The 72089-nt window shown below is 37.8% G+C and overlaps 1 protein-coding gene, 1 long non-coding RNA gene and 1 other non-coding gene across 3 annotated transcripts; 1 reads left to right on the top strand and 2 right to left on the bottom strand.

Moving 5' to 3' along the window:
• Positions 1-22248: 22248 nt before the first annotated feature.
• LOC141621205 (small nucleolar RNA R71) lies at positions 22249-22355 on the bottom strand. Its single transcript, XR_012532149.1, has one exon. It is a non-coding gene; the product is annotated as a small nucleolar RNA R71 (small nucleolar RNA).
• Positions 22356-37288: 14933 nt separating this feature from the next.
• Positions 37289-49562, bottom strand: LOC141649358 (uncharacterized). Its single transcript, XM_074458052.1, has 5 exons — positions 49290-49562; positions 47598-49203; positions 39454-39543; positions 38961-39326; positions 37289-38748 (listed from the first exon to the last, which is right to left on the bottom strand). Exons 1-5 carry the CDS (start codon positions 49560-49562, stop codon positions 37289-37291), a joined length of 3795 nt encoding a protein of 1264 aa, XP_074314153.1.
• Positions 49563-64481: 14919 nt separating this feature from the next.
• On the top strand, positions 64482-67425 carry LOC141607093 (uncharacterized). The gene is made up of 3 exons (XR_012526889.1): positions 64482-64939; positions 66140-66233; positions 66811-67425. It is a non-coding gene; the product is annotated as an uncharacterized LOC141607093 (long non-coding RNA).
• Positions 67426-72089: the final 4664 nt, after the last annotated feature.

Below are 72089 nucleotides of genomic sequence, written 5' to 3'. Positions count from 1 at the left end.
GACTGACACACTTGGTCGATCGACCAGCCCACGCAACAGTATAGCTTCTGGTCCTGAAGAAGTCAGTCGATCGACTTACCTGCATGGTCGATCGACTGAAGATGCTGCTGATCGTGAATCTTTTCGTCCTCCAATGCCAGATAACTTGAGGGACCACTTATTTCGGGGTACGACGACTCCGAAATTATTGAGGCAAGATCTAAATGCTGATGGGTCAGTTTTGGTTCCAAAGTATGACCCGATGACGATTGGTTAATCAAGTGCCTGCTTACACGAAATTTATGAAGCAGCTTTTGTCTAAAAAGAAGTCACTTGATACTGTGCAATCTGTCGTACTAACTGAGGAGTCATGTTCCTATTTGACTCATACTCCACCTCATAAGCTAGCAGACCCAGGTAGTTTTTCTGTTCCATGTAATATTGGCACCTTTTCTATTGAGAAGGCGTTATGTGACCTAGGGGCCAGTATTAGTGTTATGCCTTTGAGTCTTGCTAAGAAATTGAAATTGACTAGGTTTGTAATCACAAACATGACAGTACAGATGGCTGATCGTTTGCGGTCCAGCCTATAGGAGTCTTAGAGGATATTCCTGTGCAAATAGGGAAGTTCTTTTTCCCAGTTGACTTCGTTGTACTAGATATACCCGAGGATGCTCATATTCCTATCATTTTGGGTAGACCATTTTCGCACACTATTTGGTGCGATTATAGATGTTGGCTCAGGGACATTGACCTTTAAAGTAGGAAAACAGTCCATTGTTTTTGCCCAGACCGCTAAGAAGAAGGATCCTATGTGGCCAGTCACATGTAATACGATTTCTGAGAAGAAATCATATTGTGCTTTCTGACATGCCTACTTTGGCACCTACGCCTACTCCTGTTGTGACACCTCCGCTCCAGATTGGGAGCAAATTCGAGGAAGATTCTTCTGTTTTGGATATTGCAGGAAAGGGTTTGGGGAAGGAAGAGCCGCATGTTGCTCCAGCTGTAAAGGAGCCAATCGTTCAAAGAGGCGGCCTGGGATATCTTAGCTATGGCACTGATGAGGAGCCTGATGAGGAGCCAGTCAAGGTGATGCAGTCCGATTTGGATTTTGATGAGCCATACGAGGTCATTGATTGGGAAGATGTTAGAGACGTTGATCCATTGAGCTCTGCGGATGTTGGAATTGATATGAGTGGAGCTGAGAAGATGAGCACTGTAGAGGCTACCTCTTGTAGCCAGAAGCCGAGCAAGTGGGCCATTCCGTGGCCATTCTTGATCAACTATTAGTTGATTGAGACTTTTTAAAACACTTTTAATTGCTTTTGTTAGACGTTTTATTGTTTTGGTTTGCGCGAGACCTCGCTTTTATAAGTTTGCTTAGGATTTAAAGACTTTAGACTGTTACTTTGGGTTTTGCGCAAATTTTGGGCACGTTATTATGTGTATTTGGAGGTTCATAGACACATTAGCTCAATTTATTGAGCTAAATCGAAGAAATCAGAAACTTACAGCAGGTTTTCCAGTCGATCGACTGGCCTGTATGGTCGATCGACTGAGCCGCGATACCAGGGGATTCTGTTCTTGTCCCCTGGTCGATCGACTGGATGCTTTGGTCGATCGACCGCTTACCGCTGCTGTATCTGTTCACGACCATTCCCCTGCTGTGTTTGGTCAATTGCGGAGTTGAGGGAGTATTTTCTCCACTTTATTTTCCGATTCATTTCTGTTTTCTTCCGTTTTCCTATTTTACACATAAATTTTGCTTTTCGTAAATTGTTTTCTCGGAATTAGGCGCCGTACTTTTGTTTCTTTTCAGGTACCTATGGTAGCACTGCTGGCTACTGAAACCTCCTAGCTCACGCTGGTTTGGGGAGGTTTCCTGCTGCGCTTAAAGTCTTGTGAGTTTCCGAGTTTAAACTTTATGTCTTATTTAGTAATTATTTATCGCAAAAATCGCATTTCCCTTTTATTTCATTATATGATTTTGCACAATGGGGACATTGTGCGATTTGGTTTGGGGAAGGGTTTTGCATTGCATTCACATATTTTATTGCACTTCTGTTTCACGTTTATTGCACTTCAGTTTGCTTTTGTTATTTCATTTCCTATATAAATTCAAAAATTCAAAAAAAAATTGAAAAATTTCAAAAATTCAATAAATTGCACGTTTATTTTAGCTTATAGGTTGAGTCGGAACGGTAGTATTTCAATGATGACATTGCATTTGCATCTGTTTATGCCTAAGCCGTGCTAAATTGACATGTTATTAGTAGAATCATTTGCATAGTCTACGAGTTTTCGTTAAATTTCTTGCTGAACTTTAAACTTGACTTAGATTTATGGCAAACTACTTATATTTATGAGGTTTAGAGCTTATAACTGGTGACATTCATGACCGGTTTATCTAAGAATGTGAGTAGTTACTCCTTGTGAGACATGTTATATCAATATGCATAAATATGAACTTGATCTACTTAATGCCCGTATGCATTCGGGTTTGTGGTTTGTTGACACGTGTCGAAGAGGCCACCCTTTTATTCATTTTGCCCATAAGCTCCACACTGCCAAAAATAGCCTTTTTGTCCCGTTACTACATCCTACATTTAGTCTGCCCTTGTCAAGCTAGTAGTTTATGTTCTTGGGATTGCTATTTCGTTTTTGGTAGCTAATGCTCATTTTGAGATGATGTTGGGAAGATGAAAAAGGAAAGAAAGAAAGAAAAAACTAGAATTGAAAAAAGAAGAAAAAAAAAGAAAAAGGAAAAACAAGTTCGATCTATGGTCGGTCGACTGGACTCATTGGTCGATCGACTGAAGCCCGAGAAAAGAAAAAAATCAAAATCGCATAATTCAAAGTCTTTATTAAATGGCGATTTTAGCTCCCATGTTGCATTTGTATCTTATGGGGAGTTGATTAATTATGGAGATTGTGAGATTTGTGCTTACTTTTAGCACCGTTTCGATTGAAATCTTGAGCAAGAAGTTGGATGTTGTTATAATTTGGTTCCCTTGGTTACTAGCTTGGCTTTTAACTTTGTTTTTATCCAAATTTATCTTAGCCCTTCCTGCCCATACCTCAGATATCCATATTTACCTCGGCATGTGTCATGTTCATTTGTTGGTTGGAATGCATATGTACGGTTGTAGAGATTATTTTAATATTAGATTGCAGGCATGTTCTTATAGGTCGTAGCTAGGTGAGAGTCTTTACAAAATTACTTCTTTCTATCTTTACATATATTCACCTGTGCTTATGTGTGATATGAGCGACCCGTGAGAGTCCATAATGATAAGTCTCTATAGTTGACGGTTCAGCAGTTTTTGACGACTACATAACTCGTTTGCATGATTCATATCGCTAATTGATTGTCAGTTGTTGCATTAAATCGGTTTAGGCCATTCTAGTTCTTGCTTGGGGACAAGCAAGGGTTTGGTTTGGGGAAGTTTGATGCGTGTCCTAAATATGATGTTTTACACCCTATTTCACACGCATTTCAGAGCTCAATTATGTAGTTTATGCTACTATTTTCCCTATTTCCGTCTACTTTCGTGTTTTTGTATAATATTGCAGAAATGTGAAGAATCCAGCGGAAATCGAGCCGAATCCGTCCCTAAGTACTTAGCATTGCATTTGACATGGAGTAAAGACTCGAGAAGCAAACTTGGTGCGCGTATCGAGGCCCGAAAGACGAATTTGCGAAGCTTTTGGAGCCAAGTACCTGTTGAAGTGGTCGATAGACCCGTGCCCATGGTCGATCGACCAGAGCAGGACTTTCAGAAGCTCCTGTACAACGCATTTCAGTCGATCGACCGGTCCCAGTGGTCGATCGACCAAACCGTTAATCAGACGGGAATTAAAAGACGAGAAAGCCCAATGTAATTAGGTTTTTGGAAATAAGAATCACGTTATATTCCTATATAACGTAACCCGATGTTTTGAGAAGAGATCATCAAGTCATTCGCATCGAATTTTTAGGGAAATAATTAGGGTTCATCGCACAAAGGCTGAATTTTGATTATTCCATTAGTTTAGAATAATTTTCGTCAATAAAGTTTACTTTCCGCATTTGGTTTTAGTCTTTCTTGTTCAATCCTTTACGGTATTTCTCTGTTCCTTTATTCAGTTTCGTTGCTCTTATTCATTCGTAGTTTAGAATTGCTAGTTTAGATTTCCCAAAGCCAAATTATCGTTTCATGTTAGTTAAATATTTAGTTAATTCTATTATGAATTCAATTGCTTTATTTGTTAATTTTATTGCTGTTATTATTATCATCATGAGTAGCTAAACCCTTTGTGCTAGGATGTAGGGGACCTTTAGTGTAGGCGGCGTAAATTTTGTAGGCCTGAGTCACGCCATGGTCGATCGACCGCCTACCCTGGTCGATCGACCGGCTCACGTGAGAATAGCTTCGACTTAATAAATTTAATTGCTATGTTTGACGAATCGAGTGCACGCGACTAGTTGAATGCTTAGGAATTGACCGACCCGATAAGATGGAAAGATAGCGGAGGGAAATAGACTACTTAATTAAGACGACTAAATTAATAAGATCGAGAGATAAGTTAATTTAGACTTTTAAATCACTTTTCAGGACGAGAGTCAGTACTAGTGATATTAGGTACCCGTAGCTAGATCGAAAGATGCAACCTGTTAAGAATGGACCGAGAGGGCTTCTTATTTTCCCGTCTTACGTGATTATCTCAGACCTACCTAGGATACTACCGTCGAAACTACAGTGAACCAACATCTTAGCATCCTTTTAATATTTGTTTTCATTTGTTTCATCTACTGCTCATTTATTTACTTAGTTTAGTTTTTAATTTGATTGCCTTTAGTTATAGAACTATTCAAAACAAACCCCCACTCATTTGTTACTTTAGACTAAAATTAGACAACTATTAATTGCATCGCCTCTCCGTGGTTCGACCCTGACTGCCACAAGCTATAGTAGTAGTTTGGATTTATAAATTTATCTTTGGTACTCTAGAACGGTATCATATTATTATTATGAGATTTAAATATGTGATCACACTACTGTTGAGGACACATACTCCAACAACCTCCCACTTGTCCGAGACAAGTGTGCGTCACCAATTCTCTTGTCCTATTACAGCTTCCACTCAATGCAAGGTGTCTTGCAGGTCATACTTGCATGTGATCATATCTAGAGTAGTTTCCTCGATCTGGAGAGTAACTGTTTGACCGGAATTATCTACTGTAGATACCTTCCGAGCGTGGCCACGCATTTTTAGTTCACTAATCCTTGAGTGGCCCTGTGATTTTAATAACCTATACAAGGGGGTGGATAATTCATATCACACTATTCCCTTTGTTCAGCCATAGTTCATGATGACCCAAAAGATGCCCATTTGCACTTCATATTCGGAAATCGTAGACCAAAAACCAAAGCCAATCAGAAACTATGTCGACTTGGGCGAACAGTCTGTAGTCAAAGAATCGACTCAAAAAGAATAATATAGTAGCTGTCACCACGACCAGGCTATATGAATTTCAAGAACTCTATAAGCGGTCATTATCCGACAGAGTGTCCCATACAGTCTCCCTATGTGATCGACTAGTCATCTCGCATGACCCTATGACACTTGAACTAGCCATCAACAGACTCACACTCTAGTCACTAGGAGATGTCACCTCATATAAGTGACTAGTAGGCAATACTATGTTAATCCAGTTTACTTTAATAGGGTTCAACGTTGTCCTTACAACCTATTTGCATATAACAAAGTAATAAAAGAGTTTAAAATAAAACTCAAACGATAAATGCGATTATCATATATGAATAATCAATATAATATTATTACTTCATATCGCATAAGCCAAGGTGCATAAAATCCATGAAACTACATGGTGGTTTCATCAAACCTGCAACAAAAACTTGGTTGGAGAGTATACAATATAACCATCATTCCAACTTCATAAATTGCAATTTCCTTCTTTCGATGTATTCTCGAATGTCATGAAATTTCTAAGCTCTTATTTAGATTTGATGCTAGGCTTGATCTCTTTAACTTGAAAGATGCCCCCACTGTTATCATATACCTTGTGATAAAATCCATGGTAAAAGGATGTACTTTTAGTTCCTTTACAATCCATCCTATCCTTACCACAATGTAATCAAACTCTATTTGTAGAATTCACAATGACTGAATTTTCAAGGTTGTTCTAGCTATTTGCACCTCTAACAATTGACAACAAGATTAGCCTAAGAAACTCGAGCTTTTGTAACCTTTCACACAAAACTCCATGTTTCTATTAATCATAAGTACGAATCCTTATTCCTTCTCAAGAACTCAAGGATGTATCCAGCAGCGTTCCATTGACCTTCACATGGATTAACTTGTCTTGCTTAAAGCATACAATTTATCAGTACTTACGCATATCTTAGCACATTATGTCGATCCAATGGCGAAAACATTGGGAATCGAATTTCATGCGTTCAACAATTTCAGGTTCAGTGGGTAACTGTACCTGGTTCAAAGTAATCCCACAACCCATTGGAATAAAATCCCTCTTGGATTTATCCATGCTGAAATGACGAAGAATCTTACCAATATAAGAATCTTGACTTAATGCCAATATCCTTTTAGGTCTATCTCTATAGATCCGTATATCAAATATGCGATGTGCCTCGCCTAAATCTTTCATCTAGAAATGATTTCCCAACCACCCCTTTACGGAGATAAGCATCGATACATCATTCCCAATGAGTAATATGTGAAGACAATTTTACTCCCACTAAACTCCATGTATAAACATGGTTCTTCGACAATTCGATTGAAACCATTCTCTATTATCCCATGATTTGAAAATAACCTCCCACTAAACTTCATGTTTAATTATGGTTCTTTGACAATTCAATTGCAACGATTCTCTATTATTACATGACCGAGAAAATGATTTTTACAATCTCTTAATGCTTGCTTAAAACCACATATGGATCCCTTAAGCTTACTTAGCATGTTAGGACTCTCAGACTTAAACTTAAGATCAGTGTTCCATATACATCCTCTTCGAAATATCTATTTAGAAAAGCGGTTTAATATCACTTGCCATGTTTCATCAAAATGAAATGTGGCCATAACTACCATGATTTGATTGGGTTAACATCACCATGTTCATCTACGCTATTCTATGCTTGAAGCTTTACTTCAAAGAGACCAATATCTTAAAGTAATTATTTGTACCTTTGCGTATAGAATCTCTCACGGATTTTAAAACCAAGACTTCTATGCAATAGTTCTGATTTGGATCACTAGCAACAACCACTCGATAGATCATAGTTCTATTACTTTCTAAAAGCAACTCTATTTATAATACGTGGATGACTTTTAGAACATATTTTTGTGTCATTATTCTACAAAATAAGTTTGTAGCGATTTTCTCCCACTCTATCTTTTTAGAAATACACTTACTTTCCAAAAATATTGCTTCATGAGCTATAAACAATTTTTTCTTATGAATGCGAAGGAGAATAAGGCATATGTTATCTTTGAGTGATCTATTAAGATATGTTATCATTTTAGAGACTAATCCCTTCCATATCTTGTATGGATTGTCGTTTGTGATTTATATTGCGCGTTTTCGCTTTAAACAACTCATGCTAGTATTGGATTTCAAATCCCCAAATATGAGTTCAATAACTCATTTTAACCCTCGATCGATCTTATTTTATATAAGAAATGACATGGTGCCATGAATCTTTTAAGTGGGAATCAAATTCATAACTTAGATCTTTACCATATTGAACAAATCATCATTTTTCAATGTGATCGATTGAGTTGAGTCGATTCATTTTATGTTGTATATATATTAATAGAGATAGAGGAAAGATCTCTTAGAACTTAAAATGACATAAATCGAAATGACTTGGGTTGAAAGCCAAGTCATTTAAAACAAAATACAATATTTGTTCGGAGATACAAAATAAAAGAAATTTCCACGTCTAACATGGAAACAAAATAAGTTCTCTAGACAATGTCATAACATAACTACTATTATGAATATTCAAAATAAAACGCCAAGCCAAGTCCATAGGTCTTTATCTATGCGGCGGCTACTTTTAGCTTCCCTTGGAGATCCTTCTCATGCTTGCTTAGCTTTTCCACTCTTCTCATGCCCTAAATTCAATAAGAAAAGTGAGAATCACAACTAGTATCTCAATACAAAGTTAAGTTGGAAAATTAATATCAATAACATAAACTTTTGGAAGAAATATTTCCTACTGGAGTCACACGTCCAGCTTTGATGTCTCCCAAATATTTGGGGCAATTGCGCTTCCAATTGCCCAAGCCATTACAATAATGGCACTTATCATCGGATGTTGCTCCCTTTTTGGGTTTGGGAGAACTATTCTCAATAGCTTTCCCCTTACCCTTGTAGGGAGTGGGCTTCTTACCCTTGTTAGCACTTTTCTTAAACTTTCCCTTACTCTTTGCATTGATGTTGAGCACATCCATGCTAGTGCTTGTATTAAGCCCCATATCTCTTTTGGCTTGCACAAGCATTTTGTGCAACTCATGGAGATCGGTTTTCAAGTTTTACATGTTATAGTTTACACTAAACTGAACATAGCCCTTGATTCGGCTTAAGGAATGGTGCACTCGGTCAATCACGAGTTACTCGGGGATCTCAACCCCTTGCAACTTGAGGGTCTGGTTCGGTTTAAAACTCGTCGTCAAAAGATACCAACCAAAACAATATTTATAACTTCACAAACTACTCTTTGCAAAGAGGGAAGTAAAGGTCGGATCTCAAGGGACGGGTATTGATGTAGGATTTTCAATTGCAAATGGTTGTGTCTTAGGGTGTCACGATTTGGGTTGAGATAAGATATCAACTAAACTAAAACAAGGTAAAAGTAAAGTAATAAAACAAGCAAGATGATTAAAATCAAATGTAAACAATTGATTAAAAGCACTAGGGTGTCAGGGTTCATAGGGGATTCATGGGAGTTGATCATATAAACATGTTCTCTACTAAATGCAAGCACTTATTGTTGTGATGGGATCGAGTTAGTGTATAAGCTTACAATCCCTAAGAAGGTTTGGGTCCCGGAGCCGAATCGATTAGATTGTACAATACCTACAAGTCGACTTAGTCCTTCCTATCCAACTACATGTATGGTCTAATGAGACTCGAGTTGGTGTATAAGCTTACAAGTCTCATTGAAAAGATAGGTGATGGGTAAAAAATGCAAGGATTCATACGCTCGCATTTCATCAAACATAACATGTGCATAAGTTGAAATGACAACAAGCAAGCAAATTAATTATGAAAACATATTAGATTAAGCATGAATCAATCTCCATGTTGGTTTCCCCTTATTCCCCATTAACCCTAGCTAAGGAAACTACTCACCCATTATCAAGTTTAACATGCTAACAAGGTTATTAACCATACTAGCAAAGCAAAACATGATGAATAAATAAAAGTGATTAACAATAATTAAACAAGGTTAAGAGTGAATTATACCTATGAAGATGATTGCAAATAATAAAGCAATAAATAATAGAAGTACTTGATGATTGATGGACGGTTGTCAAACCTCCAAATAAATCCAAATAATCTTCTAATTACCCAAAATAAATGAAGAACAATAGAGAAATTAAGGAAAGATTAAGTATTGATATTTGTATTAAGACTAGATTAAGATTTGATTACAAGATTAAGGAAACATTAAGAAAGCATTAAAAATTGATTAGGAATTGATTACTAGATGATCCTAATCTAGGTAGTACAATGGGGTATTTATACTATAGGTTAAGTTCAAAGATTAGGGTTACTAAGGGCTTAAATGACTATTAAATCCTTATGAAAAGTTGAGGAAATGCTCCTCTCGAAGGAAATGAGCATTTTCGTTTTACTAGCCTCGCCATGATCCGTGCGTCCTGAGAAGTGGCACGGGATCTCTGGGCTGTGATCTGAGCGGATTGTCTGGGAGACGCTCGGATCTTCTTGCTGCAAGACGAGCGTCTTGGCTGCGGGACGCTCATATGGTAGTGGTTGGAGACGCTCGGATCGTGCATGATCCGCTCGGATCCCACGACAGACAGCTTTTCTTCTTTTCTTCCTTCATAATCCGCGAGGATCATTTCGGGGATGCAAGGATTCTTTCGTCATTGCCCATTTCACTTTATTATCTACGTAGCCCTTCTAGTATCGTCTCCTCTTTGATGCTTGGTTATTAGATGTGATCAATTTAGCTCCATTTTGCCATGTAAATGCAAGGTTAGCACTCCTTTCCTACCAATGAGACAAAACCTCAATGAATATGCAAAATGGGAAACTAAAGATAGTAAATGACCCAATTATGCACTATAAAGCATAGGAACGAGGTTAATTCGGGGACTAAATGTGCTCAAATATGAGTCACATAAGGGTCTCAACATGCTCAATCATTTTGAGCACATGAGGGCTCACTTTTTGTCCTTCATTGATATTGAGGTCAAAGAATTGGGAAGCCGCTTCATATTGAATAATCCTAGGAGCTTGTGTAAACATGGTCACAAGTCTAGTGTAGATTTCATAGGCGGTGCTCATCTTTATGGCACTCCTTTGAAGATCGGGTTCCATGAAGAAAATCAAGACATTCTTGACCGCGGCAGATTCTTTTTGGTAGGTGATGCGTGTCATTTATATGATGTTTTACATCCCTTTTTACACGCATTTCAGAGCTCATTCTTGTAGTTTATGCTATATTTCCCCCTATTTCCGTCTACTTCCGTATTTTGTACCTTATTGCAGAAATGTGAAGAATTCAACGGGAAATCAAGCCAAATCCGTCCCCGAGTAACCTGCATTGCAAATGACATAAAGGAATCACGTAAGGAACAAGCTTGGTGCGCAATTCAAAGCCCAAAAGACAAACCCACGAGTTTAAGAAGTCAAGTAGCAGCTTATCCAGTCGATCGACCATACCATTCAGTCGATCGACCAAGGCTCGGGTTCCAGAAGCTACTGTTGCTGAGAAGCAGTCGATCGACCAGCATTATCAGTCGATCGACCAGATTTCTATTCCAGACGAGATTTAGAAAGTCGTGAATCTCAAAGCCCATGAAGTTTAGGTTTTAGAAATAAGTTGTGGCGTTGATTGCTATATAACGTGACACCAACATCTAGTTTGGGCATCGAATAACACATCACAATACAGTACTTTTAGTTTGAGTTTTATTTCGAGTATCGAGGGTTTGGGATATCGACTTTAGCATTGGAATTCTGCCTTTGTTCTTAATCTTTCCTCTGAAATTCTCGGTATTCATTCTGCCCTAATTCTAGTTTATTGTTTTGCTTTCATCATTAGTATTAGAATTGCTAGATTAGTGCCCGAAGCCAATTATCGTTATTGTTGTTTGTTATCTATTTTAAATCATGAATTCAGTACCCTATTGTCTTAGTTTTATTGTTGTTTTTACCTTCATCATGAGTAGCTAATTCTTTAGTGCTAGGATGTAGGCGATTTATGGCATAGGCGGCATTAAATTAGGGAGGATTGTCTCGCGTGCTGGTCGATCGACTGACCCTGTCAGTCGATCGACTGACCTCGTAGGGTTTTGCTCGTTTTAATTGATTTTAATCTTGTTTTTGACGAGTTAAATGCATGCGACCTGTTAAATACCTTTTTCGTGACTGACCCATTAGATCGAAAGGTAGGGGAAGTTATTAGACCGTCAATTAAATCGACTAGACTGTACTAAGATCGAAAGATAGGTATAGTTTAGACCGTTAGTCACTTTTCAGGACGAAAGTTAGTATTAGTGACATTAGGGACCTATAGCAAGATCGAGATATGCTATTTGTTAAGAGTGGACCGAGAGGACCTCTTTAATTCCCGCCTTACCTGTATTTGATTCAGACCGACTTAGTTTGCTGCCGCCGAAGCTATAATGACCCGACCATCCTAGTACCTTTCTTTTATCTGTTTAAATCATTTATTTAATTTACTGTTTTTATTCACTATTAGCTGTAGACCAATTCAAACCAACCCTCACATTTGCTACCTTAGACTAAATATAGAGCAACTAGAATTTACAACTGCCTCCTTGTGGTTCGACCCTGTTACCACTAGCCTAGGTTAGTCCTAATAGGAGATTATAAATTTTATCTTTGGTACTCACAACGACGGGTGACACGTCTGTCGCGTACCTGTCAAAAATAAACCAACTGGTTCCAACTAACTAATATAGCTAGGGAAGTCGGGTCGAATCCACAGAGAGGTAGGAACTTTTCTGCTAAACTAAGTTCACCAAGGTAACCAAAATGGGGGTTTTTTAAATTGTGATTTCTAAACTGACAGAGTGAGGAAAAGAGAATTAAAAGGAAGGGGTTAAACAGATAAGGAAGAATAGCTAAGACAACGGTTCACCATAATCATCCGGTCGAGTAATCTAGGTTCTTAGGTTAACGCAGTACAGTCCAAGGGGTAGCGAACGTCACCTTTCGGTCCTTAATTCACCCTAAAGTGTAAACAGTTTAACTTTTGCCCTCGCTGCAATACTCTATTGTTCGCTACTAGTCTCCCTCTTCCAACCTTTCGGTCCAGGTCAAGGTCCACTAAGAATAAGGGTCTAATTGCGTCGACTCAATTAGGCAATTACAGTTATTTGTAGCATTTAAACAACAAAGACGGTACCGATATTAGCCTAGTGATTCGATTACTCTCCCTTCAAATCATGGATCCCCTATAGTCTTAGCATAGGGAATTAGCTACTCATAATTATCAAATTAACAATAACAATAACCAAATAATTAAGATTAAACATGACGAATAAACTAATTGATTGAACGATTAGCAAGCAAAGAGAGAGAAGGAATTAAAAACAATAAATACGATGAAGAAATAATTAAATTGATAATACCGAATCAAAGTGGCAAGGTAGAGAGTAGAATTCCCCAAATGAACAGTGATAAAGTAACAGATCAAATGTACGTGGTAAAAGTGATAGCAGTAACGTAGTGTTCTCCTCAGTCTTATACTGTAAAAATGTTTAAAACCTAATCTATGGGCTGATTAACAAAACCCATAAAAGATTAGGCGGAAAAAGACTGAAAGCACACGAAAAACTCTCAATCGAGTAAAGAGATCACTCGATCGAGCTCCAAATCACTCGATCGAGCTAGGGCAACCTCTCGATCGAGCACTGCTCGCTGGTCCTCCTCGATCGACTCCTTCAGCTGGTCGATCGACCAGTCTTGAGTATGTAAAGCATTCGATCGAGCACCAAAGTACTCGATCGAGCTATATAGGCGCATTCAGGACTTGAATTCCTTCCTTGACTCAGCTCATATGTCCTCCAAGTGTAAGATTCCTTAACTCCGGCTCCTTATTTCCCATGAATGCATACAATTGGGACAATTAAGGCTCGATTTAGCTCCTCCTCGGTCAGTTCCTGCAAATTACAATAAACGGACCAAAGTAGAATATTCGGGGGTATTTGTAGCCAGATGCTACATAAAAAGCACAGAAATGCGTGTAAAAATGAGGTGAAAACCTTATATAAAAGACACGCATCAAATCTCCCCAAACCAAACCTTTGCTTGTCCCCAAGCAAATATGAATGCAACTAAGGGTGAACAATAGAACGGGACCAACGCATCAGCTACAAATCATCCAATAGAACCAATTTAATGCAACAAAATGACAAAGTGGCAACTGAAAAGTGCAAACGAGTTAAATTAATGTTTCAATCTTACTGAACCGTCGACCTTGCAAGATTCAAAGATGTCGGACTCTCACGGGTCGCTCGTCACTCAAAATCAGGTATAGGGTGAGTATATATGTGAAAGATAGGAGGAAGCAAGACACTCACCTAACTCGACCTATAAGAACATGCATGCAATTAACATGAATAGAGCCTCTACAACCGTACATACGCATTCCAACCATACTAATGATCAAGACACATGCCGAGGACTTATATTTGGGTCAGTGAGGTTATGGGTAGGAAGGGGCAAAAATGAATTTGGATATGTGGGGTTAGTAGCTAGGCTAGCAACAACGGATCCAAATATAGACTGCATCCCAACTTCGTACTCATAACAGCAAGATGAAACGGTGCAAAATTATACACTAAACTCACCAAATACCAAAAAGTCGTCAACCCCCCATGAAATATGAAATAAGGCATGGGAGTGTGAAACAATGTGCAATTCTTATTCTTTTTCATTCCTCTTTTTTTTCATTTTGAAGATTTTTTTTTCTGTCTCTTTTTCGTTTTTTTTTTTTTTCTTTTCACTTTTTTCATCTTTTTTTCGTTTTCACAACTCAACACATTTTTCTTCTTTCCCTTCAATTCTTCCACCATATTCCGAAATCAGACGAAACAACCATATTGCAATAACACATTCCAAGAACTACTCGTTACTAGCTCAGCTAGGGTGGGAAATATTATAGAAAGTAGTTGATGGGCAAAAAGGCAATTTGGCTATGTGAGGCTCATGGGTAGAATGAAATAAAGGGGACTGCCTCTCCTAACACGTGTCACCATCCACAGACCGAATGCATACAGGTATTAAGAAGACTAGACTCATGCTTATGCAAATTGATGTTACATGTCTTAAAGAGAGTACTACTCACATCCTAGATGAAACTGGTCATGAATGTCACCAGTTTAATAAGCTCTAACCTCAGAATGTTATTGTAGCTTGCCGACATAAAGAATCAAGTCTATTCGTTCAGACAAAAGAGAAACAAAAACTCGTGGATTATGCACATAGTCATGCCAACTAAATGTCAAGAAAATGCAAGGCTCAAAATAAGGATTCAATGTAGCGTCAGTGTTCAAACGTTCCGACTCAATTTAAACATGAAAATTATGAAAAATTTTTGAATTTTATGATTTTTATATGATTTTTAGAATTAATTATAACAACAATGCATGCGGAATTAAGTAAACGTGCAAGCAAAAATGCAAGAAACATGCAGACACAGATATGGATGCATACCTCCCCAAACCAAACCGTACAATGCCCTCATTGTACCAAAAATAGGGAAAGAAATGCAAACTGAAAGGAAAGGGAGAAATGGAGTTGGGAAACTTACAAAACGTCATATAGCGGGACCTCCCCAAACCGACCATGAACATGGGAGGTCAAAGAAAGTCAAACAGCGGCTTTGCAGACGTAAAAACAGCGGCTGGAAGTCATAGCTACTCGATCGAGCAGCTGGAACAGCTCGATCGAGTGAACAATGTATGGGAAGGGTTCGATCGAATGACAAACCACTCGATCGAACAAGCCTTGTTATAGATATGGTCGATCGAGGACAGCATCCCTCGATCGAGTAGTAGCCGCGTCAGAAAGCGCTCGATCGAGCTCAAAAACCCTTCGATCGACTACTTTTAGCCTGCAAAGGACGCATGAAAGCAAAGAAAAAAAACAGAAATTGTTCCAAAAGCAGCGTCTAAATGTTAACTTAAAGGGAAGCAAATAAACGGAAAAACAAATAAGGGGCCGCCTCCCGGAGAGCGCTGGTTTAAGAGGTCCCGCACGACCTTTCTGGTATCAAGTTACTGGCGCGTCGAGCTCGTCGAAGTGCAGGACTTCAACGGGGTTGTCTGCTTCACTCGCCTCATAGTAATGCTTCACGTATTGGCCGTTCACCTTGAATCTGTGGCCTTCGGAGTCTTCAAGTTCTACGGATCCAAATTTGGTAACAAATTTGCCACCGTGTATGGACCACTCCACCTGGACTTGACTTGCCAGGGAAAGTCTCAACCGGGCATTAAAAGAAAAGCACCTTCCCCCCACATGAAACTCCCGAGGTAAGATTCTCTTGTCATGCCATCTCTTCGTCTTTTCCTTGTAAATGCGTGAGCTGTCATAGGCATTAAGCCTAAACTCCTCTAACTCATCAAGCTGCAAAAGACGATTCTGACCACACAATTTAGGATCATAATTAAGCTCACGAATTGCCCACCAGGCCTTACATTCCAGCTCAACAGGTAAGTGACACGATTTCCCATAAACTAACCTATAAGGTGATGCACCAATTGGTGTCTTAAAGGCAGTTCTATAAGCCCATAATGTGTCATCTAGCTTAAGACTCCAGTCTTTCCGTGATTTAGAAACTACTTTAGACAAGATCTCTTTCAGCTCGCGATTAGAGACCTCTACCTGACCACTAGTTTGGGGATGATACCCCAAACCACGCCGGTGTTGGACACCAACTCTAGAGAAGTATGGAAGTAAGTTTCTTTTCCTTAAAATGCATCCCCCCATCACTAATGACGACCCTAGGGACACCAAAACGGGGGAATATGATCTTTTTGAACATCTTTATCACGGTCTTACCGTCACAATGAGGTGAAGCAATTGCCTCAACCCACTTTGACACATAGTCTACAGCTACTAAAATGTACCTGTTACCTTTACTGGATGGGAACGGTCCTTGGAAATCAATGCCCCAGACATCGAAAACCTCAACCTCTAGGATGCCGTTTTGTGGCATCTCATGTCTCTTCGAAATATTCCCGGATCGTTGGCATGCATCACAAGTCGAAACAAAAGACTTGGCGCGCAAAGAAACAAAGAAGGCCAAGTAAAAACCAGATGAAGTACCTTAGCCACGGTGCGCGATGGACCGTGGTGACCACCATATGAAGAGGAGTGACAGCCTTCCAGACTATTTTGGTCTCCCACCGCGGAATACACCGTCGTAGAGACCGTCCGCACACTCCTTAAACGGTAAGGATCATCCTGTATACCGCTTAGCGTTGTAGAGAAAACGCTTCTTCGAGCTGAGAAGAAAGGTCGGCGGCGACTTGCCACCGACAACGAAGTTAGCTATATCGCATACCAGGGTTCCTGGTCAACAATAGACGAAATAACAGCAATTAAAGTATCGTCAGGAAAAGAATCATCAATAGGGAGAGAATCTTCCCCTTCTTGTCGCATCAATCGCGACAAGTGATCGCCTACAACGTTCTCGGCTCCTTTCTTGTCCTTGATCGCAAATCAAACTCCTGAAGAAGGAGTATCCATCTCAAGAGTCCGCGGTTTAGCCTCCTTCTTAGCAAGGAGGTGCTCAAAGCTGCATGGTCGAAAAACGGTGACTTCGACCCAACTAAATAAGTACGAAACTTTTCTAAGGCATAAACTACGACTAACGGCTCCTTCTCGATGGTAGTGTACTTCACTTGAGCCTCATCCGAGTTCGGCTCGCATAGTAAATAGCATTCAAGGCTTTGTCTTTCCTCTGACCTAGCACCGCTCCTAGTGCATAGTCACTCGCGTCGCACATGATCTCGAACGGCAAGTCCGGTTGGGAGGTCTGATGATCGGCGCGGAGACTAAGGCCTCGCTTTAACTCGTTAAAATCAGAAAGACAAGCATCGTAAAAACAAAAGGGGCATCTTTTTAACATTTGTGTAAGTGATTTAGCAATTTTGGAGAAATCCTTGATGAACCGGCGATAAAAGCCAGCGTGACCAAGGAAGCTCCTCACCCCTTTAACATTAACAGGAGGTGGTAATTCTTTGAATCACTTCCACCTTTGCTTTGTCAACTTCTATTCCCCCTATCAGAAACTAAGTGCCCTAAGACAACTCCCTCGTTGACCATAAAGTGGCACTTCTCCCGATTCCAAAGACAAGATTAACCTCTCAATTGCAACACTTTCTCAAGGTTAGACAGACGATTAGAAAAATCACTTCCATAAACACCGAAATCGTCCATAAAAACTTCCATGATAGACTCAATATACTCGAAAATATCCCCATCATACACCTTTGGAAGGTGGCGGGGTTGCGGAGGTAAATGTAGTCTTGGTTTGATCGTGCGGGTGGATAGGGATCCGGAAGAACCCGAATACCCATCTAAATAGCAAGAAAAACTTATGTGAAGCTAACCTTTCTACCATTTGATCAATAAAAGGAAGGGGAAAGTGGTCTTTCTTGGTGGCGGCATTCACTGCCTCGTAGTCTATGCACATCCACCAACCAGTCACTACTCGGGTAGGTATTAATTCATTTTTCTCATTCTTAACTACGGTTGTCCCTCCTTTCTTCAAGGACTACCTGACTTGGGCTTACCCATCTAGAATTACCTACCGAATAGATAATACCTGCATCCAGCAGCTTCATTACCTCGGCCATCACAACATCCCGCATCTTCCGGTTCAAACGCCGACCGCCCGCAAGGTTTGTGATCCTCCTCCACTCTATCCCGTGCATACAAATATCGGGACTAATCCCCGTGATATCATCCAGTGAATAGCCCATTGCTTTCCTGTTTTTCTTAAGTACTGACTAACAAAGAAGTCAGGTGATCATCACTAAGCTTGGCACCGACAATGACCGGATATCGCTCGTATCGTTTAGAAAAGCATATTTAAGATGAGATGGGAGAGGCTTACGTTCCGGTACCTTTACCTCAATGGAGCAAAGAGTGCTGATCATTTGTTCCACCTGCTCTCCCTCATGCTCATCCAAATCAGCGACAAGCAGATCCAACGCAGCGTCATCATCCCCGGGGCTATCTGCACACTCATCAAAAAGCATGAGAGCTTCCAGTGGGTCCTTCATAAAAGAACCCGACCAGAAGTCATAAATAGACTCATCAATGATGTCGACCGAATAGCACGTGTCCTCTATCATTGGGTGAGCTAAAGCACCGGGCAACCGAATGTGATAGCGTCATCCCCAGTCGACGCCCTTGTCGACATCAATAACGGCCCCACTGTACAAAGGAAAGGTCTTCCTAAAATAATTTGGGTCCGGGTGTCCTCAGCTATATCCAAGACAATGAAATCTCTAGGGATGTTGCACATCCTCCAAGACAAACGAGATCTATCGCCCATCGTAGGGTAATGTTAGTCACCTTGAAGTGACTCATCTTCAATTGCTTGCAAACAAGAAGGGGCATGACACTGACGCTAGCACCTAAATCACAAAGGGCGTTATCAATAACCAAATTACCTATGACACAGGTAATAGAAAAGTGCCCGGTCTTTCATTTTTGGAGGGGCCTTATTTAACAAGAGGTTACTAGACTCTTCTATGAATGAAATCGTCTCAAATTCGCTCAAATTCCTCTTACGCGTAACGATATCCTTCATAAACTTAGCGTAAGTAGGAACCTGAGTGACAAGTTCAGAGAAAGGAACAGATTACCGAAGGTTCTTCACGATGTCCACGAACTTACCGTCATCGTGCTTTCGATCCTCAAGGCGTCCTTGACGACTTGGGAAGAAGGGTACCCTGGTAGCAATGAGCGGTCCCGCAACCTTTCCTTTACCCTTATTAATGCGTGACGTCTCCACAGCAGGGGAAGATGACACGGTGGTGGTCTTGGGTAGTAAGTTGGAATTTCCGCCACATACAAAGACTGATCGAACACTTTCACCGGTCGATCGACCGTTTCTTCTTCAACATCACTCGATCGACTGTCTTGATGCTCGATCGAGTGTCTTCTTCAAAGATAGTCTCTCGATCGAGTGAATTGGAGTTCTTTATTTCTCGATCGACCGCCATCGTCACTTGATCGAGTGATTTGGATGATTAGAGTCGCTCGATCGAGTGGATGAGTTGCTCGATCGAGTGGTGACTTCACACGCAGCAAGCATTTCTCGCAGAACTCGTCTAAATCATCGCCTCAATCATCATTAGCGCCAATATTTTGTCTTCTTCATGATGGAAGTTCATTGCCTTGGCCGGGTCACAAATTGGAGAAAACTTGGCTTGATCCGTGGCACCGTGTCGGCTATGCGACTTGTTCCTTCAATTTCGATATAATCAATCGATTTTCGTGACATACTCAAAGATAATGGACTTCAACTCGGCAATTTCTTCTCTTGAAGAGGGAGAAGCGGTCGTGATACTTTGGCGTAGAAGGGGCGGCAACGCTCTTTATCTCTTCATATAGCTGGGAGAAAGGAACTCCCTGCTTGAACTTCTTATATGCGAGAGCGCGCTCTATACTCGCTACACATTCGTAGAGATCGTGCCCTTCTTCACCACATCTTCCACATGGCTCTGTATGCTCTGTAATCGTAGGCATCTTGGCAACGGCTAATTCTGCAAAACTTATCAAAACTTGCAGAAAGTGAGATCAGCCTCAAGGAATAAATTCCTTGAGACAAAAGACAAACTTAATTTAAGCAACAAAATTGCGCCACCTAGAAAGACAACGGCGCCAAAATTTGACACGTCTGTCGCGTACCTGTCAAAAATAAACCAACTGGTTCCAACTAACTAATATAGCTAGGGAAGTCGGGTCGAATCCACAGAGAGGTAGGAACTTTTCTGCTAAACTAAGTTCACCAAGGTAACCAAAATGGGGGTTTTTTAAATTGTGATTTCTAAACTGACAGAGTGAGGAAAAGAGAATTAAAAGGAAGGGGTTAAACAGATAAGGAAGAATAGCTAAGACAACGGTTCACCATAATCATCCGGTCGAGTAATCTAGGTTCTTAGGTTAACGCAGTACAGTCCAAGGGGTAGCGAACGTCACCTTTCGGTCCTTAATTCACCCTAAAGTGTAAACAGTTTAACTTTCGCCCTCGCTGCAATACTCTATTGTTCGCTACTAGTCTCCCTCTTCCAACCTTTCGGTCCAGGTCAAGGTCCACTAAGAATAAGGGTCTAATTGCGTCGACTCAATTAGGCAATTACAGTTATTTGTAGCATTTAAACAACAAAGACGGTACCGATATTAGCCTAGTGATTCGATTACTCTCCCTTCAAATCATGGATCCCCTATAGTCTTAGCATAGGGAATTAGCTACTCATAATTATCAAATTAACAATAACAATAACCAAATAATTAAGATTAAACATGACGAATAAACTAATTGATTGAACGATTAGCAAGCAAAGAGAGAGAAGGAATTAAAAACAATAAATACGATGAAGAAATAATTAAATTGATAATACCGAATCAAAGTGGCAAGGTAGAGAGTAGAATTCCCCAAATGAACAGTGATAAAGTAACAGATCAAATGTACGTGGTAAAAGTGATAGCAGTAACGTAGTGTTCTCCTCAGTCTTATACTGTAAAAATGTTTAAAACCTAATCTATGGGCTGATTAACAAAACCCATAAAAGATTAGGCGGAAAAAGACTGAAAGCACACGAAAAACTCTCAATCGAGTAAAGAGATCACTCGATCGAGCTCCAAATCACTCGATCGAGCTAGGGCAACCTCTCGATCGAGCACTGCTCGCTGGTCCTCCTCGATCGACTCCTTCACCGGTCGATCGACCGATCTTGAGTATGTAAAGCATTCGATCGAGCACCAAAGTACTCGATCGAGCTATATAGGCGCATTCAGGACTTGAATTCCTTCCTTCGACTCAAACTCATATGTCCTCCAAGTGTAAGATTCCTTAACCGGCTCCTTATTTCCCATGAATGCATACAATTGGGACAATTAAGGCTCGATTTAGCTCCTCCTCGGTCGTTTCGCAAATTACAATAAACGGACCAAAGTAGAATATTCGGGGGTATTTGTAGCCAGATGCTACATAAAAAGCACAGAAATGCGTGTAAAAATGAGGTGAAAACCTTATATAAAAGACACGCATCAACGGGTATCAAATTTTGGCGCCGTTGCCGGGGAGGCAATAGTCCTAATTATAGCTGTTTTATTTTTAGTCTTTCTTAGTTTAAGGGACATCCGTTCCTTAAACTTGTCTTATATTCTTTTGTAGTTTCTTCTTATGCGCAGGTCACAGGGTGGAGAATTAGTACCGTTGAACCCCGAGCTTGAAAGATCCTTGCGCGAGTTGAGATGAACACAAAGAGTATTACCGACAGAGGAAGAGCCGAGTACTCTGTCAAGCTATCACGAGAATGATCTGCTCAAGAAGACCCACAGTCTTCACCCGTTTCCACTCTTGGCCGAGACAGTTACTTCTCCGGAAATTCCAGTCATGGCCGAGGAAGCAAGTATAGCTAGTTATTCGAGCCGACACCGATAACTTATATAAGGGGTTCGAGCACGGGAGATGCCAGAAATTCGAACCAAAGCCCGCCTACATCACTATGGTTGAGAGAAACCAGTTTGGGGAGTCGCAAATGAAGATGCAAAGAAGGCATATGGAGACCTTTATTGACTACTGTTGCTCCATTCCCCCACCAGCTGGCGTGACCCAGGATCAAATCAAAGAAACCATGTTCATCTTCTCCCTTCGTGATGCTGCAAGGGAGTGGTATAGAGATTTGGACCGGACCGCTCATGAGATCACTGATTGGAATACATTGGCACTGGCGTTCTACAAGAAGTACTTTTCTGCTTCAAGGACGATCGCCATTAGAGCTCAAATTACGGGTTTTAAACAAGGGCCAGATGAGAATTTCCACGAGGCATGGGTCCGATTCAAGAAGTTAGTGCGAACCATACCGCATCATGGGTTCGAAAAGTGGAGTTTGTGCAATCATTTCTACAATGGGTTGTACGACGATCGGAGGGCCATTTTGGATCTTTGCGCCAACGGGAGAATTCTTTGAAAACTTGGGAGCAACCAAGGGGTGGAAGATCATTGACGATCTAGCTACCCACAAGGCCGAGTATGGGAACTCGAGGGGAAACCAGAGAAGAGCTGTTGAATCCTCTTCTGTTGCTGCACTTGAGGCTCTCACCGCGAGATTTGACAAGTATGAGCTAGGAGGAGCCTCTAAGGGTGGAATGTACCAAGTCAACGCTGTGTCGGACGGTCCCTTCGTCTGTGAAAGGTGTGGAGTTGAGGGCCATGTCTCAAAAAACTGCCCTAGTCCCTTTGAATCTTGTGCTGCCTTTCAACACTACATGCAGACCAACACCTACTACGAGCCAAACCACCCGAATTTGAGTTGGAGGAGCCAAAATGTCCAAAATCCAACCCAACATCCACCGCAGCAACAACCATATGTGCCTCCTCATCAAAAGCAACAGCAATATCAAAAGCCTCCTTATATGCCGCAACAACAACAATCACAGAATTCTGAATTCTCCGAGCTCAAGAATATGTTGCTAAAGGAGTCCCAAGCAAGAGAGGCCGGGATGAAGCTACTAGAGAGCCAAATTTCTCAATTGGCTAGCAAAAATAACACTCGAGCTCCCGGACACTTACCCACTCAACCCGAACAAAAGGAGACCCTAAATGCCATCACTTTGAGGAGCGGGTCCACCCTTGATGGTCTTGCCATGGTTGAAGATGCTGTTGGAAAAGATGAGCCGGAAACAAGTCAAGAGAAAGCTTCAACGAACAAATCAAAGAAAAAGACGTCTGCCAGGCATTTCAGTCGATCGACTGAAGTACCTAGTCGATCGACTGACTCACGGGTTCCAGGAGCTTCTGGAACTGTACATTTCAGTCGATCGACTGAGGAGAGTGGTCGATCGACTGAGATCGCTGCTGATGCTGAAGAATTTCGTCCTTTGATGCCAAATAACCTACGAGACCACTTGTTTCGGGGTACCACAGTCCCGAAGATTTTGGGGGCAGACCCGAATGCTGATGGGTCAGTCCCGGCTCCGAAGTTCGATCCAATGACGGTCAATGGTTCTCATTTGAGACGGTCTGAGGAGGGGTCTAGCTTCAACAAAGAGAAGGTGACGGATTTTCAGCCTAAGTCCAAGGATACCGGCACACGCGACTTAGAAGAGAGGGCTAAGGTGCTCCTTACAGCCCCATATCCGGAGAGACTCGTGCCGACCAAAGAACAGGTATCTTTCAGTAAGTTTGAGAAAGTTATCCGTAGTCTAAATGTGCAAGTCCCCTTCCTTGAGTTAGTTAACCAAGTACCCGCTTACACTAAATTTATGAAACAACTGTTGTCCAAAAAGTGGTCACTAGAAACAGTGCACACTGTCGCACTCACTAAGGAGTCTTGCTCCTATCTGTCTCACACTGCGCCCCTTAAGTTAGAGGACCCGGGTAGCTTCTCTGTTCCCTGCAAGATAGGTACCTTCTCTATTGAGAAGGCATTATGTGACCTAGGGGCCAGTATAAGTGTCGTGCCTTTGAGTTTGGCTAGGAAACTCAAGTTGACCCGATTTGCTATCACTGACATGACAGTTCAGATGGCTGACCGATCTGCGGTCGAGCCTATAGGAGTCCTAGAGGACATACCCGTCCAAATAGGGAAGTTTTTCTTCCCTGTTGACTTTGTTGTCCTAGACATGCCTGAGGATGCCCATATACCGATCATCTTAGGTAGGCCATTTCTGCACACTGCTGGTGCAGTTATTGACGTAGGCTTTGGAACCTTGACCTTCAAAGTTGGGAAACATTCTATCATTTTTGCCCAACCTGCTAAGAAGAAGGACCCCATGTGGCCTGTTACTTGTAATACGGTCTCTGAAAAGAAATCGTACTTTGTGCTTCCTGAATCGCCTGTCCCTATTACTACTTCTGTGTTAACCCCTCCGCCCCAGACTGGGAGCAAGATGGAGGAAGAATCTACTGTTTTAAATACTGCAGGAGCTGGTTTGGAGAAGGAAGTACTACAAGTTGTGCCAGCTATAAAGCAGCCTATCATTCAAAGAGGAGGCCTCGGACGCTTATGCTATGGGACTGATGAGGAAGTGGAGGATGAGCCAGCCAAGGTGAGATGGGCTGATTTGGACTCCGATGATTCCGAGGGAGTCCTCGATTGGGGAGATGACGAAGTTGATCCATCGAGCTCTCCGACTGTTGAAGCTGAGAAGGGTCCAAACAACAAGATAAGCACCATTGAGGCTACCTCTAGTAGCCAAAAGCCAACGAAGTGGGCTATACCTTGGCCTTTCTTGATCAACTACTAGTTGATCAAAAGCTTTACGAACATTTTATTTGCTTTCGAACTATTTTATTTTGTGTGCGCGAAAACTTCGCTTTTATTTTGTTGCTTAGGATTTTTGAGTGCTTTAGACTTTATGCTGGGTTTTGCGCAATTTTTGGGCGCGTATTATTGTGTACTTGCAGGTATTTTGCGCTTGTTAGCTCAAATCATTGAGAAAATACGAAGAAACAAGGAGTACAGCAGAACTTTCAGTCGATCGACTGAATTGCGCTTTCCAGGAGCTTCTGTTCCTGTTCATCCGGTCGATCGACTGCCCCTATGGGTCGATCGACCACTTTTTCTGCTGTACCTGTTCACGACCTCTCCCCTGCTGTGTTTGGTCGATATGCGGACTTAAGGGAGTTTTCTACTCCGCTTTAATTTCCGTCATATTATTTATTTCTTCCAATTTTCTCATTTGTGCACAATTTTACCGCCTCAAAATTGTTTTCTCGGTCTTATACGTGGTATTTTCTGTCTTTCAGGCACTTATTGGTAGCACTGCTGGCTGCCGAAACCTCCTAGCTCACGCTGGTTTGGGGAGGTTTCCTTTGCTGCGCTTAAAGTCTTGTGAGTTCCTTATTTCCACTCCATGTCATGTTTTATTTTCTCGCAAATTCCCATTTCTCTTTTCTTTATTATATGATTTTGCACAATGGGGACATTGTGTGATTTGGTTTGGGGAAGGGTTTTGCGTCGCATATCATTTGCTTGCATTCACGTTTAATTTTGTTTTGCATTGTTTATTTCATTTCTCTTATATATACAAAAATTCATACAAATTGAAAAATTTCAAAAATTTCCAAAAAAATGCACGTTTCTTTTAGCATATAGGTCGAGTCGGAACGGTAGTATTTCTATGATGATTTTGCATTTGCACCTGTTTTTGCCTGAGCCTTGCTAGATTAGCATGTTATTAGTAGAACCGTAAATGCATGTCTACGAGTTTTCGTTAATTATTTGCTGGACTTGAGACTCGACTTAGAAAAATTGCAAGCTACATCATATATCCTGAGATTTAGAGCCCATAACTGGTGACATTCATGACCAGTTTATTTAGGAATGTGAGTAGTACTCCTTATGAGACATGTTTCCTTAATTTGCATGAATATGAAATTGATCTACTTAATACCTGTTTGCATTCGGTCTGTGGTTTGTTGACACATGTGGTAGAGGTCTCCCTTTTCTTATTTTGCCCATAAGCCCCACACTGCCAAAAATATCCTTTTTGTCCTATTTACTATATCTTACATATAGCCTGCCTTTGTCAAGCTAGTAGTCTAGTTCTTGGGATTGTCACCCGTTTTTGGTGGTATTTGCTCTGTTGAGTTGTTGTGGGAAAATGAAAAGAAGGAAAGAAAAAAAAAAAAAAAAAAAAAAAGAAATGAAAAATGATTCGAAAAACAAAAGAGATTCTGTACTGTTCAAAGCAGTCGATCGACTGCCCAGTATGGTCGATCGACTGAGGTTCAAGAAAAAGAGAAAAAAAATCAATTCGCACAATTTAATCCTTACCTTTTGGCGATTTTTGCTCCCATGTTTCATTTATATCCTATGGGGAGTGTATTGATTTGATAATTTAGAGATTGTGAGATTTTGTGCTTGCTATAGCACCGTTTTGACCGATTATGAGCAAGAAGTTGGATGTTGTCACTTGGTTCCGTTTTGGTACTAGCTTGATCACCTGTACCTCCACTTCACCATAAAATGTTTTGCCTCTTCTTACCTATACCTCACATATCCCATATTACCTCGGCATGTGTCATTGGTCTTTTGTTTGGTTTGAATGCGTATGTACGGTTGTAGAGATCATTTTCATATTTTATTGCTGGCATGTTTTCATAGGTCGTAGTTAGGTGAGAGTCATTACAAAATTACTTCTTTCTATCTTACATATATTCACCTGTTCTTATGAGTGATTTGAGCGACCCGTGAGAGTCCAATTTGATACGTCTATTCAGTCAATAATTCAGCATACTTTTAACGACTACATAACTCGTTTGCATGGTTCACATTACTAATTGATTGTTGGTTGTGCATTAAATTGGTTTAGGCTTAACAGTTTGCATTTCGCTCTGAGTTTGAACTCGTTCCTTTAGATCCAGTCTAGTTCTTGCTTGGGGACAAGCAAGGTTTGGTTTGGAGATTTGATGCGTGTCATTTATATGGTGTTTTACATCCCTTTTTACACGCATTTCAGAGCTCATTCTTGTAGTTTATGCTATATTTCCCCCTATTTCCGTCTACTTCCGTATTTTGTACCTTATTGCAGAAATGTGAAGAATTCAACGGGAAATCAAGCCAAATCCGTCCCCGAGTAACCTGCATTGCAAATGACATAAAGGAATCACGTAAGGAACAAGCTTGGTGCGCAATTCAAAGCCCAAAAGACAAACCCACGAGTTTAAGAAGTCAAGTAGCAGCTTATCCAGTCGATCGACCATACCATTCAGTCGATCGACCAAGGCTCGGGTTCCAGAAGCTACTGTTGCTGAGAAGCAGTCGATCGACCAGCATTATCAGTCGATCGACCAGATTTCTATTCCAGACGAGATTTAGAAAGTCGTGAATCTCAAAGCCCGTGAAGTTTAGGTTTTAGAAATAAGTTGTGGCGTTGATTGCTATATAACGTGACACCAACATTTAGTTTGAGTTTTATTTCGAGTATCGAGGGTTTGGGATATCGACTTTAGCATTGGAATTCTGCCTTTGTTCTTAATATTTCCTCTGAAATTCTCGGTATTCATTCTGCCCTAATTCTAATTTATTGTTTTGCTTTCATCATTAGTATTAGAATTGCTAGATTAGTGCCCAAAGCCAATTATCGTTATTGTTGTTTGTTATCTATTTTAAATCATGAATTCAGTACCCTATTGTCTTAGTTTTATTGTTGTTTTTACCTTCATCATGAGTAGCTAATTCTTTAGTGCTAGGATGTAGGCGATTTATGGCATAGGCGGCATTAAATTAGGGAGGATTGTCTCGCGTGCTGGTCGATCGACTGACCCTGTCAGTCGATCGACTGACCTCGTAGGGTTTTGCTCGTTTTAATTGATTTTAATCTTGTTTTTGACGAGTTGAATGCATGCGACCTGTTAAATACCTTTTTCGTGACTGACCCATTAGATCGAAAGGTAGGGGAAGTTATTAGACCGTCAATTAAATCGACTAGACTGTACTAAGATCGAAAGATAGGTATAGTTTAGACCGTTAGTCACTTTTCAGGACGAAAGTTAGTATTAGTGACATTAGGGACCTATAGCAAGATCGAGAGATGCTATTTGTTAAGAGTGGACCGAGAGGACCTCTTTAATTCCCGCCTTACCTGTATTTGATTCAGACCGACTTAGTTTGCTGCCGCCGAAGCTATAATGACCCGACCATCCTAGTACCTTTCTTTTATCTGTTTAAATCATTTATTTAATTTACTGTTTTTATTCACTATTAGCTGTAGACCAATTCAAACCAACCCTCACATTTGCTACCTTAGACTAAATATAGAGCAACTAGAATTTACAACTGCCTCCTTGTGGTTCGACCCTGTTACCACTAGCCTAGGTTAGTCCTAATAGGAGATTATAAATTTTATCTTTGGTACTCACATCGACGGGTATCAGTAGGTCTCATAGGCCTCCCTAGCCGCGGTTTATAACCTAGCATTAGGAGTAGTGGGGGGGCCGCGGTAAGGTATTTAAGCTTGTCATCACCTTCCGCGGCTAAGCGAAGTTGCGCATCCCAATCGTTGAAATTTGAACCATTCTTTTCGAGTTTGCAAAGGTCCATAAAGGATCAAAGCCATGAAACGGTAGTGAGAGGTGGTGCGAACGAGCTAGAAGTTGCCATTGTGATAAATCAAATTGACTAAAAAATATGAGATGAAGGAAAAATTAACATTTATCGTAAATAAGACTTGTAAACATTTTAGTCAAGTTTAGCATTTATATAAAGACCTCCACCCCATTATATAAACGATTCCAAGACCCAAATTCATATTAACTCGGTTAGGAGCCTACGGGCCCTCTACATCCTTACTAATATAATTTGGTGGGTTAACTCATTTAGCCGATTCTACACATAGAACTCTCGGTCGATGAAATTACACCAATTTCATCTTTAGCCCGGACCTATTGAGACAACGGTCCCTCTAATACTTCCGTTGAGATCAAAAAAATTCAAAATGTAATAACATTTTATTACCCCACTTACCCAACGTAAAAGGAAAGCACCCCTGTATAGTAAAATACCATATTGTACCCCTAATAAAATTGGGATTCATGGGTTCCTACTAATCGGTAAGGCTAAGTCTCAATCTTTTAAAATGTAAAAGGTCTTGTCAATTTATTATCTATCTCTTTTAAGTGAACTAAATTAGTGATCTATCGATAATTATAATTGACAAGGTTGATGATTCGATATAAAACTGCATGAGATGTTATGTCTGTTAGGTTCATATATCTATTGTTAGACTTTTTTAATGGCGAACTAACATTTTAATATAAGTTCTTAAGATCTAGTGCATGCATAACTAAAGTAGAGATAAAATAAGAAAACAATGGTTCTTACATTGTTGTTGGTTCGAAAATTAGGGCACAAATAAGGACACCTTCCTTATTTGTTCTTGAGCTTAACAATAATGGATGATCTTCCAACCTCAAATGTAGAGATGTTCCTTACAAATTGCACCCAAGACTTTCTCTTAAAACTAATATATATGTTAACTAGATTTATATATTAGTATCCTTAAATGATTCTAATAATATATATTACTACACTAGTAATAATATTTATGATGATATTAGAATAAAGATGAACAATTTTTTAGAGTTTCTAAAACTATTTTAGAGAGATAAAAGTGAGAAGGTGAATGAATAATGCATGAATGACAAATAGAGAACAAATTCTCTATATGAGGAGGGGGGTAGCCGGTTGTAGGGTGGTGGATGGCCAATGCATGACCTTCTTACTTTTGCTTTTGTTCTTCACAAGAATTATAGATGCAAGCTACTTCAAAATAGGTTATGATTGTGTTTTATTAATCAATTAAATAAAACACCCACTAACCTATAATCCCTCCATTTTTTTGGTCACTTGGATAAAATGGACTTCCATTTTATTTTGTCAATTTGTCACTTGTCACACAATATGTCACATGTAGTATGAAACATGTTATTAATTAATTTAATGCATATTTATCAAATAAATATCATTATATATTAATTAAATTACATATAACAAATTGTCTAGTAATTCTTGATCACACAAATAAAATGGGTCATGTCATTATAATACACAACATTTTGCAATTATAATTAATCAATCATTCTTAATTTAATTGTTTCACAAACAATAACGAATTTTTAGTAATAAATTCTTTTAATTACTAGAATAAATCTTATTTAATCAAATTACAATAAGATATAAATATTCTCACTCACAAATGAATTGTTCACATTTAAGGAATTGATTAACTTGTATCGATACACAATTAATCACCTTATCTATTAAGGGAATTGTCCTATAGGCGTGACCTTAAGGGATTAACTGATCACCACCGTCAAACGACAGTAATGTCAAACTCTAGTTAGCCAGTCATACTGATTAATGTTGATTAGTTGACTATATAAATGAATCATCCTTTACGTATTCTTAATTTGAGATTTAAACATGTGATCACACTATTGTTGAGGACACATACTCCAACAATCTCCCACTTGTCCGAGACAAGTGTGCATCACCAATTCTCTTGTTCTAATGCAATCTCCCACTCAATACAAGGTGTGTTGCAGGTCATACTTGCATTTGATCATATCTTGAGTGGTTTCCTCGATCTGGAGAGTAACTGTCTGACCGGAATTTTCTACCTTATATACCTTCCGAGCGTGGCCACGCATTTTTAGTTCACTACTCCTCGAGTGGCCCTGAGCTTTCAAACAACCCTGACAAGGGGGTGGACAATTCCTATCGCACTATTCTCTTCGTATAGCCATAGTTCATCATGATCCAAAATATACTCATTTAACTTCAGTTACGACAGTCGTAGAGTATAAATCAAAGCCAATCAGAAACTTATGCCAACTTGGGCGAATAGTATCTAGTCAAAATAATTGACTCATAAGAATACTATAGTAGCTCTTGCCACGACCAGGCTTTATGAATTTCCAGAACTCTATAAGCGGTCACTGCCCGACAAAGTGTCTCATACAGTCTGTCTATGTGATTGACTAGTCATCCCATATGACCCTATGACACTTGAACTTGCCATCAATCACATCACACTCTAGTCACTTCGAGAAGTCACCTCCTATAAGCAACCAGGGGCACATAATATATCAATCTAGTTCACTTCAATAGGGTTCAATATTGTCTCAACAACCCATTTGGATATAAGAAAGTAATGGATGAGTTTAAAGAAACTCAAACGATAAATGTGATTATCATATATGAATAGTCAATACCTTATTACTACTTTATATCTTATAATCTATAGTGTACATTCCAACTTTAGGAATTGCTATTTCCTCCTATTCAATGTTATTTCTAATGACATGAATTTATCTAAGTAGATGTCTAGTCTTCTTACTAGACTTGGGTTCTTATACATGGAAGATGCTCTCACTGTTATCTTATAACTTGTGATAAGGTCTTTGGTAGAGGGATCTACTCTCACTCCCTATGTTGACCATCTTATCACAATGTACTTAGATTCTTTTTATAGAACTTGCAATGGTTAAAACTAAAATATTTATCTATTCACTTACTCCTAAGTCAATAAAATCAGCCTAGGATTTCAAAAAATCCTTATAGGTTTGAAAACTGGAGTTTGTGCAACCCTTAAACACACAACTTAGTATATCATCCAAACATAAGAACAAATCCTCAATTCTCCTCAAGAATATTAATGGATGTTCTTTAAGGCTTTCTAATGACCTTCGTTCAAATTAACTTGTTATTGACTTATCATGCTCCAAGCATGTGATTCATCAGGGCATGTGCATATAATGGGATACGTAATCGTTCTAATGGCAGAAACATTAGCAATCAATTTTATGTGATCAACAACTCATTAGGTTCAGTGAATGACTATGACTCTATCATAGTGATTCCACTTTCATCAATATGAATAACCTACTCAACCTTTGATGTTAAACAGATAGAGAATCTTATCAATATAGGTTACTTATCTAAGTGCCAATCTAAAATTTCCTATGTCATAATAGATTTGGAATTTTTGAAATGCAATATGTCATCTTTCATTGAGAATTGAAAACCAAAACACTTCCTTATAGATTGTATTGTTACCCTATCATCCTCAATGAGTGATATGACATCAATATGGAAGACAATCTCTCCCACTAAATTTCATGTCTAAACATGGCAATTTTGACTCCCACTCAAATCCATGCGTACACATGGTTTCTCGACAACTCGAGTAAAACCATTTTCTTTTCACATGATTGAAAAGATCATTGCTATCTAAGTGTTAATTAAAACCTTGTGCTTATGTCACACTCACCCCTTTCTAAATACCTATTTAGAAATTTGGTTTTAACATTTAACTTGATCATACACATTATGAGGTGTCGCAATTATATCATGTATCTTAGCATAGTTACATGTTAACTTAGCTTAGTAGACATCCTCTATGTCTATCTATGCAACATTTAAATAAATTTACCCTTTTGCACAGATTTCACTTTGGTTCGTTCGTCTCTAATGTAAATAGAATTGAATTTACTTGATTCAACCACTTTATAATCTTATTATCTAAAGAACATGTTCTTTTGGTCTCCTCACAAGTTCAAAGATTTGCCTAAGAAAGCTTTCTTTTGGTCTCTTCACATGACATGAGTTTCACTTAAGAACGCTTTCTTTTGGTCTCCTCACTAGTTCCTAACTAGTCATATGTTTGTTGCTAATTTTCTCCCACTCTATCTTTTGAAAAATACATCTATTTTTCTCTAAAGATAGCCTTATAAGCAACAAACAATTTCAAACTTATGATTGTGAAGGTGGAAAATATCGCATGTTATAATCTTAATGGATGACTCTTTTGTAAAGACATTTTAATCTAGCTTCAAAATAGACTAATCCTTATAAGGTAAAGGATTGGACTCATATCCATGTCATATTTAATCTTTAGGGCTTAAGTCCTCCCATAGCTCATATGGAGTCTTATGAGTGGTCTCAAGTCTTAGTTATAAGTGGTGTAGCTAATCGGTGTATAAAATTTCCCTTTTAGAGTTTAAATAACTCTTTTTTTATTTTACAATCATACTTTCTAATATCGAATAAGATGTGATATTAAGTCACAAAAGCATAAGTGAGAATCAAATTCACGGCTTATGAACTAATTACAATGATCCAATCGTTGTAATTTTTTTTTTATGATTAATTATTTAAGTCAACATAATTTATGTTTTGATATGAAAGGTGTATAATGACAAGTTTTAGAACGAAAAAATCCCATAAACCGAGTGACTTGGGTTGAAAACCATGCCACTAAAATTCAAATACAACTTCTTGTTCTTGAAAATAAAAGGAAATAAACTAATTTCCATGTCCAACTAGGAAATTAAAAGAGTTCTAAAACAACAACTTCAAAATAAAACAATAAAACGAAGACTATCAAAATAAAGGGCAAGCTTCCATAGGCCATCTACTATGGGCGGCTACTCTAGCTTCCCTTGAAGAGACTCCTTAGGCTTGCTTGTCTTTGCCTTTGTCTTTGCTCGGATGCCCTTAAAAACAAATTAAAAAGGGTAAGAATCACAACTTGTATCACACTACTAAAGTTGAGATTGAAATCAAAACATAAATGATAGGGATAAATTTATTTACCTACCGGAACAATCTTTCCAGCTTTGATATCACCAAGATACTTTGGACAATTACTCTTCCAATGTCCTACGCCATTACAATAATGGCATTTGTCCTCGGAAGTAGCACCTTTTTAGGAAAGCTTTTCTCAAACGCTTTTCCTTTTCCCTTGAAGGGAGTGGTTTTCTTGCCCTTGCTAGAACTCCTCTTAAACTTCCCTTTGCTCTTATTATTAATAACGAGCACATCCTTGGTGATCTAACATTTAGACCCATATCCCTCTCGGCTTGCACAAGCAATTTATGCAATTCATGGAGCGAAGTCTTCATATTTTTCATATTGTAGTTTACCCTAAACTGCACATATGCCTTGACTTTATTCAAGGAATGTAGAACTTGGTGTATAACGAGTTGTTTGGGAATGTCAATCCCTTGGATCTTAAGAGTCTCAACAAGCTCAATTAACTTGAGCACATGAGGGCTAACCTTTTGGTCCTCTTTGATGTTGATCTCGAAAAATGCGGAGGCCGGCTCATATTGGATAATCCTTGGAGCTTGTGAAAACATGGTCACAAGCTTGGTGTAGATCTCATAGGCCGTGCTTATCTTAATGCATTCCTTTGGAGATCGGGCTCTATAGAGAAAATCAAGACGTTCTTGATAGCGGCCGACTCTTTTAGGTAGGCCTCATAGGCTTCTCTTACGGCGGAGGTTGACCTAGTAGTAGGTGTGGCGGGAGCGGCTTCGGTAAGGTAACGAAGCTTGTCGTCACCTTCCGCGGCCAAACAGAGTTGTGCATCCCAATCGGCGAAGTTAGAACCATTCTTTTTAAGTTTACATTGATCCATAAAGGATCGGAGCCAAGAAGCATTTGGGAGTGGTGGAGCGTTTGCGCTAGTTTATGCGGATGAAATGGGAGTCGACATTGCAAACTAATCAAATTGACTACAAAATATAAAATGAAGGAACTATATTTTTTGCAATAAGGGTATTTCTCATATATTCCAAATAAAAAGGATTACATGAGTTTCTTACAAAAAATATCCACTATACAATATATGTCCTATACCTTTCTATTAGCTATACAAAAAGTATTCCTATGTATTGAGAGTTTCAATTACATCCAAGTACACACGATCAGTAACTGAATGAAGGAGTAAGGTGCTAACAATGAACTGTATCTCCTTGAATAAAGCTTGGGAAGATCTCTCCCTTCCCTCAAAAATTCTGAAGTTCCTTTCCTGCCAGATACTATAAACCAGACAGCCTATGCTACAACTCATCCATTTGCTTAGCTTCTCCAATGGTTCTTCTTGAATCTCTGATTGTACCATAGTAGTAAGGAGTGGAGTTCTGTACTGCTCGAATTCATTTTAGTCCACTGTTTGATACATTTCAACAGCTCACCAGTATAGCTGTAGTTGAAGAAGAGGTGGGTAGCATTCTCAGCAGCATGTTTGCATAGGCTGCATCTGTTTACCATATGGAAACCTCGAGCCATTAGCTTATCCATAGTAGCTAATCTTTCCTACACGGCCAGCATAAGGATGACCCTGTGCCTAGAAACCATGGTGCCATGTTGTATAGCTTTATATACTGGTTGGGGGGAGCCACGTTTTCTGAGGTGCTCATAAGCTTTCCTGATAGAAAACTGATCTCTGACAGTGAAACTGCGGAGCAAAAGCTTAAAAGAATTAACCCCTCCCATATTCTGAATACAAATGTCTCGAATCTGGAGGATGCCTCTGATGCTCTCAGAATGATTCTCATGTACAGCAACATCCCAGATGGAGATAGTGTGTAACACCCCCATACTCCAAGTGCCTTACCAGGACCACTCAGGTATAAGGATACTACCATCTCGGTTACCCGAGGCATGATAATCATAAGACAATAAGGAAACAACATTTAATAGTATAACTTTAGTGAAAAGTACAATCAGGCCAAATCCCAAAATACGGGTACAAGTTCTCAAACCAACTGTCTAATCAACTAAATGTAAAGTTTATTAAACGACTAAGCTACAGCGGAAGACTTCTATCATCTGACAGTGGCACATCCCAGCAATCCCATGTGACTCAATTCAAACCTGCTCAATTACTGCTCACCATCCCCGAATGGATCACCGCAGGTTTTACAAAAAACAACACGGGGACAGTACTAATCACACAATCTATATATATCAACAATACGATAAACAGATATCTCACACCGTCACACACACAATCACATCAGTCCCATCAATCTCAATCACCGATCGTCCACTTTGGACCACACCGCCGCGATGGGGGACCGCAGCCGTACCCACCAAATCCCCGCTCCTCATAATGAGCGATAACCATGTCCATTAATGTGCACATCCCCTTTCGTGGCGGGTTCCACGAAGGGCAAAACAAGGGCGTGAAGCCACTCCCGCAAGTGACCCCACTCAGCCGAGGACACGCCTCGAGAACCAGAGACAAACAATCACAATCAACAAGCCATCACAATATAATTACTATATTATTTAATCAACCACAACACATCAACATCACATTATGGGACTAATACGGAGTAGGAAATCCTACCTGGAAAGCACAACTATCAGACGGTCTCAACAGCTGTATCAAAAAGCCTCTTCTACAAAACCTCCTCCTCATACAAACACATAAACACTACCAAATCACAATCTACACAAAACCTCCAAATCCCCATATTAGGGTTTAAACAACTTAAAAGAAATACCATAAAAATGGTACATAGTTCTTACCCTTGACGCAAGGATCTCAACGGTATAACGAACGATGAAATCCGACCTTCCAAACACCGGAATTTGCTAACAATGCGATTAAAGTGAAGAACGTACTTTGCTTTCTCGCTTGACAGTAATTTAGGTTTTTAAAAGTGTTTAGAATAATGACGGAAAAGATTATATACCTTAATCGCATAATTAACAAAACCCGAGAAATAACTCCCCGTAAACCGGCTACTCGATCGAGTAGCTAAGGTACTCGATCGAGTGCCCCCTTACTCGATCGAGTATCCTAGTTACTCGATCGAGTATCCAACAGGTCAGAAACTATTTTAAAACGCAACTCACCCTTACTCGACAGAGTAAGGCCTACTCGATAGAGTACCCAGAGACTCATAAATACAGAGTATTACATAGTGTTAGTGATATATTTGCCAATCCATTTCGTCCAAATGTCCCCTCGATTCTGATCAAGTTTCCATAACCATTGAAAGAGGATAGAAACATTCCAGTCATGCAAACTTTTGATTGTAAACCCACCTTCTTCCCAAGGGGTGCAAATACTCGTCCAGCTCTTGAAGACAGGCTTCCTGTCAGTGAGCTCATGCCCCCAGAAAATGTTCTTGCTTATTCTGCTAATAAGTTTACAAATTTGCTTAGGCAATAATATACTCGCGCACCAGAAGTTATTTAATCCAAAAACAACAAAATTCAGTACTTGGATTCTTCCAGCATAAGAGAGATGCTTAGTGGAGAATTTGGTAGCAATATTTTGAATTTTCAAAATTAATCCATCATACATGTCTTGAGTGAGCCTAGAGGAATGAATAGGGATCCCTAGATATCGAAAAGGGAACTTCCCCTCATTGAGTCCAATAGTAGAGAAAATAAGGTGCTTGACAGAGTTAGCCACCCCTCCAAAATATGCTTCAGTCTTTTCCAGGTTGGCTTTTAGGCCTGGCTAAGTGGAGAAAATGTCTAAAATGGTGACTGCCTGCTAAACAGAAGGTAAGTCTCCTCTAGTAAAGATCATTAGGTCGTCAGCAAAGACCAGATGAGTCAGCTTCAGTCTAGAGCATTTTGGGTGGTAAGAGACCCCATGTATACTGCACATACCCCTTAAACTCCTGGATAGTACTTCCATACTTAGAACAAATAGGAAAGGAGACAATGGGTCCCCTTGCCTCACTCCACTCCTACCCTTGAAAAAGCCATGATGAGAGCCATTAATTTTTAAAGTAAACCATGAGCCACTGACACACCCCATAATCCATTTGGTGAACATGGGTGGAAACTTGAGCCCCTCAAGCATGCTCTGAATGAACTCCCATTGTAGGGTATCAAAAGCCTTGCTGATATCAATTTTTAGCATACACCTAGGTGTTATATGTTTCCTAGTGTACCCTTTCACCAGATTTTGGGTTAGTATGACATTCTCAAACAGTCTTCTGCCACTCACAAAAGCAGCCTGCTCAGGTCCAACTAGAGATGGCATAATGAGCTTTAGTCCATTTGTGAGAATCTTGCTAATTATTTTGTATATGGTGGAGCAACAAGATATAGGCCTAAAATCTTTAATAGTCTGGGGGGTCTGCTTTTTAGGGATGAGTGTTACTAGGGTGACATTTGCCTGCTTAGGCATAAACCCAGTCTTAAAGAAATCCTCAATAGCAGTGCATAAATCATGCTCAATAATGGTCCAAGCTGCTTTAAAGAAGCCAGAGGAGAATCCATCAACCCCTGGGCTCTTATTGGAGTCAATGGAAAAGAGTTCAGCTTTAATTTCAAGCCTCGTGATGGGCTTAGTCAAGTCAAAGTAATCATGTTCCTCAACACAGTTCCCCTTTGAAAACAATTCAGGGGCAATAGGAAGGACATACGTATTCTCCCCCAATAATTGTTGGTAATAATCCACAAAGGCTTCACCCACATTATGGAGCCCTTTGTGATGAGTACCATCAATTCCATCAATTCCATGAATATCACCAATCATTTGGCTTTGTTGCCTTTCCTTAATCTTTGCAAAAAAGTATTTAGAGAAAGTATCAATATACTTAATGCCCTGGGATTTAGCCCTCTGGTATAATATTTGTATCTCAATCTCCTTGAGATGCCATAATTCTTGTGAAAGTTTTTGTTCCTGGGCAAAAAGGGAAGCAAAATCAGGTCTAGACTGAAGGTCTTGATAACATTGAGCTAGCTCATCCCTCTTGTCCTTCACTCTGCTACTAATGTTAGCAAACTGATTGACATGCAGTTTTTTAAGACCCATTTTGACTTTTTCCAGCTTATTCATTAATCTAAACATTGAGTTGCTAGGATGACTAGTTTCCCAGCATTCAGTAACTATTTGCCCAAACTGAGGGTGCTCAACCCAACAGTTCACGAACTTGAATTGCTTTTTAGGATAGTCATTATCATGAAAAGTCAAAAGAGCAGGGTTGTGGTCAGAGATTCCTGGAGATAAGAAGTGTGCAGTAGTTTGGGAAAAGTGATGACTCCAATTGTCATTCACCAGGACCCTGTCCAGCTAAGAGTAAACCCTGGTTGCCATCTCTTTTTTGTTAAACCAGGTAAAGTCACATCCTAATCCGTTGAGATCAACCAAACCACTATTCTGAAGGCAAGAATTGAAATCAAACAATTCAGAGAGAACAGGAGGGGTGTGCCTGATTTTCTCAGAGGATGTCTGATGACATTAAAGTCTCCCATAACTGTCCAACATTCATTTTTATGAGCAAAATTAGTCAAGGAATCCCAAACTTTTTGCCTAATCCCAGCATTATTACTTCCATAAACAACTGATAAAAAGAACATTCTACCAGTAGCCAGGTGTTTAATTTTGTAATGAACCACCTGGGAGTGCTCCTCCAAGATCTCAACAGTGGTAGTAGTGGGATTCAAAAGGAGCCATATACGACCATTATTATGCTTGTTGTAGTTGCAGAAAGCATTGTATCTTCTAAAGCTATTTCTCAAAATCTTCTTAGCCTTATGTTGTTTTACCCCGGTTTCAAGTAAACCCAACACATCCACTTTATTTTCATTAAGAAAATGGTTCACCTCACTATGCTTGATAGGCTTATTAAATCCTCTAATATTCCAAGTAGAAATAATCATGGGTTCTTATTATCAGGGGGGCAGACAGTAAACAGGTGAGACCTTGCTTGTGTACACCGGAGCTAGGAGAATTCCGAAGGATACTTTTCTGAATGGGTCCAGTATCCAGGCAGGGTGTAACAGCACTACTAACTGTAGACAGTCCAGAGATCTGGCTAGAACTATAATACTACGGATTTCTTAGGCTAAGTACTCGACCGAGTAGAGCCTACTCGGCCGAGTAGTGTAGATGTGTAGTATGTTTGGCTACTACCGAGGAATACTCGGCCGAGTATGATGAATACTCGGCCGAGTAGAGGATACTCGGCCGAGTATACTCTATACTCGATCGAGTATCCGGTCTGGCGAGTAATATTTCAGCGGTTTGATGCGGGAGTGTTTAGGGATTATTTATTCGATAAAGCAGTTTCTAAACATCATTTTACAAAACCTAATCATACGTACGACATCCTAATCACTCCCAAATCTCTCCTCTGTGTGTGTGGTCATCGTAGCTTTTGCATTCAATCTTTAATTCTTCCGTCGGTAAGTCCTTATCCCTATGTCATTGATGATTAATTCTAGGGTTTGCTTTATTTATGAATTTGGGGGAAATGGTATTGTGCAATGTGTAATTGTGTTATGTGATTATTGTTTAGGCGAGGACTTCGTAGAGGAGCCGTTCTAGTGATTGTCTCCATCGTTGCCGATTGTTGCTAAGGTAGGGTTTCCCTACTCAGTTACTGTTAATTGATTTAAGATTATGTTTGTATTGTAATTGTTGTTACCTGCTGATCATCGGAGTATGGGTGTTGTGGTGACGGTGGTGATGTGGTTGTGTTGTGATGGTGGTGGTGGTGTGACAGCTGTGATGCTGTGGTACTGTGTTGTGTGTGTTGGTTGTGGTGGAGTCAATTGCGGGAGTGGCTTCACACCCTAGTTTGCCCTCCGTGGAACCCGTCATGGGAGGGGATGTGCAAATTAAGGGACAGGGATTGTTAGTCGCTCGTTGATGAGCTGGACTTGGTGGGGATGGGCTGCGGTCACCCACTGGTGGAGTGGATTACCTGTTGTGATGGGTAATCTGGCAGGGCTACACACTTTGGTGTGTAGTCGGTTACTGTGGAGGATGATCAGCCGGTTACATTATTTGTTTCTCTTATCTTGATTGAACGGTACTGACCCCGTGTTGTTGTTTTGTAAAACCTGCGGTGATCCATTCGGGGATGGTGAGCAAATTATGACAGGTAATGCAGATGTTTAGCTATGGGACAGTCATGGGGAGTCATCACTTCGAGTATAGCTTCCGCTGTTACGAGTTTAGCTGTTTCTGATTTCAGTTATATTGAGTTCCTTATACTTTTATTTTGAGTTGGTCTGAGATTATGTAATCCTTAAACACTTCATACTTTAATAAAGTTGTTTGGATTGTTGCTTTTGATATACTAACCTCGGGCAATCGAGATGGTAACAACCTCTCATGCTAGGGTAGTCCATGGTAAGGTACCTTAGTATGAGGGGGTGTTACAAAGTGGTATCAGAGATGACGATTCCGGCACCTGAAACAAATGAACCCAATGAACTTAGGGAGTCTAAATAAAATAAACCCGGGGAGAGTTGTTTGGAGCTACCGCAAAGACTTCGGAGACGTCCCGAAGTTGCATTAAGGCCCTTACGATCTCAAGCCAGTCACGGAGGGACTGTGTTGTGTCGAAATTGAATGCTTGGAACATGTGGTAGAAGGTGTAATGTGTGAAAATCTGTGAAGGACATTGTGAAAGTGGTAGAAAGGCATGATGGAATTGATGTGTGAAATCAGTTGAAACGGTTTTGGCATGAAAAGTATTGACATGTTACGTGTTTACTATGTGGCTTTCAAATTTATGACGTAATATGCTTAACTTTGGGTAGCGATGCATAGTATATAGAATTGCATGCTTAAGTATGTTATCGTAAGTTTATGTCGTGTTTAATTTTCATGTGGGTATGATAAAAGTGCATTTATGTACTGCTTTCTTGAAGTATTGAGTTCTTGTTGTTGCCTTATGCATGTTCAAATTGTTTGGGTTTATAAAATTTGATTTGTATGAAAACCGATTATGGAAGGGTTGTCTTAAAACTGTCATAAGTCGAGTTCTAGAAATGATATTGCTATGATTCCAATTGGAGGTGATATCTTCTCTTCTTACGATTTTAACGATAGGTCACACGCCCAAAATAACCGAGTAACGAGTGAGATATGACTGTTTTACGAAAACTGGACGGTGCTGAGAACTGTGCCGATACTCGACCGAGTAGGCCCTACTCGGCCGAGTATCTTTCATACTCGACCGAGTATTCCATATTCGACCGAGTAATCTCTCTGTGATAATTCTGTTTAGCTTCTGGAGTCGTGAACTCGGCCGAGTAGTCTCATTACTCGATCGAGTACCTCAGTGGGCAGCCGTTTTGAGTCGGTGGCTATGTTCTTACATTGTTTTGAGTCGTAGCGTATGTACACATGTATGTTTTGGGTCTTAAAGCGTTCTTTTATATATGTGACGGTCTGGATACGTAAGTTACCAAAGGCTATGACAAGGTGAATTCCGGCTTGTGAAGGATATGTGTTGGGTAAGGAAGACATGTGTTAATATGGTTGTGAGGGATAGTGGAAAAAGGAAAGAGAGGAATGATGAGCTAATCAAGGTAAGGAACATGTTGCTGAGATATGGTAAGTGATATAGTAGTGTGTTGAGTAATATAAAATTCAGTGTTTATGGGCAAGAGTGATATAAGTGTAAAGAAATGTAAGGATGAAAGATCGAGATGAGGATGCAAATAGTGGAAAATTGGGATGTGTAAGGGTTTATGGAGGGAGACAGTTAGGATTGTGTTGCTTAAGGATATATGTAATGAATGGTTGCTTTAGAGGGATGAGGTAGAGGGGTATTTCGTGAACGTAGATGGAGTTATATCGCGTTGTGAATTTGTAGATAGTGACTGAGTTTGGGAATTTTAAATATCAAGGGGTGAGCCTAGTGTGAAATTCTTTGGGAAATTAACGGTATGAGGTAAATTTTTGGTTTTCTAGAGATACGAAAGGGAGATACGACTAATTGAAGAGTAACTGTTAGTGTGTGGACTTGATGTGACAAAGATAACTGAGAAGCAAGATGAGAGAGGATAAATGATAAGAAGAATGATAAGATATTGATATGAATTAAGAGAATTAGAGTTGTGAAGCTATGGGAAAATAAACAAAATACTAAAGAGTTAGGTAGAAAAAGAAAGGAGATGAACTATGAATTGGTATTATTGAGTAAAAAGGGGGAAATAGGGATGGAAGTAAGTTGAGAAAACATTGACCGGAGTTAAGGAGCATGAAGGTAGGAAATTATGGAAATGTACGATAGCCTCACTAGAGGGTGTGAGTTAATGGTTATATAGGAGAGCAGGACGACATGTTAGACGTGAGTTTCGAGGTATTAATGGAATGAGAAGCTTGTAGAGTGCTTGCACGATCTGAGATTTTGGTAGAGAGTGGCAACGATATGATAAAGGATAGAATTGGGAATAATGTTGAGGTAGATTTAGTTGATGGATTGGATGTTCGTTATTTGAGATGATAACCAGAGAGAGGAAACGGACTGTTATATTAAGAAGTGATAGTAAGAGAGTAGTCACATGAAGGATGTTGGTGTCATAGTATTGTCACTAGTGGTTGAGGATGATGTTACTTTAGGGAAGTTAGTTGTTCTAATGAGGTTGATCTTGTGGAGGTGATTAGTATGTTTGGTTGTGAGGGAGTATAAGGTGTGGATATATGAGGTATTTGTTGGAAGTTGGGTACTGATGTTATGACTACATTTGCCTGAGGGGTGATAATTATGTGTATGAGAGAATATGTTATGAAAGGCACCTGAGTTAAGTCCGGATGAGAGGTATTCATTGTCAAGTGGTAATTTACGAGATCAGGATTGGCTAGTTAGATTCGATTATGGGTCCATGGGATGTGTAAAACTTTGTGTGACGTCCTGGCCTCACGAGTAATTGTGTGACGTGATAGTTATGAGTCGTTATATATGTGTTCTGCGTCATTGGTTATACTTATATGTGTATGTATGATATCTGTTAGTGATGGTGTGAGGTTCCGGCCTCGAGAGTCTTGGTATGGATAATATTCATAAAGTTGGTATTTGTAATCCCATCTAATATGTTGCGTCGTGATCTGGTAGAGTAGTTTTAAGAAAGTTTTGTGGTCAAGGAAGTTGTGCTGAGTCAGTGTTATGAGATTGTAAAAGTTGTGATGGCTATCGATGTTGTTTTTGCGCACTGTGCACAGTAATTCGGGTTGTGATACGAGTATTTTCGTGTTGTCATAGATCGTTATTTATTTGCTGCTATTTCTTGTCAGTGTCGGTCGGGGCATATAGACCGTTGTGTTATTTCCCGATGTTTCTTACCAGTGTCAGCTTAGGAGTGAAAATAGAGTATGGTATGAGAGATAGTTGGGTATGGTGTTGTTGTTATCATGGCATAGTAATATTCTATTAATGGGACACCATTGTGAGAGTTTGTTGGAGTGATTTTGATCTTGTGTTAGATGAGGCATTGGTGGACATAGTTGTGAAAAAAAAAAAAAATTTGTGGAACATGTGTGGTATTGAACTTGAAACTACAAGTGGTTTAGCACCTTTCCTTGGGATAGGGAGTACGGAGTTTTAGGACTTAGTATAATGTCAAGTTAAGGGAGTAGTGGTAATAAAGAAGATGAACTTGAGAAGCTAATGTAAGTATGTGTAACACTTGAGGATTGTGAGATAAGATTGTGGAGATGAGTTTATATGTATATAGAAGTATGTCGTGTTGTGGTAATGTAGAAGAGATGGAGTAGTGGTTATACTGAGGATTTTATGATATATGCTATGGGAGTGCGGAATAATTGGAGGCACGAGAACTGTTAAAGAAAGAGAGTCCTGGATATAGGAATGGTTGTAGGTGTTGAGGTTATAGTGGGTTATCGTTGTCATGCAGTAGTAGTGAGGATTATGGGAGGTATAGCAAAGGACCTAGTATTAATGAGTTACGAGGACATAACATCTATCTTAAGAGGATTAGGATGCGATAAGAGAGTTTGATGGTCATACAGGTTGCAATTGGAAGTTTGAGTGTTGGTACAGAATAAGGATGGATTTGTGTGATTGCCGATTTTATTACAGGTAATGGCAGTGCTCGTAGTAGTATGATGTTTATGAGTATGAGTAACGGATTTTGTGAGGATGTTTATGTGTGTGAGTAAACTTCGAGGACGAAGTTCGTTTTAAGGATGGTAGAATGTAACATTCCGTTTTGATGGTTGATCTTATTTTGTGGATTGTCTTGGTATTGAGTTTCTAGTGAGTGTTACGGAAGTGAGACAAGGTTGGCAACATTGTATTGTGGTTATTCGATAATATTATGTAGTCTATATCGAGAGGATATGTTATCTAGTAAGCGTGGTTGGTGGAGTTAGTGTTAGGTGTCCATGTTTAATAGGTTGGGTTGGAACTTCGGGAACGAAGCTCTTTTTAAGGGGGGAAGACTGTAATACTACGGATTTCTTAGGCTAAGTACTCGACCGAGTAGAGCCTACTCGGCCGAGTAGTGTAGATGTGTAGTTTGTTTGGCTACTGCCGAGGAATACTCGGCCGAGTATGAGGAATACTCGACCGAGTAGAGGATACTCGGCCGAGTATACTCTATACTCGAACGAGTATCTGGTCTGGCGAGTAATATTTTAGCGGTTTGATGCGGGAGTGTTTAGGGATTATTTATTAGATAAAGCAGTTTCTAAACATCATTTTACAAAACCTAATCATACGTACGACATCCTAATCACTCCCAAATCTCTCCTCTGTGTGTGTGGTCATCGTAGCTTTTGCATTCAATCTTTCATTCTTCCGTCGGTAAGTCCTTATCCCTATGTCATTGATGATTAATTCCAGGGTTTGCTTTATTTATGAATTTGGGGGAAATGGGATTGTGCAATGTGTAATTGTGTTATGTGATTATTGTTTAGGCGAGGACTTCGTAGAGGAGCCGTTCTAGTGATTGTCTTCATCATTGCTGATTGTTGCTAAGTTAAGGTTTCCCTACTCAGTTACTGTTAATTGATTTATGATTGTGTTTTTATTGTAATTGTTGTTACCTGCTAATCATCGGAGTATGGGTGTTGTGGTGACGGTGGTGATGTGGTTGTGTTGTGATGGTGGTGGTGGTGGTGTTGTGACAGATGTGATGCTGTGGTACTGTGTTGTGTGTGTTGATTGTGGTGGAGTCACTTGCGGGAGTGGCTTCACATCCTAGTTCGCCCTCCGTGGAACCCGTCACGGGAGGGGATGTGCACATTAAGGGATAGGGATTGTTAGTTGCTCGTTGATGAGCTGGACTTGGTGGGGATGGGCTGCGGTCACCCACTGGCGGAGTGGATTACCTGTTGCGATGGGTAATCTGGCAGGGCTACACACTTCGGTGTGTAGTCGGTTACTGTGGAGGATGATCAGCCGGTTACATTCTTTGTTTGTCTTATCTTGATTGAACGGTACTGACCCCGTGTTGTTGTTTTGTAAAACCTACGGTGATCCATTCGGGGATGGTGAGCAGATTATGACAGGTAATGCAGATGTTTATGTTGGGAAATGTGTCCTCAACAATAGTGCGATCACATGATTTAATATCATAATTAAATCTCATATAAAAATACGTAAGGGATGATTCAATAATATAGTCAACTGATCAACATTAATCGGTAACGATTGGCTTGCTAGACTTTGACGTTACTGTCGTGGGACGGTGGTGGTCAGTTGATCCCTTAAGGTCACACCTAAAGGATGATGTCCTTATCTATAAAGTTAATCAATTGTATGTTGATACAAGTTGATTAATTCCTTAAATATGAACAATTGATTTTTAATAAGAGGAAGTGTGTATATTATTATAATGTGATTAAATAAGATCATATTTAGTGGATTAATATGTTAATTCACTAAATTATATTGAGGTTTTATAAAGTTTCGAGGTAGAGGTAATTGGTTATTTACGTTTACAAGAAGTTGTAAATTTAACTAACTAGCTATTATGGGACCCATTATATGTTGATATAATGATAAATATTACTCAATAAGTTGAGTGGATATATGTTTATTAATTTGTGTCATAATTGTTGTATGATCAAATAAATATTTAATTATGTGAGATAATTAAACATGAGACTTATAAGCATTTGTGGGACAAATATTATAAGACAAATATGGACCATATTAAGAGCAAAAGGGCCGCACCATCATGTGTGTAAGAGGAGCTTTTTGGTTCTTTTATAATTCACTCCAACATGTGCATTTGGAAGTGGGTTTTTGAGAAGAGAAATTTACTCTTTTGATGAGCATAGGGGAAGTAAGTTTTGAGAACATAAAATGCTCTTATTAAGGCCTAGGGGCCGGCTCTCTCAAGATATGAGAAGAGCTTTTGTGCTCAAGTTTCCTTCTCCAAGATTCTCAAAAATAGAACATGCAAAACCTCTTACTTCTTCATCCTCTTCTTCATCAAAACATTAGTTTTTGATTCAATCTTGTTCATAAAGATTACTAATATTATTAGTGTAATATATGAGTATTAGTAATCAATTTTAAGGTAAACTACTAAACAAATATCTAGCACATATAGTTTAGTGGAGATAAGGGATAATCTTGGGTGCAATCAAGAGGAGTGACTTCTATACTTGAGGTCTTTGGAGGATCATCCTAATACTCATCATAGCTCAAGAACAAGTGAAGGTAGGAGACCTTACTTGTGCCCATAAACCGAAATTAGCAATGTAAGGGACATTGTTTTCTTATAAATCTCTTATTTAGTTATGCATGCACTAGATCTAAAGAACAAATAATTAACAAGTTAATTAGTTCACTTTTAGAATATTCTAATAATAGGTATATGAACCTAATAGTTTAGCTATGGGACAGTCATGGGATTCATCACTTCGAGTCTAGCTTCCGCTGTTACGAGTTTAGCTGTTTTTGATTTCAGTTGTATTGAGTTCCTTATACTTTTATTTTGAGTTGGTCTGAGATTATGTAATTGTTAAATTCTTCATACTTTAATAAAGTTGTTTGGATTGTTGCTTTTGATATACTAACCTCGGGCAACCGAGATGGTAACAACCTCTCATGCTAGGGTAGTCCTTGGTAAGGTACCTTGGTATGAGGGGTTGTTACAAGAACCCTGGTCAACAGTTGCAAGAGTCTCAGTATTGGTGACAAGGCTATCTTCACAAGGAACAACCATTATAGGGTCAGACATGGGTAAAGAGTCTCTCTTCAAGGCTATTTGAGACTGTTTAACCGTGTCCTTCTTGGTGCATTCTGAGTGCATTACAATCCCAGTAGGTGATGAGACCAACTCAGAGGAGGAATTAGGTAAGCCTAGTCGTGGACATTCTGAGCTCTCCTCATTCTCCAAGGAGTTAGTCTGCATCCCTCTGGTGATTGAAGTACCACCTAACACACAAGGGTTTTGTCCTGTAGCAGATTCAGTGACAGAAAAATTCTCCTTTGAGCTATGATTAGGGCACTGCTCAACCTCTGTTAGATCCCCCACTCTATTGTCAGGGGTCTCAGTAATAATTTCTCCTTCTTCAGGGAGAGAGAGAACAGTGAAGGGGTTGTTTCCAATTATAGATGTTGAAGTAGACACAAGCAAGGAGTCTCTCTTCAAGGCTATTTGAAACTGGCTAGCTTTGTCCTTCCTGGTGCATTCTGAGTGCACTGCAATTCCAACAGTTGATGGGACCAGTTCTGAGGAGGAAGAGACTGAGCCAAGATTAGGGCCTGAGCTTATCTCCTTGTCCAGGGAGCCAGTACTCACCCCAATGGTAATTGAAGCACCACCTAGCACACTAGGGCTAATCTTAGCAACATACTGAGGTTTTTTCTTCTGCTCTTGAGCTTTAAGGAGCTTGGCCTTATTCAGTTTACAAGTTTGCTTCAGATGACCCATTTTACCACATTCGGCGCAGTAATGTGGTATCCATTCGTACTCAATTCTTTGAACAGATGGGCGAAAGGGTGTGTTGAGGGAAATCTCCAAAGGAAGGTTAGAGGCTATGTCAACTTCAATCATGACCCTAGCAAATGAGAGCTTTTCCTTATTAGTAGTAGGCAAGTCAGCAAACATAGGTCTACCAATCTTGCTAGACATTTTACTCAACACAGTAGGAGACCAAAGGTATGGGTCTAGGTCAGGGAAAAGAACCCATATGGGAACAATGGAAACTTTGTCCATCTCAAAGGAGAAGGAAGGGTGCCATTGCTTAAGAATGAGTGAGTAGGAACCCATCTTCGAGGGACCATCCTTTAAGACATTATTCATCTCCTCCTCACTGGAAAATCGAAAACTAAACCACCCTTTTTTAAAATACTGCACTACTGGGTAAGCAATATGACTCCAACTCTTACTAACAAATTCAGTGATTTGCTTCAAAGTTTGTCTAGATCCAAGCAAGTGCCCCATGAGTGTAAATTCCCAGATTTTTAATTCATCAACAATGTCCTCAAGAGCCACATCTATTTCCTCAGCAGAATCACTTGCTTGATGAAAATAAAGACTCATGCTAATTGGTACTTTAGGTTTAGCAACATCAGACCATTTTTTATTAGCAACAGTAGGACTAGACGCCATTGCAGTAGGAGTCGAAGCAGGCATATTAGGGACATCGTTCTTTGCCCCAATATCTGTGGCCTTAGCTTCAAGAACTACTGTGGTATCAGGTAACCTAGAGACAAATATGGGGGAAACCACTATCTGAGATGGATTTGGGATTCAAGATGAACATCATGCCCAATTGTTTCAGAAGGAACACAAGTTGCAGGATTAGGTTTAATTAAAACCGAATTCGGAATGTAATTCACAGAATTAGGTCCAATTGGTGCAGAATTAGAGACACGATTTGCAGAATTAGGGTTTTTACTAACAGAATTGGCCACAGCATCCACAATGAGATTATTAAGCAGGAGAGGTTGTCGTGTCGGCGATACCTGAGTTTTCGGCATTGGAGTGATTATAGGAGAATTGCGAGAAAGAATGGTACGAGGAGGAGCAGGAGGTGACAAGGAATCCATAGATGTTCTCCCTTTAGGAGGACGACCCCTCCCCCGCGCCATCAGTATTTAGATTATTTTGGAAGAGTCAGGATTTTATGATATAGACGAATTACATCAATACAAGATAAATGAAGGAACTATAAACATTTATCGTTTTAATAAAACTTGTAAATATTTTAAGCAAGTCTTAGCATTTATATAGTGACCTTTACCCAACTATAATAAATGATTCCGAGACCCAAAATTGATATTAACTTGGATGTGAGCCAACGGGCCCTCTACACCTTTACTAATATAACTTGGTAGGTTAACTCTCTTAACCGATTCTACAATTAGAACTCTCGGTCGATGAATTTATGTTAAGTTCATCTTTAGCCCGAACCTATTGCGGCTATGGTCGCAATGTACATTCGCTGAGATCAACCAAACTTTCGAAATGTAATAACTATTTATTACCCCACATACCCAACGTCAATAGAAGCACCCCGACAAAATCGTATTGTACCTCTTATGAAATTGAGATTCATTGGCTCCTACTATTTGGTAAGGCTAAGTCTCAATCTTTTGAAAGCAAAGGTCTTGTCAATTTATTATCTATCAATTTTAAGTGAGCTAAAAGTCGAATTATCGATAATTATAATTGACACGGTCGAAGACTCGATATGATATGCATGTGTTAGTATGGCGATTTGGCAATGCATGCAACATATTAAAAGAAATGCAAAGCAAAAATAAAATTCCTAGTATGGCCTTCCTAAAAAAGAAAATCAAATAATCTATTACATATTCGGAAACCAACTCATTTGGTCCCTTGAATCTTCAAGTGGCACGCCTCCCAAGAACATCATCTTCGTCGAAACGCCTTTCCGAATGGCACCATCTTGAATAAACTCCGGAATTACAAATAATAAATTACATAGCTATTCCTATTATACATTTGTAATATAAAAACTAGTAAAATAAAAGTGATACGAGATCACATTAAATTACAACTGAATCAATATCTTCTTACATTACGGGTAATATCGATTAAAAACTAAGGCCATACTAAGATAAAATTACATAATTCAAAATTACATAAATAAAATATGACATTCAAGAATGAAATATGTAGCATTATAATATGTGTCTATCATGCCAAATTATGTGCCAAATCGCCCTATTTTAACTTATAACGATCATATAACCTGGTTTTATGGAAATTCACGATTTTTAACTTATTAAAATCGTAAATTAATACTAAAATCTAATTTTAGTCCAAATTAATTATCCTAACTCTCTTAGGATTCAAAAATTAGTCATTACTCAATTTTTGACAATAATTCAACTTGATATAATCTTATGCTCATTTTGACTCTAAAATCATAACTTTTATGAAATAAATCCAAATTAAATTACAATAATTTTGAATTTTGAATTTCAGAACATTCTGGAATATATCCATGACACTCATAATGTCAAAAATCATGGTTTAAAATTTTCGAATTTATTTCGAGAAAATGTAGTTGCGATTTATCGGTTTTATCAAATAAAATATCTAAAGCATACAAAAATTAATCTAATCAATTTTACAACTTTAGATCTGATTAGTGGGATATAAATGCAATCTAAAATAATTTTCTCATGCCATGAAATTTGTTTTAGCTATTTTTGCTAAAATAGTCACTATTTATGTCATTTTTACACTAAAAATTCATAAATCATGCAAAATAAATTGAGTTCATCTTAAATTTTATACACAGTGAGTAAAATTTACATTTGACAACATATTAAAATATCATGGACTTCTTCAAAGTTTAACTATTTTTAACCATTTTATCTCCTTTTAATCTATTTTTATCTCATAAAAATCATAAATCATGCAAAATAAATAAAATTTATAAGAAATTTTATATACAATAGGTAAAATATGCATGTGAGGTCATATAAAAATTTCAAGGTCAGAAACTATGTCTAACTATTTTTAGCATTTTAAACAACATTTTAATCATTAAAATGTAATAAAATCACTAAAAATCATTAAAATGAGCAATAAAATACCATAAATCATAAAAATGACCTAAATACATTTTAGGACCAGAATATACAACTTGCATCATGATTTCGTGGCTTTATCTAATAAATCAAAATTTTTTAATTTTAATTAAGTTACTAATAACTCGTAAAAACTATAAATCGATTATGCATGCAACATCCTATGCTCTGATACCAATTATTAGGTTCATATACCTATGATTAGACTTTTCTAATGATGAAGTAATTAGCATTTTAATATAAGTTCTTAAGATCTAGTGCATGCATAACTAAAGTAGAGATAAAATAAGAAAACAATGGTTCTTACATTGTTGTTGGTTCGAAAATTAGGGCACAAATAAGGACACGTTCCTTATTTGGTCTTGAGCATAATAATAATGGATGATCCTCCAACCTCAAATATAGAGATACTCTTTTTAAATTGCACCCAAGACTTTCCCTTAAAACTAATATATATTAATTAACTAGATTTATATATTAGTATCCTTAAATAATTATAATAATATGTATTACTACACTAGTAATAATATTTATGATAATATTAGAATAAAGATGAATCATTTTTTAGAGTTTCTAAAACTATTTTAAAGAGATAAAAGTGAGAAGGTGAATGAATAATGCATGAATGAAAAATAGAGAACAAATTCTCTATATGAGGAGGGGGCAGCTAGTTGTAGGGTGGTGGAAGGCTAATGCATGGCCTTCTCACTTTTAATTTTGTTCTTCACAATAATTATAGATGCAAGGCTACTTCAAAATAGGTTTTGATTGTGTTTTATTAATCAATTAAATAAAACATCCACTAACCTATAATCCCTTCATTTTTTCGGTGACTTGGATAAAATGGATTTCCATTTTATTTTGTCAATTTGTCACTTGTCACACAATATGTTACATGTAGTATGAAACATTTTATTAATTAATTTAATGCATATTTATCAAATAAATATCATTATATATTAATTAAATTACATATAACAAATTGTCTAGTAATTCTTGATCACATAAATAAAATGGGTCATGTAATTATAATTTACAATATTTTGCAATTATAATTAGGGTTATTTCATGGGAATAATCCAAATTGTACCTCTTCTTCTCATATTAATCCATACTAACGTTTAACTGAGAAAAATCTGAACTATTACTTCATTTATCTTTTAATGAACCGAGTCAATTTTTTACCTACTACAGCAGGTAAGCTATCAGGTCATAAAATCGTGGGTCCCATTTTTTTATTGTCTGCTCCCTCCATGTATCACTTTCAACAAATTAAGAACCAAACCTAAAGTTTATCAAAAATCCAGAAAAAAAAAACCTAATTACCCAACACAAACCAATCCAATCATAAATCAAACACTATCATCTCAAATTTTAGATAAAACAAAAAACAAAGCAAAAAAAGCTAATGAAAACCCAGAAAATCCTAACTAAACAATTTAGGACCATTGAAAACCCAGAAAAACACATCAATAGTGGTACTTATACTTGTTTCAGATCTTCAAAGGGAAACAAAAGCCGTCCACCATTGTTCTCATATGTCCTTATTGACGTGGAATCTGCCATACACATTTTAAAGACCATCTGAGGAGAAATTCAAGCTTGGCATGTGCTCCTACAAACACGGGTATACTGATGAATACACACTCACCTTCACTGTTCGGATTCAGTACTGCCATTGATATCAATAGAGCCAGATTCCTTGATCCCGTGTAAGCCCGTTTAGCAGCTCCAAGGTTAATAAATGATGATGATGATGTATGTTTGTTGATGATGATGATTAGTACCTCGAGGAAGATGTTGCCATGGATACGAATTGAATAAATTCAGAAAGACTTGTGAATTCTTGATGAAGATGTGAGATCGAAGTGGGAAATATTTTGAGGTTCTGTTTTTTAGTTTGATTATGGAGGAAAAGGGGATTTGGTTTTGTTTAGGGTGAGGAGAGGACTGATTTCAGGTTTATAAGTCAAGGGAACCGGTTGTATAGGTCTCCCTTCCACCGGTTCATTAAAAGATAAATGAGGCAAAAGTTCGGATTTTTCTCAGTTAAACGTTAGTATGGATTAATATGAGAAGGAGAGATTTAGTTTGGATTATTCCCATGAAATAAAGCTTATAATTAATCAATCATTTGTAATTTAATTGTCTCGCAAACAATAACGAATTTTTAGTAATAAAAACTTTTAATTACTAAAATAAATCTTATTTAATCAAATTACAATAAGATATAAATATTCTTACTCACAAATGAATTGTTCACATTTAAGGAATTGATTAACTTGTATCGATATACAATTAATCAACTTATCTATTAAGGGAATTGGCCTATAGGTGTGACCTTATGGGATCAACTGATCACCACCGTCAAACGACAGTAATGTCAAACTCTAGTTAGCCAGTCATTACTGATTAATGTTGATTAGTTGACTATATAAATGAATCATCCTTTACGTATTCTTAATTTGAGATTTAAACATGTGATCACACTATTGTTGAGGACACATACTCCAACAATCTCGCACTTGTCCGAGACAAGTGTGCATCACCAATTCTCTTGTCCTATTGCAATCTCCCACTCAATACAAGGTGTGTTGCAGGTCATACTTGCATTTGATCATATCTTGAGTGGTTTCCTCGATCTGGAGAGTATTTGTCTGACCGGAATTTTCTACCTTATATACCTTCCGAGCGTGACCACGCATTTTTAGTTCACTACTCCTCGAGTGGCCCTGAGCTTTCAAACAACCCTGACAAGGGGGTGGACAATTCCTATCGCACTATTCTCTTCGTATAGCCATAATTCATCATGACCCAAAATATACTCATTTAACTTCAGTTGCGACAGTCGTAGAGTATAAATCAAAGCCAATCAGAAACTTGTGCTAACTTGGGTGAATAGTCTCTAGTCAAAACAATTGACTCATAAGAATACTATAGTAGCTCTTGCCACGACCAGGCTTTATGAATTTCCAGAACTCTATAAGCGGTCACTACCCACAACAATAAAACATAGTATCCACATAAGATGGTCCCAAAGGGCTACGTAGGACACTAAAATCGAAATGATGTCAACTACAACGTATATACATAAGCCCACAACAATAAAACATAGACTATTATAATTTAGGAGATAAAAGTATTATTAGTTAAAGAGGTACCTTTATTATTTTCCATTCAAGTTGTTTTTGCGGGTGACACCCGAAAAGTGGATCCATAGAGGTTGTCTTCGTAATTGTCTTGTGTTAGATATATGTTATAGACTTGGCTTAATTATATTTATTTTACTAAAATAAATGTAAATCTATGAAATAATTGCAATTCTTGCATCATATACAGGCTGGATTTACATATTAATTGTATCCTTCAAAAATTTCGAGGCTCTGGGAACTCCTTGAACACGACCAGGATGTTCGGCCTTGCTAAGGGCCTTAGCGAGTATATCTTCTCGTCCCTTGGGAATAAATACACCTGCCTTCACGTCTTTGTTTATTGCTTCCTACACCGATTCATATAAAGTAAAATAAAATGGTTATGTACAAAGTTATCTATACATATATTAGTTTCAACATTTCAAATGTTATACTAACTTACAATTTTCAATTCCACTTTCTTAACATAATCGGTCCTTATCTCCATTCTTTGACTTGTGAGCCCTTAACTAAGTTACATATCGATCAACTTTCTCCAATGGGCATCCCTTTGCGGCAAAGTCAGCTTTCTAAAAAAAAAAACATTTAACTTAAGTTGGCTAAAATATCAAATAAGTTTGAATTCAGAAACTTTATTAAACAATTAAAAGATATGGAGTAACTTACAACTTTTTTCACAATTACCTAATATCCTCCTCGAGAACCATGGTATTTTGCTTTCCTTTGAGCCACATTGTTCTTATTTTTCTCACTAATTGCCTATTTTTCATCCCAAAAGATCATTTTAAATTGTATAATCATCAATTTGTAGCCAAAAAAACAATAACTTACATCACAAAAAACTCCGGACAGCATAAAACCATGTTATTACAACCTCTAAACATTAGAGAAATCATCGATTTTTGCCATTCCTACTAACTGATTTTGTTCAGCAGTTTGGACACCTTTGATTGCTCAGTAATTTTATTGCTCAAAACCTCTAAATCTAGAAATTAACCTTAAATTTGATGTGGGTTATACCTAAAACACAAGGAATCATCAATGATAATGAACTTAATCAAAAATTTTGAATCACAGCACCAAAATGAAGGAATTTGACAGTGGTATAATAAGCTCCTTGTGTTTTTTTTTTTGGGTTTTTTGGTCATATATATATTCTAATATGGACAGACCTAAAGAAGAGCAAGAAGCATCAAGTTCAGCTAAAAATGACAAGAATCCTTCTAATTTAGATGTTTAGGTACAAATTAAACCCAGAAAACATAAAATTAAATCCCACAAATTTAGCACCGCATATCCAAGTTTCACTATCCAGACGAATAAAAAGACAAACCGCACATAATTGAATACTATCCAGATGAATAACACAAATCGCACTTAATTGAACTGAAGTTCCTGCCGAATCTTGCCATTAATTAAACTTGTGAACTCGTCTCTTCATCTCTTTTCTCAAATAAATAAATGCCCTTTATCATTAATGGCAACCAAATCCAAAGATGATAATTAGGAAAGCGAGATACGGGAAGAAAGAACAATAAACAAGAAGCCAGAAAATCCAAAGAAGGGAAAGGACTAAGGAGGAATAAATAGATTATGTAGAAGATGACTGGCATTAACAGGCAGGTAAACAAAGTGACCAAGTACAACCAGGGAAGAGGGTAAGAAAGTTGGGATTATAGTGAGTTAAAGCATCGTTTACATTTAAGCTAGATGTGGCAAAAAGTGTATAATTTTAACAAGAGTTATAGAGGTGTATAATCGTTATATAGTAATTTAAGCATTTAAAACACTTCAAAGTTACCTTAAATGCAACAGTAGTATGAGAGGCCACAAATGAATTCCATTCATCTTCGAGTGTGTTGCTGCCACATTTGTTTAACTATAGAAAAAAAATTGTTGTAGCAGATGTCAGTATAATGGTGTACACTAATATCATAGATCTAAAGTAAATAACATCCCTTTTTTCTCGGAATTTGGCTATTCAATACAATATGTTGTTTTGAAATATAAGAAATAAGAATAACAAACCAAAAATGAGATAATAGTGTGAAAAAGGTAGTAGCTTTAATCCAGGTTCAAACTCATAAATAGCAAACCCAAATTAGAAAATGACAAGTTATGGACTGTTGGCGACTTGACGATCTATCCGGCATGGCGTGAAGCTCGAGATTTTACAGTTTGGAGATTAGTACAGCGTGTAATGGATGTTTTGTACTAAAGAATGATAATTTCACAAACTTTGAATGCAAAGAAGCAATATACAGAGGGAACGGTCAGACAGTGAAGATTAAGGAAATTGACATCTAATTGCTCTGAACTTGGTAATTCGTAATTTGGATTTGTGAGAAAATAATGACCAAGTTTCCTAAACACTAGCAAAATTGATTTGGAAACTAAAGAGGAGTAGAAAGGATAGAGGCATATATGTTGCAATTTCTTTTGATTTTTGCATTTTAAACTACAACTTTTGATTGAACTACTTATTTTTAGCACATTAGGAATCAAATTATTTAAGACTGGATAGTAACTGCGTAAGCTTAATAGAGGAAGTATTAATTTTTTATTGCACCCATAATAGTATAAATTTTCCATTGCACCCATAATAGAGTACATCCTCTTCCTCAGCTCAAATAATTATTTAAAATGATGATTATATTATTCATTTGGGTTCTTTCTTGAGTACTTATTTTCCATGTACTGCATTTAATTAATTTATGATGTTGTACATCAAACTCCTACCTATGCAAAGTTCTAAACTAGTAAACTCATAATTATTGTCTTATACCAATATTAGAATTGTGTAACTTCCGAGTCTTATCCAAACTACCAATTAATATAATAATGCATGTTCATCTAATTAAGCCTTAGCTAAGAGCACATTAACTTGTTTATGAATAAGGTTTCCAACAAAATTAAGTATTCTAACTCAAGAGATGGCTAATACTCTTACCAACAGAACGCTTTGACCCTCCTAATTATTGCAAGCTTATAACAATCCTAAGTATTGATGGGGGCTGTATTAGGAGAATTATTCCCGGAGCCATCCTTTGTTGTCTCGACTCACAACTTCCGGTTAATTTTCCTTTTTACCAACAAAGCCATCCTCTGGTGTAAAATCGTTAATAATATATCATACTATTTTGGCGACAGATAATCCATGTAACCAAGAACCCACCAATCTAATCACTAACTCGTTAGATAAAATATTGAAATAATCTAACAATTGTCCATTATAAGGGTCGGTCTCATAATAACCTAACTATAAAACGGTCATGAGAAAGAGCATGCAGTAAGAAAGCTTGATAAATTCAGCAAGATCAACAATTACACACATAAGGAGGAGCAGATTAAGGGGTTAACAATATGTACGAAAAGACGGAGCATCAAAAACAAGTTAAATAAACGAATAATCAGTACCTCGGTGAACATCTGAAGCAGGTATTATATGAATTAACAAAATACTAATCATTCATATCTATTTAGTCTTCAAGATGAAAGTATACCCACTAAAATCAGAACAACCATCTTACGCACGACGATAATCACTCGAAAGAAAGGTACAAATTAGGTATAAATTGCGGCATAAAATACTCATTTTACACAAAATATGACGGCAATATTGCAAGCAAATTAAAAGTGAAACGAAATAATGAGTAAAATTGAAATTACCTTGTATTTTGACACACTTAAGTTAGGACGATCGGTGGTGTTGGGTTAGGGCGATGATGAAGGAGCATGTGGTGGTGGTGGTGGTTTGTGAGGCGCGCTGGTGGTAGGATCTGACGGTGGTAACAGGGGCGGTGATCGTGGTAGCGTATGATGCTAGGGTATGTGTATAACGATCGAGCGAGTTTATTGTGTGTTTGACGGTGGCCTGGTGAAATGAAGAGTGAATAAGAGGGGAAATAATTAACAAAAGGAATTTGTATCATCATATGAAAACAAAAGAAGACGGTTGGAGTAAGGAACCGTCTTGTTTATTAATAAGAGGACGATTTTATTGACCAACCGTCCTTGTTACTTTTAGAACGAGGACGGGTATCTCAATTAACCGTCTTATTGATGTGATTAGTAATGGCGCCAAAATTTTTGACCGAAATAAGACGGTTTCGTCCGCAACCGTACTCTAAGGGGCGTCCTCTTAGCCTAAAATTGTAGTAGTGTGACTTTAAGGGATCAACTGATCACCACCATCAAACGACAGTAATGTCAAACTCTAGTTAGCCAATCATTACTGATTAATGTTGATCAGTTGACTATATAAATGAATCATCCCTTATGTATTCTTAATTTGAGATTTAAACAGATGATCGCATTATTGTTGAGGACACATACTCCAACAATGTCGATTTGGCATGCATGCAAACATATAAAGTAGAACATGTAAAGAAAAGCAATTTCCTAGTATGGCCTTCCTAAAAAAACAAAAACTAATAATCTATTACAAATTCGGAAACCAACTCCTTTGATCCCTTGAACTTTATGTGGCTCGCCTCCCACGGATACACCGTCTTGATCAGGACTCCTTTCCGAATGGCACCGTCTTTAGGAAACGTCGGGATAACAAAATAATAATAAAATACATAGCTATTCCTATTATTTATTTTTAATAAAAGTTAAATCTATTATATTACAAAACGGTGATGCGATATCACAGTAAAATTACAACCAAATCGATATTCCTTTACATTACGGGTAAATACCGACTAAAAACTAAAGTCATACTAAGACAAATTACATCATCCAAAAAATTACATAAATTTAAATGACATTCATCCCTAAAATATACAACAAAATATATGTATTCAAACATGCAAAATGAATGTGCCAAATCGCCTTACTAGATTATATCGTATATAGCTCGGTTTTTATGGAAATACGTGATATTTAACTTATTACAAATCACTAATTAATTCTTAAATTAAATTTAAGCCCAAGTTAATTATTCTAACTGTTTTAGGACTCAAAAATTAGTTTTCACTAAAAAATTGACAATATTCCAACTTGCTTATACATTATAGCTCATATTGAACCCTTTTTCCATAACTTTTATGAAATAAATCCAAATTTTGTTGCAATAATCTAAAAAAGTTAAATTTAAATTTTAAATATTCTGGAATATTACCATGACCTTCATAATGTCAAAAATATGGGTTAAAGAAAATTCTAATTAATTTAGAGAAAAATATAGTTGCGATTTATCGGTTTTATCAAATAAAATACCTAAATCAAAGAAAATTAATCTAATCAATTTTCCCACTTTAAATCTGATATTTAGGACATAAATTCATCCTGAAATAATTTTCTCATGCCATAGAAATTAATTTAGCTATTTTTGCTTATATAATCTCGATTTAATCCAATTTTAACCATTAAAATCATAAATCATGAAAAATTAATCAAATTAATCTCAAGTTTCACATACAATAAGTAAAATATGCATGTGTGATTATATTGAAATTTCATGGTCAGATTCAAAGTTTAACTATCTGTAGTTAATAAACCATCATTTTACTCATTAAAATGTTATTATTATACTGAAAGTCATAAAAATGAGCAATAATCTTCTATAAACCATCTAAAATGGACCTAAAACATTTTAGGTCCAGAATGAATACATGCATCAAAATTTTGTGTATATCTCATACTTACACAAATTTTCCCGTTTTTATTTTAATCATCTAATAATTCGTAAAAACCAATAAAACTGTTTGCATGCAACAAACAAGGCTCTGATATCACTTGTTAGGTTCTTTAACCCACTTATTAGACTCTTATAATATAGATCTAAGTTACTTGTTAAAACAGATGATAAGAATCTAGTTGCATGCAAATAAAATAACAAGAAATAAAGAGAGAAAACAATGTTTTCCTTACACTGAAATAGATGGAAATATGGGCACAATGAAGGACTCCTTCCAACCTTGTTCTTGAGCTATGAATATAAGGATGATCATCCAACCTCAAGTGTATAAGTTGCTCTTTTTGATTGCACCCAAGATTAGACCCAAATATTCCTTAATAATATTAACTAGATATTATTAAGGAATTAAACCCTTAATATTATTTTTATTACTACCTTGGTAATTAAAGAATAATATAGTTGTTGTGTGTATTTTAGAGAGATGTTTGAATAAGATAAGAATAAGGAAAATGAGCAAGAAAATTGCTCTTAAAAAGCTCCCAAAACCGGCACCCACCTTCCACTAGTGGGCAATTATTTTTGCTTATTTTATTTTGCATGCAAACATAGGTATGATTACATTAGGGTAGGTCATTCTCATAAGCATGCAACTAGTATGATGATTGCATGCAAGTTGATTATAAAAGAAAATGCAAAATAAAAATGTTTTCCAACAACACATATATTTCGCCCAACATGTCTATAAAAAAGACCATTTTGATTTTGTAATGTTTGTCACACAAATATAAGAATCATATACTTTTTTATCTTATATAAATAAGTATTAGTTTGATCATATAACAATTATATAATATAAACTAATAATTAATATACACTTAACTCTTAAGTGATAATTATGTCATTATATTAATATATAATGGGTCCTATAATGTCCAATTAAATTAATTTACAACACTTTGTAAATATAATCAACAAATAATCTCTACCACTAAAAATACAAAACCTCGTTAATTTAACGAAATTAACGTTTAATTATTAAATTAAATCTTATTCAATCATATTAGAAAAAGATATAAAATTTCAGTATTCAATCATCGCACAATTGAATAATAAACTTGTGTTGACTCGAGTTCTAAACTCGACTTCAACAAACTCACACCTCCATATATATATATATATATATATATATATATATATATATATATATATATATATATATATATATAAATAATAGTATATATTTTAGTCCCTAATATACATAGATATATAAGGATGGTTGAGATTGAAAGCAAAAAATATACTTAACACTAATATATATAATTAATATATAGCTTTAATTATACATTCACTAATGGATTAATTAGTATTAGGATCAACTAAGTCCTCCTTTAGCATTTTTCGAGTGTTATTTTAACGACAAAAAAGTGTTATTTTGTGAGTCCATAAATCCTCTTTAGGACCATTGGATGGGAAGGTTGGAGGGTTGAGAGATTGAAGCAAAAAAAGAGGGATTATGGCCTAATTAAACCCTTTCCCTCTCTACTTTTCTAATCCACCTTAATCTAACACTAATTTACTATATAACATTTTTTCTTCCACTAACTTCTCACTCATCTCTCACAATTTTTTGGTATAATTTTAATAGAAACCCCTATCTCTCTAAAACCCAATTAATTCAAATATCTCAAATAATTCCCCCAATTAATTCACCCAAAAAATCCAAAATAAATCACTCAAGAAATCCTCCCACCACCCACTGCCACTACCACCCACTGCCGCCACCACCACCCTAACAATACACCCGACATCAACACCACCACCACCCTAACACACCTGTCACCACAACACACGACCCCACAACCCGGAGGGGGTGAAGGAGGTTGTGGGTGTGGTGGTTGTTGGGGAGGCAAGAAGGACGGAGGGTGGAAGAGAGGAGGGAGGGAGCGCGGCGGTGTGGTGGTGGCGTCTCCACCCACCCACACCTCGCCCCCCCACTCGCATATATATATATATACCCACCACCGTAAACACAACTACTACATCCTCTCCTCCCCTGCCTCCTCCCTTGCCTAACCACCGTCCACCATGCTCCTCCTTCACGCCGATCGATAACACATGACCCAACCGCATATAACCACCAGCACCACCATGATCGACAACACACGACCCCAGCCGCTCATTGCCAACAACACCACTAACAACCGCCTAACCATGCTCCTCCTTCATGCCGCACCACCACAACCCTCACGCCGCCGCCGCCTAACCATGCTCCTCCTTCCCCTTCCCCTTCCCTTCCGCCGTTTTCCAGATCTTTTTTTTTTTTTTTTTTTTTTTTTATTCTTCTTCTCCTTTTCCAGTTTTGTACTTTTTTAAAAAAAATAAAATAAAATTGTGTTTTACTTATTCCAGATCTGGTTAGTTGTCACTTTTTTTTTATAGTTATCAAATCTTTTCGTTTATTGTTATTGTTATCAGATCTGTTCTGTTCTGTACTTTTTTTTTTGATTTTGTTGTTGGTTTTCTTTTTAGAGTTTTTCTTAGATTTTTTTTAAATCTAGTTTTTTACTTTTTTGTTTCTATTACTAAATAGATATGGTGGTAATATTTTGAGGTAGATTTTTGATTTGAATATTTGATCTCCATAATTTGTTGATTTTTTGTGTGTCAAATCTCTTGTTATATATTCGTCTTGTTTGTTAGTGTTTTTCTTTCTATTTTTTGTTTGTGTGTTAGCTTCATTTTCTCACTATGGTGTGTGTGACTATTGAGTTCTTCAATAATAGATCTACAATAATAAGCACCATACCACTTTCCATTCTATTTTTTTACTTCCTTTTTAGATCTGAAAATAATGATATTTGTAATTTTTTTTTTACGACAACTTTTTAATTATATCTTAGATCTTAGAAATTAATCTCGTATAATTTGTGAATTTAAATCTTCTAGTAAAGTTAAAATTACAATTTTCTCTATTAGAATTACTTTTTTCTCTATTAAAGTTAAAATTACAATTTTCTTAAAATTACACTTTGTACCTTTGGAATTACAATTTGCAATGTGAACGACACTAAATGTACTAGAATTACACTTTTTCTATTTGAATTACACTTTTTCTGCTAGAATTACTATTTTTCGTGTTAAAATTACACTTTTTTCGGTTAAAATTACACTTTTTTCTGTTAGAATTACACTTCTTCTGCTAAAATTACACTTTTTATCCTTGGAATTACACTTTTTTCTGCTAGAATTACACTTTTATCTGCTAAAATTACACTTTTTTCTGCTTGAATTACAGTTTTTCTGCTAGAAATACACTTATATCCATTAGAATTACACTTATTTATCTCAATGGACTTGGTTATATTCTCATTGACCTAATGTTACACTCTCAATGGACCGAAATTACATTCTTAGTGGACTAAAATTACACTTTCCTGGACTAAAATAACACTTTGCTGGACTGAAATAACAATCTCATTGGACTAAAATTACACTTTCCTGGACTAAAATAACACTTTCCTGGACTAAAATAACACTCTCATTTGACTGAAATTACACTTTTCTGGACTAAAATAACACTTTTTGTCGTTAAAATAACACTCGTAAAATGCTAAAATAACAATAAGTTGTGATAAAATTACTAAAATTTAAAATATTATTGGTCAAAATCACTCAAAAAAGACTGAAGTTAAACTCGTAAAACGCAAAATTCTCGTAAACATTCCTTAAAATTACAAATTTCAAAATAATATCCGTCAAAACCGCTTCGTAGATTAAATTTACGTTTTTTCTGTTAGAATTACACTCGTAAAATCATAAAATGTCAAAAACTTGTCTAAAAAAACGAAAAAAACTCAAATAGAAAAAGTGTTAACAAAATTTTCATAAACTTTGAAGTATAAGACAAAAGGTGGTGTTAATTGTGTATGATAATGAATTAATAAATGTATTATTAAAACTAGAGAGAGAAGTGAATTAATTAGTGTTAAGTGTGTTTCTTACTTTCAATCTCAAGCACCCACCAAGCATGATCTAAGGGTTATGGGAGGGACTTATGGACTCAAAACATATGAAGGACTTATAAGAACTTTACTATATATATATATATATATATATATATATATATAGGGTCGGGGTCACGTGCGAACTAAAGTATGGTACGAACTGTGCGAACTAATGCTACCAAACGTTATAGTGACTATCAAGTAATCAGTGGTCTAAATTAAATCTCCAACTCCTCGCATAACACACCCAGTGACCCAACCCTAACAAACCCAACCCACCTCCTCGGTATCTCGTCCTTTCCACCACCACCAAGGGTCGGCCTCACCTATGCCGGAGAACCCAGTTCGCCGACGCGCCTGACCCGATCATCACTCCGACGAACCCGACTTAGCTTAACAACCGATGCACGTCCCTCTCATCTTCATAATTAACACCCCAACGCCTATCTTGCCACTGACGACCACCGGGACCACCGGAAGTCTGTCACTACCAGAGACTGAGTTGTTTCCTATTACAAGCTTAACAAACGACACTTCCGAGGCTGACCGCGAGATTCCTAAACTCTCCAATTATTACAATCAAACAACAGAACTTAATAGCAGGTGATTCACTTTATGTTCTTTTAATTCCTTATCAATCCGGGTTTCTGATGAATATATTATAGTTTTAGGTGTGATTGTTTAATTTTGGCTCATCATGTCGATGATGCTTTCCTTAACAAAGGATTTAAGGCTTCTAAATGGTACTCATTTCTTATACCTTAATTATTACTCTTTCATTTGGTCACCGTTTAGATTCATTGTGACGGGTATTTTAATCTAAGGTAAATAGATGAATGAGACGGAGGGAGTATATTTATTCTTCGTGTTTGTTGTGATTAAACCAAATCTTAGGATTCGGCTGATTAATAAACAAATGGGGTTATAACTGAAGTTTAGTCTCCCCAAATCGGAGAAATGTAATTTGAAGAAATGTATTTAGTAACTTAGAGTGTATCTAGTAAGCTAAAGGGTTGAATCTATTAACTTAATGGAGTGTATATAGCTAACTTGTTGTCCTTATAATCTGATTTCCGTATTTGTGTTATTATTGAATAAGAATTAAGGATGCTTTATCAATGTGAATGTGGAATTTTCACTAGCATCGAGCTTGTTCTGCATTGCTGGTGCAGTGCTTCTAGTACAATCAATAATATAATCAAGCCTATTGTACTTTAAAAAGACTCGATTCTTCGGTGTTTGTGTGTTTCCCTTGAATTTCATTCAAATTTGTGTCAGCTCTCGGTGTTTCCCCTTGAGTGAAATCTTAATAGTTCCAAGTCTTCTTGATGAGAAAATCACCTTAAGTTTAACTATACTGATACTTTGTGGCATGGTACTCGTGTTTTGCATTCATTACGTCTCTTTTTTTCGAATTGATAGGCAGTTGTGGCTACTGCAACATGTTTGGCCCTCGAAGGTGCGGCTATCAAAACCTAATACTGCTTTGTAATTTCTGTTTGTCTTATTTTGCCATTCTGAATTCCTTGTTTTTTTTCATGATTTGCCTATGAAACTAGGCTACTTCCGTCTACATGTTGATAACGATTTGAGGTTAAACAAAGTAATTGAAATTAAATATTCGCTTGTGAATAGAAACATATAAATAGGGTGGAGTTGAATGTGAATTGTGATTTAACTTATTGAATCTTTCTAAGGGCTTGTTTGTTTAACCTAATATTGCTTTGTAATTTCTGTTTGTCTTATTTTGCCATTCTGAATTCCTTGTTTTTTTTCATGATTTGCCATGCTGAATTCCTTAAGGTGCTGCTATCAATGTTCAATTGAGGCGGAAGCGGAGTAAATGAATTGGTTGAGGGCTGCCAGTTTTTCATGCTTTGCTCCAGAGATAAGCTAAGTGAGCATCATCTCTACATGCTGATATAGTAATATTGTTATCTTATTTTTCAGTATTATTATTGTTATGTTATGTTATGCTTCTGTCATTTTGATAAAGATTCCTAAAAAATATTGATTATTATTAGCTCTTGTTGTCTCTTGCCTTTGTCTGTGGTCACCTAGTGAGGATTCCGAAATGTGTACTCAAATTGGTTGTCTGCATAAATCTTTAGTTTCATTTTCGATCTGGTTGTCTATTATAAATAGCAAACGAGTCAGTTCAGGTCGAGTAATTTCGGATATGTTTTCTGACTTGATCCTGGACTATATAAATACACTTTCTCAAACCTCTTCCTTCCCACACTCACTGAATTTCTCTTACCCTGCATCATCAATGCACATTCATTAGATCAGCATAATTAATCTTTGTCGAGCCATGAAATGGAAAGATTTCAGCTCATAAAAGAAAGTTACCCTGTCCATTATAGTGAAGTTTCGAGGCGCATATGTGTAAATCCTGCTCATTTTATTTGTCAAGTGCTTATTGCTTTCATCCTTTTCACCCTCAATGACCTCTATTTCTTCCTTTTTCGCAGAGAAAAGCTCCTTCAAAGACCACGCCTGCCTAAAAGTAGAGGTTGTACTCTTTCGGATGTCAGGTGGTGGGATAATACAGAAATTGGAGAAATCTTTACTGATCCAGAGATAAGCCAGAAGTGAGCATCATCTCTACAATGCATCTTGACCAGAGACATATTGCTTTTCTGCGTGATTTGTGGTGTAGAAATTACCTGTTCAATAATGTAGTCGTGATCGACTTATCATTATCCCCAAGGCTACGGGTGGGGTGAAGACCGAATACCAGGAGACGGAGGAATCCTAACCAACAACTCATCATTTATGTTCAAATTCATAATTGACCGAATACCACTATTTTCAACTTCATTCTCACTACTCTCATTAGTCCTGGTAACACTATCCCAGCGTAATTGACCAAAGAAGGCTTAAGAGGTTACAGTAGTAGTTGATATGAGTTGGTTTTATTTTAATCAAGTGTTGTTTTAGTTTTATGGTATATGTATGTAATGGTAGAAGTAATATGATTAGGTTGTTTAAGAAGTTTAATTAAAGAATTTGGGATCAATAGCTGATTGATTTTGTAATCGGTTGTTTTTCGAGTATTTAATCAAATATATAAATCTTAATTCTCCCATTTCTCCTGTTTTTGTTATCTAATTGTTTTTATAAGTGTTAAGATGTCTAATGTTTAGTTTGGAGTTGTTGATTGAAGATCCATTAGACAATTTATGTTACAGTAATAACTAGTAGGTACCAATAGGTATCTTGAATTTTGATATGTCATGGACTCGTGGTGGAATATAAAGGAGTGTATCTAGAAATATAAAGGAGTGTATCTAGTAAGATAAAGACGTGTATCTAGCAATGTAAAGGAGTGTATCTAGAAAAATAAAGGAGTGTATCTAGTAAGATAAAGACTTGTATCTAGCAATGTAAAGGTGTGTATCTAGTAATATAAATGAGTGTATGTAGTAAAATAAAGACGTGTATCTAGCAATGTAAAGGTGTGTATCTGGTAATATAAATGAGTGTATCTAGCAAAGTAAATGAGTGTATCTAAGGAAATGTTTTATTTCAGCCATGCGTAGCCATTAAGAAAACACATGCCAACTTATAATCTGATAACAATCAAGTTCATGGTCGTGTGACATTTTCTGTGGGAACCGCGTTCAAGCAAGTATAACTTCTAATTTCAGCAAGAACGAAGATACAGAAGACGAGTACATGAAGTTTTAACTTATAACAAGTTGATGGTGACTAGTGGACGATACTAGAAGTCAACAATATTTTCTGACTAAATGTTCCGATTAGGACATTGTTACAATTATTTACTTGCGATTCTAACTCAGATACACACGGTATTATTACTAGATACACATGATATTATTACTAGATACACAAATCGATTTGTGTATCTACCAGTGATACTGTGTGTATTCGAGATGGTATTTTGTGTATCCACCGCTCCACCATGATCGACCAAACCCACCACCAGGCCACAACCCATCCAACCACCTGCATTTCACATTACACGGCCAGCTGCACCTACCACCATCACCACCACCGACTAACATAAACACCCCATGTCCATACTGACCCGTCGTCTCCACCACGGATCCACTGCCATACCTGTACATCTACCCACTCCTTTCGTATCCACCACTAACCATATCATACCACAACAGTTACGCCACCAACACCGGCAACAACTGATGTCGCTCATGACATCAGCAACCACTCCTATACAAACTCACAAACACCACGATTAAAGAAGGCCACCCGTAACCTCTGACGACACGATTTCCCTTCCACCCAATTCTTTCGCCATTGTTTCCTTTCCCCGACTCCGACGACCCTTCCTCGCTGCTTAACCTCCTTCCTAGTTCTTATTTTTCTCGCTTTATATCTCTTTCCGACAAATTTTATATGCTCATCATCATCACCATTAGTTCATTACCATAACTACAACTCTTGACACCATTAATATGGTTTTTTTAAATTCAATTTCGTTTATTAATTATTAGATCTCTAAAAAACGACCAGAAATTTCGAAAAATAAATACCGTAAATGCTCTTGAGTTGATATTCTGAATCTATAAATGTCATTATAGACGGGGAAATATGTTGCCGGCGCTGGCGACGGTGATTTTATTCCATAAACAGGGTGGTAATGTGGTGTATATGTATATGGAAAATGGTGAGGTGTGAGAAAAGGGCGAGGATTAGTCAGATTTGAAGTCGGCAGTTGATACTCGATGCTCCGGTGCCGGCGTCAGGAGCTCAGAGAAGTAGTCAGTGGTGGGATTTGTATTTGGAGTGATGAGAGTATATAGAATGTTGAAGGGAAGTTGGGAAGTCAGGGACTCAGGGGTAGTTGGGATTTAATATTAACCACCCATTTGGTCTAATATGATGGATCAAACGCGCGTGATTATTGTATGGTTTAGCTTTTTTAGTCAGTTCGTAAGTTCGCACCGAACTTTAGGTTCGCACAGGATCCTATTTCTATATATATATCAAATATACATATATAAATACAAGGGACTGATCAACCTATATCAAATATATCTGATCAGTTAATAATTTGGGTTCCATCCTATAGGTGTGACCTCAAGGGATCAACTGATCACCACCGTAAAACGACAGTAACGGCAAACTCTAGTCAGCCAATCGTTACCGATAAATGTTGATCAGTTGACTAAATAATGTATCGTCCCTTATATATTCTTATTATGAGATTTAAATATGTGATCGCACTACTGTTCAGGACACATACTCCAACACCTACTTACATGCTAGGCTTGAGACGAGAAATCGACGAGAGTGTATCGACTTGTTGGTCGGAAAACTCGGTTTGAAAACCGTTTTAGCATGTAAAAGAGTGTTTAAGTTTAGTGATGGTATAATCGGTCTAGATGGTCGGTCAAGTGATTTAATGCACGATGACGGTACCAAACAATGTGTAAGACTTGTATTTTCGATCGGTAGGTCGAAAACACGTGTCGGTTTTTTACTTGAGAAGTCGAGTATAGAATTTTAAGGGAGAGATGAGGGGGCGGACGCTCGCGTAAGGTATTATGGTGTTTGAAGTTGGATATTTATAGAGAAATGGGTGGTTGTATGCGTTTTGAGCGACGTGGCCGCATGGGCTACTCGAAGAGGCGCGAGCCATTTTGCGGGTCTTCGAGCTGTCTTGTCACTATCACGCAATTGAAATCATGATTTGTTCTATCCTATGTTTTGGATGACATAATTGTACTTGACCATGAAGCATTTCGGGAATACTTAACATGGATGTTTTGAAAAGTTTTGTTTTTTGTGTTTGCCTCGGTTTGACTCGTTGTTGGAGTCGGGATTTGAATTTTTGAGTCGGTTTTTAGTTTGGTGTGGTTTTCACTCTAGTTAGTGTCATTGCCGCCCCGTCCTCATGCATTAAACACTCCATGTACTTTTGAAAAGTTTTGATTTCGAAATCATTTTAAGATTTCCGACGTATAGTTGTACAAAAATGTCGATTATATGCCGCGATTCCTAATCATGTTGTTGTCCGATAATCATCGGGTGTTTGTTGGAGACTCGACAGATACCTGGTATCTACAGTAACGTAGAATGATGCACCCGTCTTGACCCCCAATCATCAAACGTCTGAATCTCTACAAAGTCCGCCAGGGAGAAACACAACTCGATAAGGTCAAGACAATAGTCGTCTCTCCTCCTCCAGGATCATCCTCCTGCTCTAAAGCCTCAACAACAGACCCAGTAGGCCCATAACACTCCCCTGCGATCAGGACAAAAAAAAACGTTAGCCGAAATTTCGACATCACAACAGCACAAAATTGACAAAATCCAAAAAAAAGAACCACCTGCAAATGCAAAACAGAACAAGGGCAAACCCGCCCAAACCCATCCAACAAAAACACTTCATAAAAAAATCGCACAAAAAACGACTCACCCTTCTTTTCAAGCAAAAGACGAGTCAAAATAACAACAAAAATTTCAAAAAACACCCAACACCTCAAAAGACCACACAAGGTCCGCAAAACAAACAAAAATTCGCGCCACAATTGGGTATGTTTCGCAGCTCTAAAAGGCTATTTTACGCCAATTCGGGCACAGACAGGTCAAAAATTCAAAATACGACCACAACAAAACAACGTGATTTAAACACGTCTCAAAGTGACCTAAACTACCGTTAAGGTCTATTTCAAGACAAGCCGGCCCAGTTTGAACCCAAACAGACGCTTATTTCATCAGACATAAGACGCCACCAAAAGACAAAAATTCAAAACTTTGCCCACAACGCCTAATGAAGGTTCAATATAGTAAAGATGGTCTTCCCCGACTACAATTCAACCTAGTGGGACACACAACTCAAGCAAACAAACATGGCATTCTGAAATAAGACGGTATTCTATCTCACTCACGTTTTTCGAGCATAGGGAGCGGGAATGGGGACCAAAATGAAAACTAAAAGCACCCCTATACTCCTAAACTGGTTTCTAATGTGACACCCTTAAATAACGCGATAAATAACACCTAAAATCTATGGAAAAACTGACAGGATATGTTTGTAATTGGTTCAACTAGACAAAACCTGTAATTTCAAAAAAATTTCTAAACCAATCACAACATTTCCAACATTCCCAAGAGGCGGGTGCCAAAACCTGCAATGCTAACGAACTAACTTACATACTATAGCTAACGATAAGAAAATGTAATGATACAACCCAAAATAGAAAAGGGAGACATATGTCCCTTCAAATTATATACAAAACCAAAAGTTAAAAGGTTTACTATAAGAATAGCCAAAACTAGGTCCAAGGTTCCTTATGCTCACTAGCTCGTCTGTGACCCCAACAAGCATCAACAACCTGTCAATCGCATTTTATACAAACACGAAAGCCACAATTCAGTGGGGAGTAACTTCGAGTCCTCCCAGCCACGAATCGTCATAATTAATGTAACATGTAAACTATATGAAAATTTAATCTAATTTCCAAGTATCCTAACATATGAATGCTAAATCGACTGATTTAAACTATCATGTGAAAAATATAACAAGTAGTAATCCAAACTCTATCAACCATAGCCGGCTTGCATCTCACCTTCTATGATTCATAGAATCATCAAACAAGAAAGGGCAATATATCAAAGACAGGCATAAGTTCTTGGTACCGTCAATAGTCACTCTGTAACTCGAGTCTATACAACGAGGTAGGGAAGGTAATCGAACCGGTATCTTGGCTCAGCGGTTAATATTAATAAAACATGGCCAAGACACAACACAACCCTAGCC

Source organism: Silene latifolia, chromosome 1 (genome assembly GCF_048544455.1).
Source record: "Silene latifolia isolate original U9 population chromosome 1, ASM4854445v1, whole genome shotgun sequence".
NCBI lineage: Eukaryota > Viridiplantae > Streptophyta > Magnoliopsida > Caryophyllales > Caryophyllaceae > Silene > Silene latifolia.
The sequence above is the reverse complement of the archived record's forward strand: the minus strand, read 5'-3'. Positions and strand labels throughout refer to the sequence as shown.

Bases quoted from the DNA above. Each gene is read 5' to 3' on its own strand.
- LOC141649358 (XM_074458052.1), bottom strand. From the start codon at position 49,562: ATGGCGCGGGGGAGGGGTCGTCCTCCTAAAGGGAGAACATCTATGGAT. The intron at 49,204-49,289 runs GTTTTAATTAAA...AATCCATCTCAG, and splicing joins TGAATTACATTCCGAATTCG to ATAGTGGTTTCCCCCATATT. The intron at 39,327-39,453 runs GTCTCACCTGTT...ATGAAAATAAAG, and splicing joins CTCCGGTGTACACAAGCAAG to TGGATGTGTTGGGTTTACTT.